Source organism: Triticum urartu, chromosome 7A (assembly GCF_056163025.1).
Source record: "Triticum urartu cultivar PI428250 chromosome 7A, HENAU_Tu73, whole genome shotgun sequence".
Lineage (NCBI taxonomy): Eukaryota > Viridiplantae > Streptophyta > Magnoliopsida > Poales > Poaceae > Triticum > Triticum urartu.
The window spans coordinates 444,300,325-444,372,413 of NC_141879.1; the positions used below are offsets into that span (position 1 = coordinate 444,300,325).

At 45.1% G+C, this 72,089-nt stretch overlaps 1 protein-coding gene across 1 annotated transcript; it reads left to right on the forward strand.

The window, feature by feature from the left end:
* The first annotated feature begins 27,911 nt into the window (after positions 1–27,911).
* Positions 27,912–31,819, forward strand: LOC125523928 (uncharacterized). Its single transcript, XM_087532983.1, has 6 exons — positions 27,912–28,991; positions 29,079–29,141; positions 30,506–30,988; positions 31,067–31,231; positions 31,306–31,540; positions 31,639–31,819. The coding sequence occupies exons 1-5, from the start codon at positions 28,551–28,553 to the stop codon at positions 31,513–31,515; spliced, it is 1,362 nt and encodes a 453-aa protein (XP_087389109.1). The 5' UTR covers positions 27,912–28,550; the 3' UTR covers positions 31,516–31,540; positions 31,639–31,819.
* The last annotated feature ends 40,270 nt before the right edge of the window (positions 31,820–72,089 follow it).

Consider the following 72,089-nt stretch of genomic DNA (forward strand, 5'->3'; position numbering starts at 1 on the left):
CAATAATATTGGTTTCAACATTTATGGCATTACCTGAGATATAATGTTTAATTCTTTGACCATTTACCACCTTCGGATTTGTGCCCTCGAAGTTGTTGATCTTTATGGCACCGGAACGATAGACCTCTTGGATGACGTAGGGGCCTTCCCATTTAGAGAGAAGTTCTCCTGCAAAAAATCTTAAACGAGAGTTGTATAGCAATACATAATCACCTACATTAAACTCACGCTTTTGTATGCTTTTGTCATGTCATCTTTTAACTTTTTCTTTAAACAACTTGGCATTTTCATAAGCTTGGGTTCTCCATTCATCAAGTGAGCTAATATCAAATAACCTCTTCTCACCGGCAAGTTTAAAATTATAGTTGAGCTCTTTAATAGCCCAATATGCCTTATGTTCTAGTTCGAGAGGTAAGTGACATGCTTTTCCATAAACCATTTTATACGGAGACATACCCATAGGATTTTTATATGCAGTTCTATAAGCCCATAATGCATCATCAAGTTTCTTAGACCAATTCTTTCTAGACCTATTAACAGTCTTTTGCAAAATTAATTTGAGCTCTCTATTGCTCAATTCTACTTGACCACTAGACTGTGGGTGATAAGGAGATGCAATTCTATGATTAACATCATATTTAGCAAGCATTTTACGGAAGGCACCATGAATAAAGTGTGAACCACCATCAGTCATTAAATATCTAGGGACTCCAAACCTCGGAAAAATAACTTTCTTAAGCATTTTAATAGAAGTGTTATGATCAGCACTACTAGTTGGAATAGCTTCTACCCACTTAGTAACGTAATCAACAGCAACTAGAATATGTGTGTACCCACTAGAGGCAGGAAAAGGTCCCATATAATCAAAGCCCCAAACATCAAATGGTTCAATAACAAGTGAATAATTCATAGGCATTTCTTGACGTCTACCAATATTAACAATTCTTTGACATTCATCACAAGACAAGACAAACTTACGGGCATCCTTGAAGAGAGTAGGCCAATAAAAACCAGATTTCAATACCTTATGTGCAGTTCTATCTCCAACGTGGTGTCCTCCATAAGACTCGGAATGACACTTGCGTAGGATCTGTTGCTGTTCATGCTCAGGTACACAACGTCTAATAACATCATCTACTCCTTCCTTATAAAGATGTGGGTCATCCCAAAAGTAATGTCTTAAATCATAGAAAAACTTTTTCTTTTGCTGGTATGTGAAGCTAGGTGGTATAAACTTAGCAAAAATATAGTTAGCATAATCAGCATACCATGGAGTACTACGAGAAGTACTTATAACATTTAATTGTTCATCAGGAAAGTCATCATTAATAGGTAGTGGGTCATCAAGAATATTTTCTAACCAAGATAAGTTGTCTACAACGGGGTTCTCAGCTCCCTTTCTATCAACAATATTCAAATCAAATTCTTGTAGCAAGAGAACCCATCTAATAAGTCTAGGTTTAGCATCTTTCTTTTCCATAAGATATTTAATAGCAGCATGATCAGTGTGAATAGTTACTTTAGAATCAACAATATAAGATCTGAACTTATCACAAGCAAATACAACTGCTAAAAGTTCCTTTTCAGTAGTAGCATAATTTCTTTGAGCATTGTCCAGAGTCTTACTAGCATAATGGATAACATTTAATTTCTTATCAACTCTTTGCCCTAGAACATCACCTACAACATAATCACTAGCATCACACATAATTTCAAGGGGTAAATTCCAATCAGGTGGCTGAACAATAGGTGCAGAGACTAATGCTTTCTTAAGTATTTCAAATGCTTCTACACAATCATCATCAAAGACAAATGGTATATATTTTTGCAATAAATTAGTCAGAGGCCGAGAAATTTTTGAGAAGTCCTTAATGAACCTCCTGTAAAATCCGGCGTGACCAAGGAAACTTCTTATACCTTTGATGTCCTTGGGACATGGCATCTTTTCAATAGCATCAACCTTGGCTTTATCAACTTCAATACCTCTTTCAGAAACTTTGTGCCCCAGGACAATACCTTCATTAACCATAAAGTGGCACTTTTCCCAATTCAAGACAAGATTAGTTTCTTCACATCTCTGCAAAACTCGATCAAGATTTCTCAAGCAATCATCAAAAGAGGAACCATAGACGGAAAAGTCGTCCATGAAAACCTCACAAATCTTTTCACAAAAGTCAGAGAATATAGCCATCATGCATCTTTGAAAGGTAGCAGGTGCATTACATAAACCAAAAGGCATACGTCTTTAAGCAAAAGTACCAAAAGGGCATGTAAAAGTAGTCTTTGATTGATCTTTAGCCGACACAGGTATTTGAGAGAAACCAGAATAACCGTCTAGAAAGCAATAGTGTGTATGTTTGCATAATCTTTCTAGCATTTGATCAATAAAAGGTAAGGGGTAATGATCTTTCTTAGTAGCTTTATTTAATTTGCGGAAATCAATTACCATCCTATAACCTGTGATAACTCTTTGTGGAATCAATTCATCTTTATCATTAGGAATAACAGTAATACCTCCCTTCTTAGGGACACAATGGACAGGACTTACCCACTCACTATCAGCAACGGGATAGATTATACCTGCCTCTAGAAGCTTTAGTATTTCTTTTCTTACCACTTCTTTCATTTTAGGATTCAGACGTCGTTGAGGATAACGAACTGGTTTGGCATCTGCTTCCAAATTTATTTTATGTTGACATAGAGTGGGACTAATGCCCTTAAGATCATCAAGAGTATATCCAATAGCAGCACGATGCTTCTTCAGAGTTTTCAATAATCTTTCTGAATGAAATATGCCCGAGAGGCAATAATAAAGTTATTCTTTATTTCCTTATTTCATGATAAATGTTTATTATTCATGCTAGGATTGTATTAACCGAAAACATAATACATGTGTGAATACATAGACAAACAGAGTGTCACTAGTATGCCTCTACTTGACTAGCTCGTTAATCAAAGATGGTTATGTTTCCTAACCATAGACAAAGAGTTGTTATTTGATTAACGGGATCACATCATTAGGAGAATGATGTGATTGACTTGACCCATTCCGTTAGCTTAGCACTCGATCGTTTAGTATGTTGCTATTGCTTTCTTCATGACTTATACATGTTCCTATGACTATGAGATTATGCAACTCCCGTTTACCGGAGGAACACTTTGTGTGCTACCAAACGTCACAACGTAACTTGGTGATTATAAAGGAGCTCTATAGGTGTCTCCAAAGGTACATGTTGGGTTGGCGTATTTCGAGGTTAGGATTTGTCACTCCGATTGTCGGAGAGGTATCTCTGGGCCCTCTCGGTAATGCACATCACATAAGCCTTGCAAGCATTGCAACTAATGAGTTAGTTGCGAGATGATGTATTACGGAACGAGTAAAGAGACTTGCCGGTAACGAGATTGAACTAGGTATTGAGATACCGACGATAGAATCTCGGGCAAGTAACATACCGATGACAAAGGGAACAACGTATGTTATTATGCAGTATGACCGATAAATATCTTCGTAGAATATGTAGGAGCCAATATGAGCATCCAGGTTCCGCTATTGGTTATTGACCGGAGATGTGTCTCGGTCATGTCTACATTGTTCTCGAACCCGTAGGGTCCGCACGCTTAAGGTTTCGATGACAGTTATATTATGAGTTTATGAGTTTTGATGTACCGAAGGAGTTCGGAGTCCCGGATGAGATCGGGGACATGACGAGGAGTCTCGAAATGGTCGAGACGTAAAGATCGATATATTGGACGACTATATTCGGACATCGGAAAGGTTCCGAGTGGTTCGGGTATTTTTCGGAGTACCGAGGAGTTACAGGAATACGGGAGAAGAAGTATATGGGCCTTATTGGGCTTTAGGGGAGAGGGAGAGGCAGGCCGCGCGCCCCCCCAAGGCCTAGTCCGAATTGGACTAGGGGGAGGGGCTGCGCCCCCTCCTTCCTTCTCTTCCCTCTTCCCCTTCCTTGTCTCCTACTCCTACTACATGGAAGGACTCCTAGTTGGACTAGGAAAGGGGGAATCCTACTCCCTGTGGGAGTAGGACTCCCCTAGGGCGCGCCATAGAGAGGGCCGGCCCTCCCCTCCTCCACTCCTTTATATACAGGGGCCGGGGGCACCCCATAGACACACAAGTTGATCCACGTGATCATATTCTTAGCCGTGTGCGGTGCCCCCTTCCAGCATAATCCTCGATAATATTGTAACGGTGCTTAGGCGAAGCCCTGCGACGGTAGTACATCAAGATCGTCACCACGCCGTCGTGCTGACGGAACTCTTCCCCGACACTTTGCTGGATCGGAGTCGGGGGATCGTCATCGAGCTGAACGTGTGCTAAAACTCGGAGGTGTCATAGTTTCGGTGCTTGATCGGTCGGGCCTTGAAGACGTACGACTACATCAACCGCGTTGTGCTAACGCTTCCGCTGTCGGTCTACAAGGGTACGTAGATCACACTCTCCCCTCTCGTTGTTATGCATCACCATGATCTTGCGTGTGCGTAGGAATTTTTTTGAAATTACTACGTTCCCCAACAGTGGCATCCGAGCCTAGGTTTTATGTGTTGATGTTATATGCACGAGTAGAACACAAGTGAGTTGTGGGCGATATAAGTCATACTGCTTACCAGCATGTCATACTTTGGTTCGACGGTATTGTTGGACGAAGCGGCCCGGACCGACATTACGCGTACGCTTACGCGAGACCGGTTCTCCCGACGTGCTTTGCACAAAGGTGGCCAGTGGGTGAAAGTTTCTCCAACTTTAATTGAACCAAGTGTGGCTACGCCCGGTCCTTGCGAAGGTTAAAATAGCACCAACTTGACAAACTATCGTTGTGGTTTTGATGCGTAGGTAAGATTGGTTCTTGCTTAAGCACGTAGCAGCCACGTAAAACTTGCAACAACAAAGTAGAGGACGACTAACTTGTTTTTGCAGGGCATGTTGTGATGTGATATGGTCAAGACATGATGCTAAATTTTATTGTATGAGATGATCATGTTTTGTAACCAAGTTATCGGCAACTGGCAGGAGCCATATGGTTGTCGCTTTATTGTATGCAATGCAATTGCGCTGTAATGCTTTACTTTATCACTAAGCGGTAGCGATAGTCGTGGAAGCATAAGATTGGTGAGACGACAACGATTCTACGATGGTGATCAAGGTGTCGCGCCGATGACGATGGTGATCATGACGGTGTTTCGAAGATGGAGATCACAAGCACAGGATGATGATGGCCATATCATATCACTTATATTGATTGCATGTGATGTTTATCTTTTATGCATCTTATCTTGCTTTGTTTGACGGTAGCATTTTAAGATGATCTCTCACTAATTATCAAGAAGTGTTCTCCCTGAGTATGCACCGTTGCGAAAGTTCTTCGTGCTGAGACACCACGTGATGATCGGGTGTGATAGGCTCTATGTTCAAATACAACGGGTGCAAAACAGTTGCACACGCGGAATACTCAGGTTATACTTGACGAGCCAAGCATATACAGATATGGCCTCGGGACACGGCCGAAAGGTCGAGCGTGAATCATATAGTAGATATGGTCAACATAGTGATGTTCACCAATGAAACTACTCCATCTCACATGATGATCGGACATGGTTTAGTTGATTTGGATCACATGATCACTTAGAGGATTAGAGGGATGTCTATCTAAGTGGGAGTTCTTAAGTAATATGATTAATTGAACTTAAATTTATCATGAACTTAGTCCTGGTAGTATTTTGCAAATCATGTTGTAGATCAATAGCTCGCGTTGTTGCTTCCCTGTGTTTATTTTGATATGTTCCTAGAGAAAATTGTGTTGAAAGATGTTAGTAGCAATGATGTGGATTGGATCCGTGATCTGAGGTTTATCCTCATTGCTGCACAGAAAAATTATGTCCTTGATGCACCGCTAGGTGACAGACCTATTGCAGGAGTAGATGCAGACGTTATGAACGTTTGGCTAGCTCAATATGATGACTACTTAATAGTTTAGTGCACCATGCTTAACGGCTTAGAATCGGGACTTCAAAAGACGTTTTGAACGTCATGGACCATATGAGATGTTCTAGGAGTTGAAGTTAATATTTCAAGCAAATACTCGAGTTGAGAGATATGAAGTCTCCAACAAGTTCTATAGCCAAAATATGGAGGAGAATCGCTCAACTAGTGAGCATGTGCTCAGATTGTCTGGGTACTACAATCGCTTGAATCAAGTGGGAGTTAATCTTCCAGATAAGATAGTGATTGACAGAATTCTCTAGTCACCATCACCAAGTTAGTAGAACTTCGTGATGAACTATAGTATGCAAGGGATGACGAAAACGACTCCCGAGCTTTTCATGATGATGAAATCGATGAAGGTGGAAATCAAGAAAGAGCATCAAGTGTTGATGGTAGACAAGACCACTAGGTTCAATAAAAGCCAAAGGGAAGAAGGGGAACTTTAAGAAGAATGGCAAGCAAGTTGCTGCTCAAGTGAAGAAGCCCAAGTCTGGTCCTAAGCCTGAGACTAAGTGCTTCTACTTCAAAGGGACTGGTCACTGGAAGCGGAACTGCCCCAAGTATTTGGCGGATAAGAAGGATGGCAAAGTGAACAAAGGTATATTTGATATACAGATTATTAATGTGTATTTTACTAGTGTTCGTAGCAACCCCTCGGTATTTGATACTGGTTCAGTTGCTAAGAGTAGTAACTCGAAACGGGAGTTGCAGAATGAACAGAAACTAGTTAAGGGTGAAGTGACGATGCGTGTTGGAAGTAGTTCCAAGATTGATATGATCATCATCGCACACTCCCTATACTTTCGGGATTAGTGTTGAACCTAAATAAGTGTTATTTGGTGTTTGCGTTGAGCATCAATATGATTTGATCATGTTTATTGCAATACGGTTATTCATTTAAGTTAGAGAATAATTGTTGTTCTGTTTACATGAATAAAACCTTATATGGTTACACACCCAATGAAAATGGTTCATTGGATCTTGATCGTAGTGATACACATATTCATAATATTGAAGACAAAAGATGCAAAGTTAATAATGATAGTGCAACTTATTTGTGGCACTGCCGTTTAGGTCATATTGGTGTAAAGCGCATGAAGAAACTCCATGCTGATGGGATTTTGGAATCACTTGATTATGAATCACTTGATGCTTGCGAACCATGCCTTATGGGCAAGATGACTAAGACTCCGTTCTCCGGAACAATGGAGCGAGCAACTGACTTATTGGAAATAATACATACTGATGTATGTGATCCGATGAGTGTTGAGGCTCGCGGCGGGTATCGTTATTTTCTGACCTTCACAGATGATTTGAGCAGATATGGGTATATCTACTTGATGAAACACAAGTCTGAAACATTTGAAAAGTTCAAAGAATTTCAGAGTGAAGTGGAGAATCATCGTAACAAAAATAAAAAGTTCTTACGATATGATCGCAGAAGTAAAATATTTGAGTTACGAGTTTGGCCTTCAGTTAAAAACAATGTGAAATAGTTTCACTACTCACGCCACCTGGAACACCACAGCATAATGGTGTGTCCGAACGTCATAACCATACTTTATTAGATATGGTGCGAACTATGATGTCTCCTACCAATCTACCACTATCGTTTTGGGATTATGCATTAGAGACAACTGCATTCACGTTAAATAGGGCACCACCTAAATCCGTTGAGACGACACCGTATGAACCATGGTTTGACAAGAAACCTAAGTTGTCGTTTCTTAAAGTTTGAGGTTGCAATGCTTATGTGAAAAAGTTTCAACCTGATAAGCTCAAACCCAAATCAGAGAAGTGTGTCTTCATAGGATACCCAAAAGAAAAATGTTGGGTACACCTTCTATCACAGATCCGAAGGCAAGATGTTCGTTGCTGAGAATGGATCCTTTCTAGAGAAGGAGTTTCTCTCGAAAGAAGTGAGTGGGAGGAAAGTAGAACTTGATAAGGTAATTGTACCTTCTCCCTTATTGGAAAGTAGTTCATCACAGAAATCTGTTCCTGTGACTACTACACCAATTAGTGAGGAAGCTAATGATAATGATCATGTAACTTCAGATCAAGTTACTACCGAATCTCGTAGGTTAACCAGAGTGAGATCCGCACCAGAGTGGTACGGTAATCCTGTTCTGGAAGTCATGTTACTAGACCATGACGAACTTGCGAACTATGAGGAAGCGATGATGAGCCCAGATTCCGCGAAATGGTTTGAGGCCATGAAATCTGAGATATGATCCATGTATGAGAACAAAGTATGGACTTTGATGGATTTTCCCGATGATCGGCAAGCCATAGAAAATAAATGGATCTTCAAGAGGAAGATGGACGCTGATAGTAGTGTTACTATCTACAAAGCTAGACTTGTTGAAAAATGTTTTTGACAAAGTTCAAGGTGTTGACTACGATGAAACTTTCTCACTCGTAGCGATGCTTAAGTCTGTCCAAATCATGTTAGCAATTGCCGCAATTTTATGAAATCTGGCAAATGGATAAACAAAACTACATTCCTTAATGGATTTAAAGAAGAGTTGTATATGATACAACCAGAAGGTTTTGTCAATCCTAAAGGTGCTAAAAAAATATGCAAGCTCCAACGATCCATCTATGGACTGGTGCAAGCATCTCGGAGTTGGAATATACGCTTTGATAAGTTGATCAAAGCATATAGTTTTATACAGACTTGCGGTGAAGCCTGTATTTACAAGAAAGTGAGTGGGAGCACTACAGCATTTCTGATAAGTATATGTGTATGACATATTGTTGATCGGAAATAATGTAGAATTATTCTGCAAAGCATAAAGGAGTGTTTGAAAGGATTTTTTCAAAGAAAACCTCGGTGAAGCTGCTTACATATTGAGCATCAAGATCTATAGAGATAGATCAAGACGCTCTATAAGTTTTTTCAATGAGTACATACCTTGACAAGATTTTGAAGTAGTTCAAAATGGAACAGTCAAAGAAAGAATTCTTGCCTATGTTACAAGGTGTGAAGTTGAGTAAGACTCAAAGCCCGACCACGGCAGAAAATATAATGAGAATGAAAGTCATTCCCTATGCCTTGGCCATAGGTTCTATAAAGTATGCCATGCTGTGTACCAGACCTATTGTATACCCTACACTAATTTTGGCAAGGGGGTACAATAGTGATCTAGGAGTAGATCACTGGACAGCGGTCAAAATTATCCTTAGTGGAATAAGGATATGTTTCTCGATTATGGAGGTGACAAAAGGTTCGTCGTAAAAGGGTTACGTCGATACAAGTTTTGGCACTGATCCGGATGACTCTTAGTCTTCATCTGGATACATATTGAAAGTGGGAGCAATTAGCTAAAGTAGCTCCGTGCAGAGCATTGTAGATATAGAAAATTGCAAAATACTTACGGATCTGAATATGGCAGACCTGTTGACTAAACTTCTCTCACAGGCAAAACATGATCACACCTTAGTACTCTTTGGGTGTTAATCACATAGCAATGTGAACTAGATTACTGACTCTAGTAAACCCTTTGGGTGTTGGTCACATATCGATGTGAACTATGGGTGTTAACCACATAAAGATGTGAACTATTGATGTTAGATCACATGGCGATGTGAACTAGATTATTGACTCTAGTGCAAGTGGGAGACTGAATGAAATATGCCCTAAAGGCAATAATAAAGTTATTATTTATTTCCTTATTTCATGATTTATATTTATTATTCATGCTAGAATTGTATTAACCGGAAACATAATACATGTGTGAATATATAGACAAACAGAGTGTCACTAGTATGCCTCTACTTGACTAGCTCGTTAATCAAAGATGGTTATGTTTCCTAACCATAGACAAAGAGTTGTTATTTGATTAACGGGATCACATCATTAGGAGAATGATGTGATTGACTTGACCCATTCCGTTAGCTTAGCACTCGATCGTTTAGTATGTTGCTATTGCTTTCTTCATGACTTATACATGTTCCTATGACTATGAGATTATGCAACTCCCGTTTACCGGAGGAACACTTTGTGTGCTACCAAACGTCACAACGTAACTTGGTGATTATAAAGGAGCTCTACAGGTGTCTCCAAAGGTACATGTTGGGTTGGCGTATTTCGAGATTAGGATTTGTCACTCCGATTGTCGGAGAGGTATCTCTGGGCCCTCTCGGTAATGCACATCACATAAGCCTTGCAAGCATTGCAACTAATGAGTTAGTTGCGATATGATGTATTACGGAATGAGTAAAGAGACTTGCCGGTAACGAGATTGAACTAGGTATTGAGATACCGACGATCGAATCTCGGGCAAGTAACATACCGATGACAAAGGGAACAACGTATGTTGTTATGCGGTATGACCGATAAATATCTTCGTAGAATATGTAGGAGCCAATATGAGCATCCAGGTTCCGCTATTGGTTATTGACCGGAGATGTGTCTCGGTCATGTCTACATTGTTCTCGAACCCGTAGGGTCCGCACGCTTAAGGTTTCGATGACAGTTATATTATGAGTTTATGAGTTTTGATGTACCGAAGGAGTTCGGAGTCCCGGATGAGATCGGGGACATGACGAGGAGTCTCGAAATGGTCGAGACGTAAAGATCGATATATTGGACGACTATATTCGGACATCGGAAAGGTTCCGAGTGGTTCGGGTATTTTTCGGAGTACCGAGGAGTTACGGGAATACGGGAGAAGAAGTATATGGGCCTTATTGGGCTTTAGGGGAGAGGGAGAGGCAGGCCGCGCGCCCCCCCAAGGCCTAGTCCGAATTGGACTAGGGGGAGGGGCTGCGCCCCCTCCTTCCTTCTCTTCCCTCTTCCCCTTCCTTGTCTCCTACTCCTACTACATGGAAGGACTCCTAGTTGGACTAGGAAAGGGGGAATCCTACTCCCTGTGGGAGTAGGACTCCCCTAGGGCGCGCCATAGAGAGGGCCGGCCCTCCCCTCCTCCACTCCTTTATATACAGGGGCAGGGGCACCCCATAGACACACAAGTTGATCCACGTGATCATATTCTTAGCCGTGTGCGGTGCCCCCTTCCAGCATAATCCTCGATAATATTGTAACGGTGCTTAGGCGAAGCCCTGCGACGGTAGTACATCAAGATCGTCATCACGCCGTCATGCTGACGGAACTCTTCCCCGACACTTTGCTGGATCGGAGTCCGGGGATCGTCATCGAGCTGAACGTGTGCTAAAACTCGGAGGTGCCGTAGTTTCGGTGCTTGATCGATCGGGCCGTGAAGACGTACGACTACATCAACCGCGTTGTGCTAACGCTTCCGCTGTCGGTCTACAAGGGTACGTAGATCACACTCTCCCCTCTCGTTGCTATGCATCACCATGATCTTGCGTGTGCGTAGGAAATTTTTTGAAATTACTACGTTCCCGAACACTTTCTTCTTCATGCTCTGAAAGGTTAGCACTAATAATAACAGGATATATCTTCTTTTCATCAAGATAAGCATATTTAAGATTATGAGGCAAAGGTTTAAGCTCAAACACGGGATCACCCTTGGGTGGAGGAGGATCCCCTAGGATTTCAACAGCCAAATTGTGTTTCAGAATAGGTTCCTGTTTAAAGAATACTTCATCTATTTTCCTTCTTTCATTCATGAACATATCTTTTTCATGGTCTAGCAAATAGTGTTCTAAAGGATCACTAGGAGGTACGGCAATAGAAGCAAGACCAATAATTTCATCCTTACTAGGCAATTCTTCCTCACGATGTTGTTTACTAAATTTAGAGAAATTAAACTCATGAACCATATCATCCAAACCAACAGTAACAATATTCTTTGTGCAATCTATGGTAGCATTGACAGTATTTAAGAAGGGTCTACCAAATATAATGGGACAAAAGCTATCTTGTGGGGAACCAAGAACAAGAAAATCAGCAGGATATTTAGTTTTCCCACACAAGACTTCAATAGCCCTAACAATTCCCATTGCTGAAATAGTATCTCTATTGGCAAGTTTAATTGTGACATCAATATCTTCTAACTCAGCAGATGCAATTTCATTCTTAATTTCTTCATATAAAGTATGCGGTATAACACTAGCACTAGCACCCATATCACATAAGCCATGATAACAATGATCTCCTACTTTAATAGAAATAGCAGGCACGCCTACCACAGGTCTATGTTTATCTTTAGCACAAGGCTTAGCAATTCTAGCAGTTTCACCTTCGAACTGAATAACATGCCCATCAATATTATCAGACAAGAGATCTTTAATAATAGCAATATTAGGTTCTACTTTAACTTGCTCAGGAGGTGTATAAGTTCTAATATTGCTTTTACGAACAACAGTTGAAGCTTTAGCATGATCCTTTATTCTAACAGGGAAAGGTGGTTTCTCAATATAAGAAGTAGGAACAATAGGATCATTATAAGTGACAGTCTTTTATTCAACTTTAATAGGTGCAGCTACTTTTACTTCTATGGGAGGATGATATTTAAACCACTTCTCCTTAGGGAGACCAACATAAGTAGCCAAAGATTCACAGAAAGAAGCTACTATCTCAGAGTCAAGTCCATATTTAGTGCTAAACTTACGGAAAATATTGGTATCCATAAAAGATTTAACACAATCAAACTTCGGTGTCATACCTGACTCCTTACCTTCGTCGAGGTCCCAATCTTCAGAGTTGTGTTTAATTCTATCGAATAAATTCCATCTGAATTCAATAGTCTTCATCATAAAAGAGCCAGCACAAGAAGTATCGAGCATGTTGCGATTGTTTTCAGAAAGCCGAGCATAAAAACTTTGCATAATTATTTCTCTCTGGAGCTCATGATTGGGGCATGAATATAACATTGATTTAAGCCTCCCCCAAGCTTGAGCGATGCATTCTCCTTCGCGAGGCCAGAAATTATATATATAAGTGCGATCACGATGAACAAGATGCATAGGGTAATACTTTTGATGAAATTCCAACTTCAATCTTTTATAGTCCCATGATCTCATATCATCACATTGCCTATACCATACCAATGCGTCTCCCTTCAAAGAAAAAGGGAAGACCTTATTCTTAGCAACATCATCAGGTATACCTACAAGCTTAAATAATCCACAAACTTCATCCACATATATTAAGTGCTCATCAGGATGCTTTGTTCCATCTCCTGTAAAAGGATCAGCTAGCAGTTTTTCTATCATACCCGAAGGATACTCATAAGGAATTTCATTTTCAATAGGTTCAGTAGGTTGAGGAGCAACTCTTTTCTCTACTGGACGGGGTGAAGATACCCCGAACAAGCCCCTCAGAGAATTACTTCCCATAGAAACAAGTGACAGTAAATTTCAGCACACTATATAAATTTTTCCTTACCAAATTCCACCTACCAAAGGCGCTACACTCCTCGGCAACGGTGCCAGAAAAGAGTCTTGATGGCCCACAAGTATAGGGGATCTATCGTATTCCTTTTGATAAGTAAGAGTGTTGAACCCAACGAGGAGCAGAAGGAAATGATAAGCGGTTTTCAGCAAGGTATTCTCTGCAAGTACTGAAATAAGTGGTAACAGATAGTTTTGTGATAGGATAAATTGTAATGAGAAACAAGTAACAAAAGTAAATAAAGTGCAGCAAGGTGTCCCAATCCTTTTGTAGCAAAGGACAAGCCGGAACAAACTCTTATAATAGGAAAAGCGCTCCCGAGGACACATGGGAATATCGTCAAGCTAGTTTTCATCACGTTCATATGATTCGCCCCTTACGAAACATATGGATCCAAATCAGCCCCTTACGAAGCAACGCATAAACTAGGGGTTAAGCTTCTGTCACTCTAGCAACCCATCATCTACTTATTACTTCCCAATGCCTTCCTCTAGGCCCAAATAATGGTGAAGTGTTATGTAGTCGACATTCACATAACACCACTAGAGGAGAGACAACATACATCTTATCAAAATATCAAACGAATACCAAATTCACATGACTACTCATAGCAAGACTTCTCCCTTGTCCTCAGGAACGAACGTAATTACTCACAAAGCATATTCATGTTCATAATCAGAGGGGTAATAATATGCATATAGGATCTGAACATATGATCTTCCAGCAATTAAACCAACTAGCATCAACTACGAGGAGTAATCAACACTACTAGCAACCTACTAGCACCAATCCCGGACTTTGAGACAAGAATTGGATACAAGAGATGAACTAGGGTTTGGAGATGAGATGGTGCTGGTGAAGATGTTGATGGAGATTGCCCTCTCCCGATGAGAGGAGCGTTGGTGATGACGATGGTGATGATTTCCCCCTCCGGGAGGGAAGTATCCCCGGCATAACAGCTCTGTCGGAGCTCTAGATTGGATCCGCCAAGGTTCCGCCTCGTGGCGGCGGAGTCTCGTCCCGAAAAGTTCCTTCTTATTTTTTTCTCATCGAAAGACCTCATATAGGAGAAGATGGGCATCGGAGAGCCACCAGGGGGGCCACGAGATAGGGGGGCGCGCCCCCACCCTCGTGAGCAGGGTGTGGGGCCCCTGGCCTTCATCTTTGGCATGGATTTTTCTTTATTTCTTTTAAGACGTTCCGTGGAGTTTCAGGACTTTTGGAGTTGCGCAGAATAGGTCACTAATATTTTCTCCTTTTCTAGACCAGAATTCCAGCTGCCGGCATTCTCCCTCCTTGTGTAAACCTTGTAAAATAAGAGAGAATAGCAATAAGTATTGTGACATAAAGTGAAATAACAGTCCATAATGCGATAAATATCGATATAAAAGCATGATGCAAAATGGACGTATCATTTATCCCTCTACATCATGTCATCTTGCTTAAGGCGTTACTCTGTTCTTATGAACTTAATACTCTAGATGCATGCTGGATAGCGGTCGATGTGTGGAGTAATAGTAGTAGATGCAGGCAGGAGTCGGTCTACTTGTCACGGACGTGATGCCTATATACATGATCATACCTATATATTATCATAATTATTCGTTTTTCTATCAATTGCTCGACAATAATTTGTTTACCCACCGTAATACTTATGCTATCTTGAGAGAAGCCACTAGTGAAACCTATGGCCCCAGGGTCTATTCTCCATCATATAAGTTTCCATCTATTTTATTTTGCAATCTTTACTTTCAATCTATATCATAAAAATACCAAAAATATTTATCTTATTATTATCATCTCTATCAGATCTCACTCTTGCAAGTGGCCGTGAAGGGATTGACAACCCCTTTATTGCGTTGGTTGTGAGGTTCTTATTTGTGTATGTAGGTACGAGGTGACTCGCACGTGGTCTCCTACTGGATTGATACCTTAGTTCCCAAAAACTGGGGGAAATACTTACGCTGCTTTACTGCACCACCCTTTCCTCTTCAAGGAAAAACCAACGCAATGCTCAAGAGGTAGCAAGAAGGATTTCTGGCGCCGTTGCCGGGGAGATTTACGCCAAGTTAAGACATACCAAGTACCCATCACAACTCTTATCCCTCGCATTACATTATTTGCCATTTGCCTCTCGTTTTCCTCTCCCCCACTTCACCCTTGCCGTTTTATTTGCCCTCTTTTCTGATTCACCTCTTTTTCGCTTGCCTCTTGTTGCTTGTTGCCCTTATGGCTTTACCAAAAGGTGTTGATCCTCACCTTAGAAGGTTGGAAGAAATCGAAAACAACGTTAGAAGTTTTATGTCCTTGCACTTTGAGCATAATAATTTCTTTAGAAACAAGCTTAAAGAACAAAAAGGTTTTATCGGCTTCATGAATAAAGAGCTCAATGATTTGTCTAAGGAATTTTATGCTTTGAAATCACAGTTTGCTCGTCTTGAAAAAATAATTGCCCAAATTTCTGATAAGCAGGCCACTTTAGTTAATAAGATGGCCGCTAAACCAGAAGAGTTAGATAATAAAGATGAAGATCTAAAAGTTATTGATGTGTCCCCTATTAAACCTTTTTTTTGCAATATGAATCTTTATGATGATGGGACTGGAGATGAGTCAACTTTAGTTAGAAGGCGTCCCAAAAAATCGGAGTCTTTAGATCTTGATGCAAAAATTGGTAAAAGCGGGATGGAAGAGATCAAAACTTTAGATAGGAATGAACCCACTATTTTGGATTTCAAGGAATTTAATTATGATAATTGCTCTTTGATAGATTGTATTTCCTTGTTGCGATCCGTGCTAAATTCTCCTCATGCTTCTAGTCAAAATAAAGCTTTTACTAAACATATCGTTGATGCTTTGATGCAATCTTATGAAGAAAAACTTGAGTTGGAAGTTTCTATCGCTAGAAAACTTTATGATGAATGGGAACCTATAATTAAAATTAAAATTAAAGATCATGAATGATATGCTTTGTGTGATTTGGGTGCTAGTGTTTCCACGATTCCAAAAACTTTGTGTGATTTGCTAGGTTTCCGTGAATTTGATGATTGTTCTCTAAACTTGCACCTTGCGGATTTCACCATTAAGAAACCTATGGGAAGAATTAATTATGTTCTTATTGTTGCAAATAGTAACTATGTGCCTGTAGATTTCATTGTTCTTGATATAGATGGCAATCCTTCATGTCCTATTATTCTTGGTAGACCTTTCCTTAGAACGATTGGTGCAATTATTGATATGAAGGAAGGGAATATCAGATTCCAATTTCCATTAAGGAAGGGCATGGAACACTTTCCTAGAAAGAAAATTAAATTACCTTATGAATCTATCATGAGAGCCACTTATGGATTGCATACCAAAGATGACAATACCTAGATCTATCCTTACTTTTATGCCTAGCTAAGGGCGTTAAACGATAGCGCTTGTTGGGAGGCAACCCAATTTTATTTTTATTCCTTGCTTTTTGCTCTTGTTTAGTAATAAATAATTTATATATCCTCTGTTTTGGTTGTGTTTTTTGTGTTTAATTAGTGTTTTTGCCAAGTCGAACCATTGGGAAGACTTGGGGAAAGTCTTTTTGATCCTGTTGTAAAAAACAGAAACTTTAGCGCTCGCGAGAATTGCTGCCATTTTTATTGGAGAGTTCTATTTAGTTAATTGTTTTGGAAGATGATTAATAGATAAATTCCTCACGTCCAGCAATTTATTTTAGAATTTTTGGGGTTCCAGAAGTATTCGAAACCTACAGATGACTACAGACTGTTCTGATTTTGACAGATTCTGTTTTTCATGTGTTGTTTGCTTATTTTGATGAATCTATGGCTAGTAATAGAGTTTATGAACCATAGAGAAGTTGGAATACAGTAGGTTTAACACCAATATAAATAAAGAATGAGTTCATTACAGTACCTTGAAGTGATGGTTTGTTTTCTTTTACTAACGGAGCTCAAGAAGATTTTCTTTTAAGTTTTGTGTTGTGAAGTTTTCAAGTTTTGGGTAAGGATTTGATGGATTATGGAACAAGGAGTGGACAGAGTCTAAGCTTGGGGATGCCCAAGGCACCCCAAGGTAAAATACAAGGACACCAAAAGCCTAAGCTTGGGGATGCCCCGGAAGGAATCCCCTCTTTTGTCTTCGTTCATCGGTAACTTTACTTGGAGCTATATTTTTATTCACCACATGATATGTGTTTTGCTTGGAGCGTCTTCTATGATTTGAGTCTTTGCTTTTTAGTTTAACACAATCATCCTTGCTGTACACACCTTTTGAGAGAGACACACATGAATTGGAATTTATTAGAATACTTTATGTGCTTCACTTATATCTTTTGAGCTATATAGTTTTTGCTCTAGTGCTTCACTTGTATCTTTTAGAGCAGGCGATGGTTTTATTTTATAGAAATAATTGATCTCTCATGCTTCACTTATATTATTTTGAGAGTCCTTTAGAACAACATGGCAATTTGCTTTTAGGCATAATAAGAAGCTTTCATATAAGTGCATTGAATACTAAGAGAAGTTTGATACTTGATGATTGTTTTGAGATATGGAGATAATGATATTAAAGTTGTGCTAGTTGAGTAGTTGTGAATTTGAGAAATACTTGTGTTGGAGTTTGCAAGTCCCTTAGCATGCACGTATGGTAAACGTTGTGTAACAAATTTGAAACATCAGGTGTTATTTGATTGTCTTCCTTATGAGTGGCGGTCGGGGACGAGCGATGGTCTTTTCCTACCAATATATCCCCCTAGGAGCATGCACATAGTACTTGGTTTTTGATGACTTGTAGATTTTTGCAATAAGTATGTGAGTTATTTATGACTAATGTTGAGTCCATGGATTACACGCACTCTCACCCTTCCATCATTGCTAGCCTCTTCGGTACTGTGCATTGCCCTTTCTCACCTTGAGAGTTGGTGCAAACTTCGCCGGTGCATCCAAATCCCGTGATACGATATGCTCTATCACACATAAACCTCCTTATATCTTCCTCAAAACAGTCACCATACCTACCTATTATGGCATTTTCATAGCCATTCCGAGATATATAGCCATGCAACTTTCCACCGTTCCGTTTATTATGGCACGCATCATCATTTTCATATTGCCTTGCATGATCATGTAGTTGACATCGTATTTGTGGCAAAGCCACCGTTCATAATTCTTGCATACATGTCACTCATGAGTCATTGCACATCCCGGTACACCACCGGAGGCATTCATATAGAGTCATATCTTGTGCTAGTATCGAGTTGTAATCATTGAGTTGTAAATAAATAGAAGTGTGGTGATCATCATTAATAGAGCATTGTCCCATAAAAAAGAAAAAAAGGAGAAAGGCCAAAAAAAGAAGGCCCAAAAAAAGAAAAAAAAAAGAAAAGAAAAAGGGGCAATGCTACTATCCTTTTTCCACACTTGTGCTTCAAAGTAGCACCATGATCTTTATGATAGAGAGTCTCTTGTTTTGTCATTTTCATATACTAGTGGGAATTTTTCATTATAGAACTTGGCTTGTATATTTCAACAATGGGCCTCCTCAAGTGCCCTAGGTCTTCGTGAGCAAGCAAGTTGGATGCACACCCACTTAGTTTCTTTTGTTGAGCTTTCTTACATTTATAGCTCTAGTGCATCTGTTGCATGGCAGTCCCTACTCCTTGCATTGGCATCAATTGATGGGCATCTCCCTAGCCCATTGATTAGCTGCGTCAATGTGAGACTTTCTCCTTTTTTGTCTTCTCCACATAACCCCCTTCATTATATTCTATTTCACCCATAGTGTTATATCCATGGCTCATGCTTATGTATTGCGTGAAAGTTGAAAAAGCTTTGAGATTACTAAAGTATGAAACAATTGCTTGGCTTGTCATTGGGGTTGTGCATGATGAGAGCATTCTTGTGTGACGAAAATGGAGCATGACCAAACTATATGATTTTGTAGGGATGAACTTTCTTTGGCCATGTTATTTTGAGAAGACATGATTGCTTAGTTAGTATGCTTGAAGTATTATTATTTTTATGTCAATATTAAACTTTTATGTTGAATCTTTCGGATATGAACATTCATGCCACAATAAAGAAAATTACATTGAGAAATATGTTAGGAAGCATTCCACATCAAAAATTCTGTTTTTATCATTTACCTACTCGAGGACGAGCAGGAATTAAGCTTGGGGATGCTTGATACGTCTCCAACGTATCTATAATTTTTTATTGTTCCATGCTATTATATTACCTGTTTTGGATGTTAATGGGCTTTATTTTACACTTTTATATTATTTTTGGGACTAACCTATTAACCAGAGGCCCAGCCCAAATTGCTGTTTTTTGCCTATTTCAGTGTTTCGTAGAAAAGGAATATCAAACGAAGTCCAAACGGAATGAAACCTTCCGCAGCGTGATTTTTGGAACAAACGTGATCCAGGGGACTTGGAGTGGACGTCAAGAAACAATCGAGGAGGCCACGAGGCAGGGGGCGCGCCTACCCCCTGGGCGCGCCCTCCATCCTCGTGGGCCCCTCGTTGCTCTACCGACCTGCTTCTTCCTCCTATACATATTGACATACCCCGAAAACATCCAGGAGCACCATGAAAACCTAATTCCACCGCTGCAACCTTCTGTACATAAGAGATCCCATCCTGGGGCCTTTTCTGGAGCTCCGCCAGAGGGGGCATTGATCACGAAGGGCCTCTACATCAACTCCATGGCCCCTCCGATGATGTGTGAGTAGTTTACTTCAGACCTTCGGGTCCATAGTTATTAGCTAGATGGCTTCTTCTCTCTCTTTGGATCTCAATACAAAGTTCTCCTTGATTCTCTTAGAGATCTATTCGATGTAACTCTTCTTTTTGCGGTGTGTTTGTCGAGATCCGATGAATTGTGGGTTTATGATCCAGATTATCGATGAACAATATTTGAATCTTCTCTGAATTCTTTTATGTATGATTGGTTTATCTTTGCAAATCTCTTCGAAATATCAGTTTGGTTTGGCCTACTAGATTGATCTTTCTTGCAATGGGAGAAATGCTTAGCTTTGGGTTCAATCTTGCGGTGCTCGATCCCAGTGACAGAAAGGAAAACGACACGTATTGTATTGTTGCCATCGAGGATAAAAAGATGGGGTTTATATCATATTGCATGAGGTTATCCCTCTACGTCATGTCATCTTGCTTAAGGCGTTACTCTGTTCTTATGAACTTAATACTCTAGATGCACGCTGGATAGCGGTCGATGTGTGGAGTAATAGTAGTAGATGCAGGCAAGAGTCGGTCTACTTGTCACGGACGTGATGCCTATATACATGATCATACCTATATATTCTCATAATTATTCGTTTTTCTATCAATTGCTCGACAGTAATTTGTTTACCCACCGTAATACTTATGGTATCTTGAGAGAAGCCACTAGTGAAACCTATGGCCCCCGGGTCTATTCTCCATCATATAAGTTTCCATCTATTTTATTTTGCAATCTTTACTTTCAATCTATATTATAAAAATACCAAAAATATTTATCTTATTATTATCATCTCTATCAGATCTCACTCTTGCAAGTGGCCGTGAAGGGATTGACAACCCCTTTATTGCGTTGGTTGTGAGGTTCTTATTTGTGTATGTAGGTACGAGGTGACTCGCGCGTGGTCTCCTACTGGATTGATACCTTGGTTCCCAAAAACTGGGGGAAATACTTACGCTGCTTTACTGCACCACCCTTTCCTCTTCAAGGAAAAACCAACGCAATGCTCAAGAGGTAGCAAGGATATATGCCGATGTTCACTTCCTTGGAGGGAAGCTACGTCACCGTTAGAGAGGTGGATGCTACCACGAAGGCACACCAACGCCACGAAGGCTCACCCTATTCTCCCTTTGAGACAACACCACGAGGGCGTTTCTCAACCACTAGTGGTAGACCTTGGGGTGGTCTCCAAACCCTCACAAACTTTCCGGGGGTAATCACAATGGTTGATTCCTCTCTGAATGACTCCTACCGCCTAGGAGTCTCCAACCTCCAAGAGTAACAAGAACGATGGAGAAAAGCTCAAGACTTGCTCAAATCACGAATTCCTTTGATGCAAAGTAAGGGAAGGAGTGGATCTATCACTTGATTGGAGAACGTCTCTCAAATGTTCCCAGATCCCTTGAGGATCTAGGATTTGGTGTAGGGAGACAAGAGAGGGAGTGAGATGTGTTCTTAGAAAGCTTCAAAGTGAATGGTCAACCTTATCCCCTGGGGGGAGAAGGCTATATATAGTGGAAGTGGAAAAATAACCGTCTGAGCAACTCAAGTGCACAGGAGACGTCAGACGTCCGGACAGGACCGGACGTCCGGTGGCACAGATAGGTCCGGACATCCGACAGACATCGGTCGTCCGGACGCTGGAGAACCACAAGCCACGAATCAGCACTCAGCCAACGGACGTCCGAGACGTTTCGGTCGTCCAGTGACCAGACGCCCGTAGATGACCGGATATCCATAAAAAATGTTTTGTTGAGAAAGTGTCGGACCTCCGGAGGAAAACGGACATCCGGTGACCGGACGTCCGGAGAAGCTCGGACATCCGTGAATATCGTTCTGTGAAGAAACACCGGACGACCGTCGAGAGCCGGACGTCCGGACAACTGAGAGGGATCGGACGTCCATAGCATACCGGACGTCCGGTGAAAAATGGAGTTGGTGGGTTTTGAGCAAATTTTTCACTAGATCCAACGATCCCCTCTTAATAGTGCGGGATCCCTATACTCAAGAACAAACTGTAACCAAAGCCAACACTATTGTCTTGTATCTCCAATCTTGAGTTATATGCATTTGTCCCTAGTCATGATCCACATACGGCCTTCGAGACATAATTCTGAGATATACTTGATAAACATGATTAGTCTCATATATGCATGTTGTCATCAACATCAAAATAAGATTAAGGGCATGATTGCACTTTCAACATCCTCTTAAACATAAGACGATTGAGATTAGCCCATACCTCGTCATAAGAAAGGGCATGATTGTCGTATTGAAGAAACTATTCGCCCGCCGTATTCGTATATGCTGTACACATGCGAGCTAGGCCGGCCCATCTATCTTTTTTATATATTTTAAATTGTAAAAAAAACTATGAGCATGGCAGGATTCCAACCTCCCTTAAACACAAAGATGGAGATTAGTTCGTACATCTTCATAAAAAAGAGCATGATGGTCATATTGAAGAAACTATTCACCCGCCATATTTGTATATGTTGTACACCCGCGAAAACTATGAGGTACCTCTTCATAAAAAAGAGCATGATGGTCATATTGAAGAAACTATTCGCCCGCCGTATTCGTATATGCTGTACACATGCGAGCTAGGCCGGCCCATCTATCTTTTTTATATATTTTAAATTGTAAAAAAAACTATGAGCATGGCAGGATTCCAACCTCCCTTAAACACAAAGATGGAGATTAGTCCGTACCTCTTCATAAAAAAGAGCATGATGGTCATATTGAAAAAACTATTCACCCGCCATATTTGTATATGTTGTACACCCGCGAAAACTATGAGCATGGCAGGATTCGAGCCAGCGTCCTCTTTGCTCAAAGCTTGACGTGATAACCAAAGAGCCAACGTAAACTGATGTGATTACATACCTCTATCACTCTTTTCTCCTTTCTTTTTCTTTTTTCGTGTTTCCCTTTTTCCTTTTTCCTGTTCCCTTATTTTCTCATTTTTTTCAAACCGATTTGTTCTGGTTTTTTTCGTTTTCTTTCCTTTTATCTGATCCTTTTTTGTTTCCCTTTTTCTTTTGCAATGTGCAAATCTTTTTCAATTTTGCTTTTTCTAAAAAATCAATGAACCTTTTTTTACAACTTTTGAACATTTTTTCAAAATTGGCGAGTTTAATTCAAATTCATGATTTTTTTTCAATATCGATGATTTTTTTTCAAAATGGATGACCCTTTTTAAAAAAAATGAATGATTTTTTCCAAAATTGATTTTTTTCCAAATCCTTGATTTTTCCCCCAAAATCCATGAATTTTTTTCTATTCATGGTATTTTTCAATTCGTGAACATTTTGTAAATCCATGAACATTTTTTCAAATCCATAAACTTCTCTAAAAAATGGACTGCTTGTTGAAAGTCAACGATTAATGGTCAACTTATCGTGCAGGTCAACTATGAAGAAGTTTTTGCGTATACAACTCCTCACGAGCGACAACTGATCGCTCATGTAGTTGGGCCGGCCCCATGAAAGGTGGCGTACGGGCATCCGGCAACTAGCGCACCAAGCGGTGACTAGGAGCTCATGTTGTATAGGGTGTAGCGTCACACAAATCGGCGCACACACCCATCCGTTCTCAGCTTGGCCCATTTATTTATTTTCTTTTTTTAACCTTTAGAAAATAGGTGCATGAAGTAGGATTCGAACTATGGACCTCTTGGATTACTTCCACCCGCTATAACTTTGAATTGTGAACTCTGTCGCAAATTTGCGAATCTTTTCAATTTCTCAAACCATTTTTTGCATCTATTTTGGTTCCGGCGTGAGGGACCTTAGCGCTTTGGTTTTTCTTTTGGTTCTTCGGTTTTCTACCAAATTGAAAGATTTGAATGCAGTTAATTTTAGTAAAAAAAAAAGGCTTTTACTATACGAGGAGCAAAGCCCAAAAAATTCAGTATTTTCGGTTTTGGTATCGGTTCGTCGTTCAGTTTTTATGCCTATCTCTACCAAAAAATGTTATTGTTTTCAAATATGGTTTACAATTATTAAAAATGTTCTCATTTTCAAAAAAAATTCTTCACAAATTTTAGGAATGTTTGCGTTTCAAAACAAGTTGATAATTGTTTTGAAAAGTAAGTGGTTTGCCTGCCCAGCAGGCGGGCATTCTCTAGATTTGTAGATTGATCGAGGTGGAGCTTCTGGCCTTAACCATAATTTCTCCCTCAGATCATATTTCTTGAAGGACCATGGTGGATCTATTCCGCCTCGGCGCCAGGATGCTTCGGGAAGATTTCATACCCGCCTGCTTGCCTATCTCGGCCCCGAGGATGGAGGTCGGGCTTCTCAGCCCACTTGCGCTTAGATAGCACGCTATCCTCGGCCTCCTCGTCTAGTTCTGGAAGCAGGTTCCTCCGGGGGTAGAAATGATTATCCCCGGCCTTCCCAAGCTCGTCATCAAGTTCTTGCTCAGCCCTTAGGAGCTCAACCCATCTGTCATTAAGTTTATCATGTTCAGATTTAATCCACCGTGACTTTTGCTTGATGCTTTGGTCCGTGTTGGCTAATCGTCTGCAGAATATCTCAAGCCGAGACACCTCAAGGGGTTCCTTGAAGACATCGTATTCATCAGGCCCGAGGCTTCTATCTTCCTTGCACTCTGGCATGTAGTTGTTGTCCCCGGGGTCGTCTTCATCCCCATTGGTCATATTGTCGCCGTTGTTGTCGCGAGCGCCTATGTCATTGCCAGTGTTCTAGCTGTCGGCGCCGTCTTGAGCGGCGCCATTGAACATGGTCTACTTTTGCACGTTTTTAAATGACCTCAACTTTTGCAAGAAGGTAGGCATGTCCATGGTAGGCATCCATATCAGATTTGAATGACTACTCACACAACATGCAAGTCACGACATGTCCGGCCATTTATCGGTCTTTTTTAACCGAGAAAACTACAAAAAAATGCAAAATTTGTCTAAAAACAGTGTCTCCCTTTCCCTTTTTCCTTTCACTTTCCTCGCATCGGCAGTCGAGACATCTATATCTATGGAATTTCAAAAGAGAGAAAAGGATTTGAATCCGACCCGAGGACAAGCTCAAACCTTAGGGTTTGAAAACCGAAACAACTTGGCACGATTTCCTTGAATTGGTCATATAAGGTCATGAAAAAAAGACCCATTTTAAGGATGTTGAGAAACAACATGTTGTCACACAGAGCCTCCTGACCTACCCAAACACCGTCTGTTCAACATGGTCTATTTTTGGACATTTTTGAATGGACCCCAACTTCTGCAAGCAGGTGGGCATGCCCATGATAGGCATCCATGCCAGATTTGAATGATTTCCGACCCTATGCAAGTTGCGGCATGTCCAACCATTTATCTCCCTTTTTTGATTGAGAAAACTCTAGAAAAGCGTAATTTGTAGAAAACCAAACCAACCTGGCGTGGTGCCTTGAATTGGTCATAAAAGCAAATAAAAAAATTAGGATCATTTGAGACATGTTGAGAAACAACATGCTCCCAAATGGAGCCTTTTTGCCTATTCGGAACCCTATGTTGAACTTGGTGTTTTTTCTACACAAATACAAAAAAGTTTGGGGAAATTCAAAAAAAATGGTTTCAATTTTTTGTTCTTATTTTCTCAATTTTTTGTTTCAAATTCCTCTTATTGTTTTTACAAAAGTGTCCATGTTCAAAATTTCAGTCACACCCAAGGCCACAGAAACGGCGGGGATGGAGGTGTAGGAGGGAATCTGCCCCGTCGCCGGCTATCATGAGCAGCGGTCGTGCGCCGCTACAGCCCTGCCATGGTTGTCGCCTGTTGGATCCAACCTGACCGCCTTCTCCTCCTCTCCTCTCACGACGACAAAGGGATCGCCACCGTGCTGCCGAAGTGGTGTACCCGGTCGTCGCGAGCAGCTGTCGTGCACGGAGACGAAGGGGAGCGCCGTCGATCGTGGCGAGTAGCAGCCACACATTGGATGCTCTCTTCACCCGTCTCACAGCCTCCGGCGGGCACCGGTCTCGCGTGCCACCCGCCCATCGCTTCGACCTCTGGTCAACGTTCGCCTCCATCCCTGCTTGCAGAATGCCGACCGCCTCTCCATTGAATCCTACGGCGAGCATATAAGGCAGTGGAGAGTGGGGAGTGGGTGTTGGGGGAAGTGGGGTGGACTGGTGGAGGGGAATAGCCAGCTGCACAAGGCAAAATATTGTTCGGGCGACTTCGGCTTGGATGCGAATGATACCTTCGGGATGATGTCACGAGGATCATGCGCCAAGATCCCTGCGTTCGATCCAACGGCAACAAGGGCATTCCGCGTTATCTTTTTCGTTCCTTTTCTTGTCCGGCCGAGGGAAGAATTAGATTTTTTTAAAGAAAAATCAAAGAATTTGTTGGGTCTCCTTTTTTTGTAACTAGATGATGCCCTGCGCGTTGCTGCGGAAACCTTGGTAAAACGTATGCATAAATAGACGCTAAAAAAACTAAAAGTATATGAAGCATGTGAAAAAATGTTATATAAAAAGAACAATTTATTGGATTGAAGTCAAACGTGGTGCCTTTTTTAATCAAAAAAGTGTAACATGACCTATATATATTTGCTCGGGCGACTTTGGCTTGGATGCGAATGATACCTTCGGGATGATGTCACGAGGATCATGCGCCAAGATCCCTGCGTTCGATCCAACGGCAACAAGGGCATTCCGCGTTATCTTTTTCGTTCCTTTTCTTGTCCGGCCGAGGGAAGAATTAGATTTTTTTAAAGAAAAATCAAAGAATTTGTTGGGTCTCCTTTTTTTGTAACTAGATGATGCCCTGCGCGTTGTTGCGGAAACCTTGGTAAAACGTATGCATAAATAGACGCTAAAAAAACTAAAACTATTACAAAAAAGAAGCTCTCACGATGTATTTTGAAAACAACAAAGTATATGAAGCATGTGAAAAAATGTTATATAAAAAGAACAATTTATTGGATTGAAGTCAAACGTGGTGCCTATTTTTAATCAAAAAATGTGTAACATGACCTATATATATTTGCTCCAATCGAACAACATACAAATATATGCAGGTCATGCTGCAAAAATGTGTAACATGACTGTCTATGCCCGCATATAAATAAGTGGAGCAAATTAACATGCATGGTTGCATGAATAGATAAGTGCATAAATTATAACTTATGACCACATGCATGATTTGATGATGTAGCATAGTTGCATGAAGAGAAAAAATAGATAATGGATTGCAACTATATATATTTAAGAATAGAAGATGTAGTAGGAGGCCCAGCCCAACCGACCTTCACCGGAGACGACAGAGCCCAAAGGGAGTGCGTGTGCGTGCGCTTCTCTCAGCGCTGAATCCTATTTGGCGCCTTAAGGGCCCGTTTTAGTTGTTCCCGCAATCGGGTGCATAAGAAAAGCGGGTGAACCAGGATTCGAACAGGCAACCTCCTGCTTCACAGTAAACACATCACTAATCACCACGCTAGCAAGCCTAATGTGGTTATGTGCATCTTTCTTGTTCTTTTCTTCCTTGTCTTTTCTTTTTTCTTTTTCCTTTTTCTTTTTCTTTTTTCCATTTTTCGTTTTTCTTTTTTCTCTTTTCCTTCCTGGGTTTGATGCAAAATCGATGAACTTTTTTTCAAATTCGATGAAATTTATATTTCAAATTTTAGTGAACTTTGTCTCAAATTCGATGAACTTTTTTTTAAATCAATGAATTTTTTTAAAAATCTCGATGAACTTTTTTGAATCTGGAGGAACTTTTTTCAAGCTCGATGAACTTTTCTGAAACACGATGAGCTTTTTTCTCAAATTCATTGAACTTATTTTTAAAGTCGATGAACTTTTTTCTAAGACAAGAGTACATACAGTAGCAAACCGGTTTTTTCTAAGAAAAATAGTCTGTACTGTGGCAGTTTTTAGAATGAAGAAAGGAAGATCAAGCGGGAGCCAGCGATCGAGCTGGCAGCGATAGCCAGCGATCAAGCGAGCGGCAGCAGCCAGCGTTCGCTGCTGGGCCAGGCCCATGCTAGTGACACAGTGGGCGCTGGAATCGCCAGCGGGCGCTGAAGGCGCCAAGGAGGAGCTCTCGGGCGGCGGCGGCAGCAGCAGCAGCAGCAGCGAGCGGCAAATCGCCTGCGGCGAGGGCGCGCGACCGAGGCGTCTTGAGCCCGCGCCATCCGGGTTCGTTCAACCAGAGGTACTCTCTGCTCATACCCCGCTTCCCGCTACTCGATCCATCATCCTGCTCTGGTGATGGGGTTATCTACTTCATCCAGTCCATTGTATCGCGGGGCACAATTTTCTTGTTCTTTCCCCTCGTCTTCTGATAAGGTTTTCACCGATTCTATTAAAGCTTTATGCCATTGAGGAACACAGTTGTCTCTTGTCAGTGCCCTAAGTTCGTGACAAAATTTGTTGGATGCTTCCATCGCATTTCTTGTCTAGCCAACACGAATCGAGTAGTACTTTACTGTATGTAGGTTGCTGTATTTTTGGCTGCAGGTCCTCACACACCACCTGCTCGACCGAGTTCCAAAGATAGGGATGTTCAGGTCCAAGAGCGAGAGGCATGGCAGCACCGGTGACATGATCAGCGCCCTCCCTGACGACCTGCTCCACCATGTCATGTCCTTCCTGACGCCGTGGGAGATTGTTCAGACATGCTTGCTCTCAAGGCGGTGGCGAAATGTCTGGGTATCGGCAAGGTGCCTCAGCATCGACTCGGACCAGTTCAGCACCTTGAGGCAGCTCAAGAAGTTTCTTGACAATTTGCTTTTGGACCGCGGGTACACAGCGCTCCACACGTTCTGGCTCCGCATCAACTTTGGCATATTTTATCCCGATTCTATAGATGACCCCCGGCCTCTGCATCTGGGTGATGCATACGGCCATTTTATTAATTATTCTCACAAGACCTTACAAGGTAATACAACAGCAAGACTAAAGCCACCGTCTAAGCAACAACTGTCACTACGCCTATCCAAATGATGAAGGGGCGCTGATAGTCTGGGCCTAATACCAAACAGACATCGCAGCCAAACCTAAACATCTAAGACCTGAGGTCCCAACCAGGACGCCTGCCTGGTATGGGGCACCTACCAGTCCAGCGCACTTCTCAACCAGGACGCCTGCCGGGTATGAGGCCGCCGCAGCCACCTGCCACGAGTCCATCTTTAGAGCTGTACTGTTGCATCTACCATGCCAGATCTCTCTGCCATCGACATCACCACGACGCCAGACAGCGTCGTCCTCCTGCGCGAGTCCATCCTCCCACATCGAACTCCGAATCTGCACTGCGCCACGCCGTCAAGATCCGTCGCCATCAATGCATGGATGAAGCACCGCTCCACCAAAGAAACCGTCCACTGGTCCCGCGAAGCAAGGCGCAGCACCAAGTAGAAGGCCGAAGCGCACCGCCACCACGCCACCAGCAGCCCCGCCACCAAGAGTTGTTCCCAGCCGCCGCCTTCAAGAAGGAGCACGACACCAGGGTGCCGTCGACGCCCAGACCAGGGGAACAAAAGCTTTCGCCATAGCTCGAGGAGGAGGCGGAAGGGAGAGGATCCAGCTCAAAGCCTTCAGGAAGGGGATCGGCGCCAAAGGCGTCGACTTTGGGGAGGCTGCCGCGCCAGCCAGGGGTTTCCCCCGGAACCTCACCCGCACGCCAGATCCGCCAGGCCGGCCATAGGGGCAAGGACCGGCGCCAGCACGGATCGGGACAGATCGAAGCAGGGGCGGATCTTCTACATGGAGCCATGACAGATTGCGAGGAACCGCCACTGCGCCAGCGTCCGCAGCCCCCACACCGCCCGCGACCGTGGGAGGCTGCCCACCAGAGCCCGCCGGCTGCACCGCGCCCATCGGCCGGGGCCGCCGCCCCAGGGAGCTAAGGCCCTCTGAGAGGAGGCGCCAGATCCCGCCGCCACCATCATTGGGGCCGAGAACCCTCCTCGGAGGCCCTCAGGCGGCGGCGGAGGGAGGGGAGGCGAGGGGGAAGCGCGGCGCCTTGGTGGTGAAGAGATCGCTCGCGACAGTCTCTCCCAAACGACGCCTCCAAGGAGGTCACGACGTAGACGCCGCCGCCGCCCGCTTCGGAAGACCGAGGCAAAGATTTTCATCCGGAGAGCCAAATCCGTCATGATGTCGACGGAGCTCCACAACGACGCCTCCAAGAAGGTAGACGACGCCAGTAGCGCCGCCGTCGTCGGCCTGACCTTGGTCAAGGCAGTGCTTTCCCCGGAGCTCCTCGCCATATAACAGAACTTGCGGATCCAGAGCACCGGATGGCGTCGGGAACTCCCAGATCCGTCGCCGCCTAGCTCTGCAGACCGCAACCACCACCAGTCAGCACCGTCGCGTCCAGCTCCTCGTCCGCCACCTCGCCTGCATCGCCTTGAGCGGCCCCTGCAGGACCGCGCACCCCCGGCACGCCAAGACGCGACCCCGCCGCCGAAGCTCGCCGCCGAGCCCCTTCCACGCCCGCAGCGACCGCGCCATAGAAACCGCCCCGCCGCCGCCGTCGCCATCGGGCTTTGCCTGGCGACGACCTCCGGCGGCGGCGAGGGGAGGTGGGGAGGCAGGGGAGGTCCCCCGGCGGCTGGATCTGGGCGCCCCGGTGCGGCCGCAGGAGCCGCACGGGATGCCCTAACTTGGAAGAGTTAGAGCTGATATGCTGTTTTGTTAACATCATCAAGTTTTCCTCTACCAAACTTCAGAGATTGACTGTTACCACTACTGATGATCGTTCAATATCTTGCTTGGGCTTTGAAGATATGGTAATAGATATGCTAAAGTTAGTTTCCTTAGACATAAAGGAGGTTCCTGATAGAAATCTGTATTTCGTGGATGTGTCATCGTTGGAAACTGCCTCAGTTTGCATTGATGAATCCTCTTTCGCAAGTTCTCAAGTCGACTGCAATGTTCTCAGTGCTCTTTCAAACGTCACCAGCTTGAGGTCGCTGTCTCTAACTGTCCGTCACAACGTATGCTTCCTGCGCTGGATTTTACATTGACTGATATGTTCAATTTAGGCATATTTTACATTTTGGGTGTTTTGGCAGGTGGCAATAAAGGTATTGGAGAGGGATGTGCTAAGGTGTGCTACATTCAACAGCCTGACAAATCTATCGCTTGGTGAATGGTGCTTGGGCTCTGGCTGCAGTTCGTTACTTCACTTGCTTCAACGATCGCCTAAAATACAGAAACTTATCCTGCATCTTACACATGTGAGTTTTCCGTTTTCCGATGTGGATCATTATTTTTTTGCAGATGAAGCTAATGCACAAGTTTTTCTTGTCAGGTTGGTGCTTCTCAGTGTGATCACCCTGAACAACATGCTGTTGTAGTAGGAGATCCAACCTGCAGTGAAACACAAAGACCATTCGGTTGTGAGAATCTTAAGAAAATCGAAATCAACTGCCCACTAGGTGATAAAAGAATCCACGTCATTGTGAGGATCTTGTATGAGAACATTAACTCTCCGACAGAAATTAATATCACGAGCCATTAGCTATTTATAGGGGTCAGCATGTACGGTAAGTTTTCTACAGCCCAACTAGCAACTATGCCAGTAATATATTGATTTTTTTGTATGCTTTTACAGTTGGACCAATAACACCATTTCCACTTGTAGCTGACACTGGATTTTCATGGCGGTGGTCATCAGACTATGGACTAAAAGTGTTTCTGATTCCTGCAGGACTTCTGCTCCGTTTGTGGCTTGTTTTGTTTAACTGACAATTGCCCACATGTTTGTGCTTGCTGTTATTCTTTAATTAACAACTCCCAAAAATTTATCTTTGACATTTACGGAACATCCCATAACTGTTATGGTAATTGGTTGGTACTCCCTCCGTTCCAAAATAGATGACTCAATTTTGTACCAAAGTTAGTATAAAATTAAGTCATCTATTTTGGAACGGAGGGAGTATGTGTTTATTGTAACTCGGTTATCATGTAGACATTTACATATCGATTCCTGACGAGGTATTTGAATCTTGTGAATGTCAGAAAAGTCAGTTTATTTTCTAGTAGGTAGCATGTGAGAGGCCTGTGTTTTAGGACCAACTTGTTCCGGGCTCTTAGTATTAGTTGCTTAAGCGCATTGACTAGAATTTCATTCGTTTGATTTGTTGAATGTTGTTTTGTTCACCTTCATTTGGTTCGATGATTTATCTAGTTTGTGAACAACCTTTTTTTATAAGTCTGTTGTGAATAACTTACTGATACCCCTATTGGACAATAGATTGAAAAAGCTTCTAACCGCCCGAGGATGGAATTTTGTAGTGCATGCTTCCATAATTTACTATCATGGTTGTTTATTTTCTCAAATTGTGTTTATTGGAATATGAGCTATAATGTAGCCATTATGTAGATCCAACATTAACAAAGTTGCATGAAGGGTGGAAATTGGAATCATTTCAACCATGTTTGGTTCGTTGTGACTTGTGAGAATATCACATGCTCCCATTCTCCTACATTTGATCTTTTTTTTCCAATTATCATGTTTCAAAAAATTTCAATTTCTTAGATGTTCATAAGACATGTGTCGACAACCCTAAAAAATGCAAATCCAAATCCAAATACAGATAGGGAAACAAAAAAAAGGCAAATTCAGCGTGAATACACTTGTCCTGTGAACATCCACATAAAAAATCCAGTAAATGTTGAAACATTTAAATTTTATTTTTAAAATGTGGGAGAATGGGAGCTTGTAACAAGTGGGAGCATTGCATATCTTCCCTCTGTTCATTTCCACACTCTATCACACTTTTCTGCTACAAGTGTGACACGCCATAGATTCTTGTGGTGGCCCAGTTAGTCACTAGACTTGTGATAAAAGTTGACTAAACTACGACTACTGTGTTGACCCCGTGAAGACCATGGTCTCATGGACCCGCCAAGTGAGCCTCGACAACCTTGCTTGGCGGGGTGATGTCAGCCACTCCCCGGCAAGGCACACACACTTGCCTCTTTTGAGGTGGCATGCAGATGTTCGTCAAGATCCAAGGTGGAGATAAGCTCTCTCAATAGGGAAAGTTGTCACCTCTCTGCTTGCAAGTAGTTAAGGATGGAAGCACCCTTGTTGAATACAACATCCGGAAGGAGTCCATACCTCACTTTCCCTCCTGGAGAAGTGATGGTATGCAGATCTTTGTCGAGAAAATATCAAGATGCAGATCTTTGTAAAGACACTCACTGACAAAACTGTCACACTTGAGGAGGCGTCCTTTGACACCATCGACAATGTCAAAGACCAAGATTACCCTCGAAGGGAGTTGCCTCCCAACAATGGCTTGTCAAAAGATTAAGCCCGTGTTTTCAAAAGATTCCCCCCATTGCCTTGGGGGGGGGGGGGTCTCGCACTCTTGCAGAACCTTTGTCCTGGGTTATCTTGTTTGTGAAGTAAGTGGCACATCAAACTTGTGTATTGGATATTTAAATATCACATCGCCCTTTCATTGTTGAAATATCACACTGTAAAACAAAGGGTTTAGGGTTTGTGGCATACCTCCAACATGGGGGGGCCTTTGTATTATATAGGGGGTACATCATCGTGTACAAATACAATTACGATTATAATACATGTAGGCCCAGTATATACAGAGTCTAACACCCTCCCTCAATCTCAACCGTGCTCAGAAGAATTTACTAGGTTGAGATTGCGCCTACAGCCTTCAAACTGAGGAAGCGGCAGTGGCTTGGTGAAGATGTCAGCAAGTTGATCCTTTGAAGGGATGAACTTCATAAGAAGCAGCTTCTGGGCAACACGTTCTCTGACAAAGTGGTAATCAACTTCGATGTGTTTTGTTCGGGCATGGAATACATGATTTGAAGACAGATACGTAGCACTGATGTTATCACACCAAAGAACAGGAGGTTGCTCCTGAGAGATCCTCAACTCTCGAAGCAAAGATTGTATCCAAATCAGCTCAGCTGTAGCATTTGCAACGGCCTTGTACTCAGCCTCAGTGCTACTGCGGGACACTGTTGCTTGTTTCCGAGCACTCCAGGCGATCAAGTAGCACCAAGGAACACTGCATAGCCCCCCGTTGATCGCCTGTCATCGGGATTCCCAGCCCAGTCTACATCAGAGAACGCGGAAAGAGCTCCAGAGGTTGCCGGTTGCAAATGCAGGCCATAAGTAGGTGTCAACCGAATATAGCGTAATATACGCTTAACAGCAGTCCAATGAGAGTCTCGAGGTGCATGCAGAAATTGACAGACACGGTTGACAACATAAGAGATATCCGGACGAGTAATAGTCAAGTACTGCAGACCACCAACAATACTGTGATACTCAGTGGCCTCATCGGCACAAAGAAGAGAACCATCGAGAGCAGACAGTTTGTCAGTAGAGGACGTAGGTGTAGTAGCAGTCTTGCACTTGAGCATACCAGCACGTCGAAGAACATCAAGAGAATACTTCTGCTGAGTGAGCGTCAAACCAGAATCAGAGTACGAGACCTCCAGACCGAGGAAATAGTGCAGTTTTCCAAGATCCTTAACCACAAAATCAGCACGCAAGGAAGATACCAGGCGATCCGCAGCGAACACTGAAGAGCTGACAAGAATGATATCATCAACGTAGACTAGCAGGCACATAGTAACTGTAGGACGCTGAAGAAGAAACAACTAGGTGTCAGCCGTAGAGGGAACAAAACCATGAGCCCGAAGAGTGGTGCCAGGACGTGCATGCCAAGCATGCGGAGCCTGCTTCAGACCATAGATCGCCTTAACAAGGTGACACAGATGCTGCGGACGAGCGAGATCAACAAAACCAGGAGGCTGGCGCATATAGACCTCCTCCTCTAATACCCCATGAAGAAAGGCATTCTGAACATCAAGTTGACAAAGAGACCATCCACGAGTAACAACAGTGAGAGCAAAAGGCGAATGGTAGTGGGTTTAACCACCGGACTTAAGGTATCCACATAATCAAGACCTTGACGCTGTTTGAATCCTTTAGCAACCAGGCAAGCCTTGTATCTCTCAATAGAACCATCAGCATGACGCTTGACCTTAAACACCCACTTGGAATCAATAACATTGACACCTGTCCTTGGAGGAACTAAACGCCATGTACCATTTTGAAGAAGAGCTTGGTATTCTTGTTCCATCGCAAGATGCCAGTGAGGAATGCTCATAGCTGCCTGAAAATGCCTTGGTTCAGCAGTAGGATTCGCCTGTGCCTGCGCCATGCAAGTCGCGAGCCAAGCAACAGTCCCATCCGTGCGCTTCTTTGGTTGAACTACGCCACTCTTGCTGCGTGTATGAGGACGCAAAACAGGAGCGGGGGCCGGTGGTGGTGAAGGCACCGGTGACAGCGGCAAGGAAACCACAGCCTCGAAAGAGGCCAACGGCGAGGAAGCCGATGGAGACGTGGACGATGGCGACGCAGCAGGAGTCAGCAGTCCACCGGAGGACAAAACCGGCCCAGGCGAGCTCAGCGTGAGAGACCCGACAGGGGAGGCCGGTCCAGGTGAGTGCGGCGGAGCGGGCCGAACAGGCGAGGCCGGCCCAGGCGAGGCCAGCGCAGGCGAGGCCGGCCCGGGCAAGGCAGGCCCAGGCGAGGCCGGCATGGATGCAGCCGATGGAGGAGTCCCAGGCCCAGGCGGGGCCAGGGCGCGACCAGCTGGCGGGCAGGCTGCATGGGGCATGCAGGCGGCCGGGTGAGCGTCGTGCGGGGTCGTGGAGGAGGGAGCCGCCGGTTCCTCCTTGTCCAAAAGCTGCAAGCGGGCACCCCTTCCAATACCTGCGCCATGGTTAGACAACAAAAGGGGCGAATGTGCAGCATCTAAAAACTGATCAGGCAAGGTATTGGACGGGTGTACAGGCGGTGTGGAGGCGGCAGCAATAGATGTGGGTAGAGCAAAAAAGGGAAAAACATGTTCATCAAAAACAACATCGCGGGAAATATACACACGATTAGACGGAACATGAAGACATTTATACCCTTTGTGAACAGAACTATACCCAAGGAAGACACATTGTTTGGATCTAAACTGAAGCTTGTGATTATTATAAGGACGAAGGTGTGGCCAGCATGCACACCCAATCACCTTAAGAAATGTGTAATCAGGAGTTTGACCAAGCAAGAGTTCAAGTGGAGTTTTCATATGAAGTAGTCGCGAAGGGAGCCTATTTATAAGAAAACAGGCTATAGTGAAAGCATCACTCGAAAAACGAAACGGAACAGATGCATGTGCTAGCAGAGTTAACCCAGTTTCAACAATATGACGATGCTTACGTTCAGCCGAACCATTCTGCTGATGTATGTGTGGGCAGGACACACGATGAGCAATCCCAAGTTTTTCAAAGAAAGTGCTAAGATTGCAGTACTCACCGCCCCAATCCGACTGCACATGAATGATTTTATGATTGAGAAGACGCTCAACATGTGCTTGAAACTTAAGAAACACATCAAAAACATCAGACTTGCGTTTAAGAAGATATAACCAAGTAAACCGACTATAAGCATCAATGGAACTGGCATAATATTCATGACCACTAACAGATAGTTGGGCAGGGCCCCATACATCTGAAAACACAAGCTCAAGAGGAGTTTTGACTATGGTTGGAAACAGAAAAAGGTAACTGATGACTCTTGCCTTGCTGACAGGCATCACAGATAGCAGCTGTCGGTGTCAAAACCGGCAGATCTCGGGTAGGGGGTCCCGAACTGTGTGTCTAAGGTGGATGGTAACAGGAGGCAGGGGACACGATGTTTACCCAGGTTCGGGCCCTCTTGATGGAGGTAATACCCTACGTCCTGCTTGATTGTTCCTGATGATATGAGTATTACAAGAGTTGATCTACCACGAGATCGTAGAGGCTAAACCCTAGAAGCTAGCCTATGGTACGATTGTCTGTTGTCCTACGGACTAACCCTCCGGTTCATATAGACACCGGAGGGGGCTAGGGTTACACAGAGTCGGTTACAAGGGAGGAGATCTACATATCTGTATTGCCTAGCTTGCCTCCCATGGCAAGGAGAGTCCCATCCGGACACGGGACGAAGTCTTCAATCTTGTATCTTCATAGTCCAACAGTCCGGCCAAAGGATATAGTCCGGCCGTCCGGAGACCCCCTAATCCAGGACTCCCTCAGTAGCCCCTGAACCAGGCTTCAATGACGATGAGTCTGGCGCGCAGTATTGTCTTCGGCATTGCAAGGCAGGTTCCTCCTCCGAATACTCCATGGAAGATTTCGAACACAAGGATAGTGTCCGGCTCTGCAAAACAATTTCCACATACCACCGTAGAGAGAATAATATTTCCACAAATCTAATCTGCTGACATGTTTTGACAGCACGACGTCAAGTCATGGCCCGGTCATCATCCGAACCATTTTTCCCCAACCAACACTACACATATTGCGAGGCGGTTTTCTTGACACGTCTTATCGAAGCAAAGATCGTGTCCCCCTTATTACGGGATTCTCATCAATACGGACGTGGGTAACCCACTCGTGCCTGTTGGTATGACTCCTCGATTTTAGGTGAGTCCAAAACGGCCGCGAGGAGGACGCTTGACATTCACCCTCTTTATAAAGAGGCCAAGACCTATCCTTTTTTCTTCTCACACTCAATCGAATCCTTCCCCCGCCTCGAGTTCCAACACCCAAGGCTCAGGCCAGGCGCTTCGGACCTTCAACCATGTCCGGATCCGACCTCCAAGGTCAGTGGATGTCTTCCTCTGTCACAGAGGAGGACATCAAGAAGCTGAGAGAGGCCAGGTATCTGACCGCCAAAATCTCACACAGGCTGCCTGCCCGAGGGCAGGTCATCCGCACTCCCGAATCCAATGAGAGTGTCGTGTTCGTCTCTCACTTCCTCCGAGGGCTAGGCCTCGCTTTGGACCCCTTTGTTAGGGGGCTCATGTTCTATTATGGGTTGGACTTCCATGATCTGGCCCCGGATTCCCTCCTTCACATCTCATCGTTCATCGTCGTATGCGAGCCCTTCCTCCGCATTACCCCTCACTTCGGCCTGTAGCTCAAGACCTTCAATGTGAAGCCAAAGATGATCGAGGGGCGACACGCAGAGTGCGGAGGTGCCGTAATAAGCAGAAGCGCTGATGCTCCATGGCCAGAGGGTTCCTTCCCAGAGGTATCCAGTTTGTGGCAACGGGAGTGGTTTTATATCACAGCTCCCCGAAGTGCCAAGTGGGTAGCCGCCCCTGCCTTTCGCTCGGGCCCCCCACCACAACTGACGTCATGGATCAGCAGGGGGCTGAGCTGGGGTCCAGCAAAGGATGTGCCGATATTGCAGAGCCGCATCCGAGATCTCTTTGAGGGAGATTTCAGCCTGGTTATGGCAATGCAAGTTATGCAAGTTCGTCAAGTCCAGCCTTGCAAACATCGACCCCTCCGTATGTGGGAATTCAACCCGGAAGGATCACAAACTATTCAGCACTTCCTCGGCATGACGCTCGAAGAGATGTATAAATTGTTCTTCGGACCCCAAATAGAGTGTCCGGACACCACCGAGGATGCGGGTCTGAGCTGCAACCGCCCTGATAACCAAGTAAGTAATCCCATGGCCGAACACGTTGTCCTTTTATTTATCATGACATCATTCTGAAAAGTCACTCTTTGACCAGGACTGTATAACAAAGGCGAAGATTATCAGGTGTTCGGCCCCCCTTCCCGAAGGCTTGGCCAATCCGGTACTGGACAGAATGCTCGAGCCGGCGCCTCATCAGGTGCCCTCAAAGGAAGATGAAGGGGGGAATAAAGAGGCCGAAAGCGGTCCTCACTCGCTACTCGTCCCAACCGGGGGAATGAGCGCCTCCGCGAGGGAGGATAACCAAGGAGAAGAATCTGACACTCCCTCTCCCCGAGGAAGGAAGAGGATCACCTCTGAGGATCCGGAAACCAAGGTTTCCAAACGGGAGAAGAAATCTTCATCAGAGGGTCCTGCCTCGGAGGGTATTCTTGCCGCACAATGTCCGCACAGGGATCAGCCCTCTACCGAGCTGTGAGTAACCAAAAGGTATTTTAATAGTGGAAGTGTCCTACCTTACTTCTGGAGACAATAACCGAAGCTTATATCTTGTAGTTTGGATCATAGCCCTTCTCGACATAGTTCGTCTTCGAGGGATCTTCTTCCGGGGATGATGGAGAGCGAAACGCCTCCCCCTGCTACCCCGCCTCATGAGGCGGGCGACCCTGAAGTGTCGTCGCTGAGGGTCTCTCCTAGTCCACCAAGGCCAGAGGGTAATCCTTTGGCTACCCGTAGTCCTCAGTGTTCGGCTCCTAAAGAGAGCAACAGAAAGAGTCCGGAACCGTACAGTGTGCGGTCGGACGCACTGAAGGATCTTCTGGAGCAAGCGGCCATCTCAGAAGCGCATCGTAAGCTAATGGGTACGGTAATTGAAAGGATTTCATCCGCTGAAAGCGGATTGCATGAAGCTTTTATGAGTCTGCTGAAAGGCTTTGAGGTACGTGAAATAGTGTATGTTTTTGACAGTACCGCACACGTTAGGTGTGCCCTATGCAGATAGTATCCCCTGAGACTCTGGTTGTCGTCGAAAACGGCGGCAAACAGAGGATCATAGTCCCAGGTAATAACCAGACCGCCTTTATGTGCAGGTGGCTGAAGCTCCGGTGGCTAGCCGGACTGATGGGTTTGCCGAGCTAAAGCGGCAACTTGATGCGGCAGATGTCGACATCGTGCTTGTCAACAAGCGGCTTGATGAGGCACAGGGTAAGAGATTTTTCCAGTGATCAACACATAGTAAGAGGAGCATGATGCCAGTATCTTTAATATGTTGTGACTGCAGATGGAGCTGCCACCGTGGAGTCCCTTCAGGCGGAGATTGCCCGAGCCAAGGAACAAGCAAGGAATAGCGATGCTGCCGCCCTAAAGGCGGTCGAAGAGCTGAGGGCCGAACAGGCCGCACATTGCCAGAGCAAGGAAAGAATAGCCAAGATGGTCGTTGAGTCGAAGGATGTTGCTGACCGTTACCAGCTTCTTGAAAAAGAAAGCCGAGCGAAGGCGACGAACCTGGAGAAGGCCATGGTAGTAGCCAAGGAAGCCCGCTCCAAAATCAGAGCGATGAAGGAGGAGCTGCGTCAAGCTGCGGATATCATGGCTGGGAAGCCCTTCTTGTTGCGGACTAAGTTCAGAGATCCGAAGTATGCTCCTCTTGATCAACTATGGAGTTCTGCGGATGCCTACGTGGATTTGGCAGCAAGTGCTGCCGATGCGGCCGAGTACTTCAAGGATCAAAAAGATCGTGAAGTGGAAATGCTGTTCTGGTCACAATTCCATGCTCCAGTGCATCCACTGCTGTTGAATGAGCGAATGGCCGAGTGGGCCGAGCTCCATAGGTTGTCCAGACTTGCCATGAGGTTTGTTGTGGATCATCTGTGGCCGGGAGGGTCAAGGCTGAATAGTTACTTTAGTTTAGTGCAACAATTCCTTGGTGTTGTGCCGCACATCGACGCTATGAAGAGGTCGGCGTGCATAGAGGGTGCGCGGATGGCATTTGCCCGTGTCAAAACATACTGGGCAGAGATGGAGGCCACCACTATTGCAACACAGGGTTCGGCCATGGGCCGAGTGGCTGCCGAGCACTACTTTGAAGAGGTCCTTGAGGGTGCTCGTTCGATAGAGGCTTAGTGCTCGAAAAATATTATGTTCTAGTGACATGTATTCTCATTGTAAAAACAATGTTTTATTGAATTATAAAGGCTGTGTTTATACTTTTGCCTGAAAGTATTATGATGCCTCCTGTGCGGCCGTTTATGTATATATGTATATAACCTGAAAGTTTGCAGTCGTCGGCTTCCGCCCCCACGCATATAATGCGGGGATGTTCGCAAAAACGCGTATTCACACTTGATCCAACGTCTTAGTCCATGAAGGAGGTGGTAGAGTAGCGAACGAGGCAATCAGACTATATTGCTTTAACACTTTCACTTAGCCATAGGAGTTTGACGGTGGGGCTACTATATAGCCCCTGGTACTTCTGCGCTCGTTTGAATACGGGGCGCGTACGTACATGACCGGGAATCGGCCCTTCTTTAATGCGGAGGAATCCCGAAGATTCCGCTGAATCATCGAGTGGTTGACCAGTCTCGCGCTACATCATGACAGTCAGTTTTCGGCTTTCTCTACTGAGGTGCTCATCTGGATGAACCAGGGCACAATCGCAGTAGTTCTCCCAGTGCTACCTTAGCCGATATAGCGGAACGTAAGGTACCAAAACATGGGAGCCGGGCAAACCCAACATTTGACCAAAGACATGATTCGTAGCTGATGCATATAAGGCCAAACTCGCGACGCCGAACACTCCCTAAGGTATTCGGTCTTTATAACATATACCGGGCTGAATAATGCCCTGTAATAATAAACCCCGAGTGTCCAGGTACGTGCAATGTCCCGACGTGGCCACATGCCAATAACGTCAGTATCCTTCTCGGTTGTATTGAGTATCCGGAGGATGTGAACAACAAGAGACAGTAAAAAAGGTTTACGTGGGGTCTTAATCTAAAAAGAAACCTTTGAGCGGGTCCCTGCTGCACGTCTGTGCCTGTGTCTCCGTTGTGCCGTGTCCTAGACGGGTGTAGCACGATTGTCATCTGTAAAAGAGAGGAACTTAGGTGAAAGTTGTCGTGCCAAAAAATTGGTTATTATCAATAAACTATTAAAATTCAAAATAAGTCAAGTTCAGCCGGACTAGCCCTGGTTACACGCGGGAAGCCCCTGGTACCATTTGGGAGGGTTTGATTATCAAACCAATCTCATGTATATGTAATGGTGCACCGGACTCGTCTAACCGTGTCCGTGGTCTTGACGACCTGTCATTTTTTCTGGTTGGTGAGGCCGTCTAGTGCTCGGCTGTTAAAGCTGTCGCACACTCTTCCGCGCATAGAAAACACTCAGTATTTCCGCTAACTGTGATGGTGCCACATGGACCGGGCATCTTAAGCTTGAGAGAAGCGTAATGCGGTATTGCATTAAAACGAGCGAAAGCCGCTCTTCCGAGTAGTGCCTGATAGCCACTTCGGAATGGAGCGATGTAGAAAGTTAACCTTTCGCTTCAGAAGTTGTCGGGAGAGCCGAATACAACCTCTAGTAGTAGAGGAGACCGTACAGCGGGCCTCTAGGCCTGGTATTACTCCCTTGAAGGTAATATTACTGTGGATTATTTTTGTCGGGTCTATCCCCATTTTGCGGGCTGTGTCCTGATATATCAGATTTAGACCACTGTCGCCGTCCATGAGGACTTGTGTGAGATGGTATCCGTTTATTATTGGATCTAACACCAAGGCAGCCAATCCTTTGGACTGGATGCTTGTCGCGTGATCCCCGCGATCAAAGGTGATCGGGCAGGCCAACCAGGGGTTGAACCTAGGGGTGACGGGCTCTGTGGCGCGTGTGTCTCGGAGTGCATGTTTGCTTCTCCTCTTTGTCACATGGATCATGTTTACTGTTTTAACCTCTGGTGGGAATTTATCTGTCCTCCAATGCCTTGCTGGCGAGGCTCGTCCTCGTCTTCGCTTGGTGTCCTCCCCCCTTATGTTCAGTGTTTAGCTTACCGGCCTGCTTGAAGACCCAACATTCACTGTGGGTGTGATTTGCAAGTTTATCGGGGGTGCCATGGATCTGACATAGTTTGTCAAGAATCTTGTTTAGGCCAGATGGTCCATCTCTGCTGCCTTTGAAAGGCTTTTTCCGCTGATCTGGTCGAGAGCCCCTGAATCCGGCGTTTACCGCCGTATTATCTGGGCTATCTTCTTTATTTCGACGCTTGCTTTTATTGCGTCGTGGTTTTCCATTGCCATCCCTGACTTCAGATGTGCTTGGGTCGCTGGTGCTACTGTGGGCTAACCAGCTGTCTTCACCCGCGCAAAAGCGGGTCATGAGGCTTGTTAGGGCTGCCATTGTTCTCGGTTTTTCTTGGCCGAGGTGTCTGGCGAGCCATTCGTCTCGGACGCTATGTTTGAAAGCTGCTAAGGCTTCGGCGTCCGGACAGTCGACGATTTGGTTCTTCTTCGTGAGAAACCTGTTCCAAAGCTTTCGGGCGAACTCTTCGGACTGTTGAATTATATGACTTAAATCATCTGCATCCAAAGGTCGGACATAGGTCCCTTGAAAATTAGCCCGGAAAGCGTCCTCGAGCTCCTCCCAACTTCCAATTGAGTTTTCGGGGAGGCTTTTCAACCAGTGCCGAGCTGGTCCTTTAAGCTTGAGGGGCAAGTATTTAATGGCATGGAGATCATCTCCGCGAGCCATATGGATATGGAGGATAAAGTCCTCAATCCAGACCCCAGGGTCTGTGGTCCCGTCGTACGCCTCTATGTTCACTGGTTTGAATCCTTCTGGGAATTTCTGGTCCAGCACCTCATCGGTGAAACATAGGGGGTGTGCGGCACCCCTGTATTGGGATGTGCCATGGCGTTCGGACGGTTGTAGTATTCGGTTTTGATTTTGTGCCGGAGCGCGCTTCCTAGATCCATAGATGGATCTGGTATGGATCTGGTCGTATCGGATTTTTGGCGCAAGTCCTCACATAGATCGTGTGTTGACTTATGTGCGACTTTGTTAGCCGCTCTATCACGGTCACAAGGTGGTGGATCCGGTCGGTTGGCCGTTTCATTTTTTGGCTGTGTGGGCTCTAAGGCCTCAACGTCGAATTCAGGTAATAGCTTGTGCTTTGGATAGCTCTTTGTGTGGTAACTTCCACCATATTTTTCTTCGTTGTCGAGCACTTTGTTCCACCTGCTATTGAGTGTATTCTGTGCGGCCTTAAGCCTTTGCTTCTGCTTTTTCAGACTCCTCGTTGTGGCAATAAGCCTTCTGCGGAGGTTCTCTTGCTCCGAGTGCGTTTCCGGGATGATGTGTGCATCTTCGTCCGGACTGTCCCCCCCAGAGGGGGTTTGATGAGGTTTATCCTCGGCGTCGCCGTGTTCAGACGTCAGATCCGTACTATGTTCGCCGCTTGCAGCTTCATCGTGCTCTGCCGCCAGGGCAATGTGGTCATCGTTTCCTCTGGAGTCGACTGTAGTATTATTTTCTCTTGCGTTGTTATCGCTGTTTTTGCTATGGCGGGACTTAGAGCGGCGCCGCTGACGTCGGTGCTTGGGTTGCTTCTTGGAGGGGCCATCCTCCGCTGTCTCTTCGCCATTGCCTTCTTTGGGTGTATCCACCATGTATATGTCATGTGATGAAGTGGCTGTCCGGCGCCCTGTGGGCGCTGGTTCCTGTTCGTCTCCTGCATCTTCGTCCATGCCGTCGATGTCTTCGGAGTCGAAGTTGAGCATGTCGGTTAAGTCGTCGACAGTGGCTACTAGGTGGGTGGTGGGTGGGCAGCGAATTCCTTCGTGGTCCGCATCCCATTCTAGCCGGACGTAGTTCGGCCAAGGTTCTCCTGACAAGGAGAGAAACCTTAATTAATTTAGCACATCGCCGAAAGGCGAGTGCTGAAAGATATCCGCGGAGGTAAACTCCATGATCGGCGCCCAGTCGGATTTGATAGGCACAGATGCTGGCGGCTCGGAGTCCATGGCCGGAGACGAATCCAGTGGTTCGGCGACACGGCTCTCATAAGGGGAAAAGTCAGTATCTGGCTCCATCGCCACTAAGAGTGCAGCCTCCATGGCGGGGTCTATCCCTCCGTCCTTGGATGGAGCGATTTGCTCCGGATTGAAAGCCGGGGTAGTTGCAGATGCGATCTCCTGAACACTGTCCGACGACAGAGTTACGTCGTGCTCGTCGTGACTGTGCGGTGCACCTGACACGGGCTCGAATCCGTCCTAGATCAAGTCTCCGCGGATGTCAGCAGTGTAGTTTAAGTTTCCGAATCTGACCTGATGGCCAGGGACGTAGCTCTCGATCTGCTCCAGATGGCCAAGCGAATTGGCCCGCAGTACGAAGCCGCCGAATACAAAGATCTGTCTGGGGAGGAAAACCTCACCCAGGACCGCATCGCTACCGATGATTGAAAGAGCCATCAAGCCTTATGATGACGACACAGTGGAACTCTCAATAAAAGCACCAATGTCGGTGTCAAAACCGGCGGATCTCGGGTAGGAGGTCCCGAACTATGCGTCTAAGGTGGATGGTAACAGGAGGCAGGGGACACGATGTTTACCCAGGTTCGGGCCCTCTTGATGGAGGTAATAACCTACGTCATGCTTGATTGTTCTTGATGATATGAGTACTACATGAGTTGATCTACCACAAGATCGTAGAGGCTAAACCCTAGAAGCTAGCCTATGGTATGATTGTCTGTTGTCCTACGGACTAACCCTCTGGTTTATATAGACACCGAAGGGGGCTAGGGTTACACAGAGTCGGTTACAAGGGAGGAGATCTACATATCTGCATTGCCTAGCTTGCCTTCCACGCCAAGGAGAGTCCCATTCGGACACGGGACGAAGTCTTCAATCTTGTATCTTCATAGTCCAACAGTCCGGCCGTCCGAAGACCCCCTAATCCAGGACTCCCTCAGCAGCATCATTATTTCTAGACTCTGACGGTAGTTCATGACGGTGGAGAACATGGCGAACAATGGGTAATGCAGTGTGACCAAGGCGCGAATGCCACAATGCAGGAGACATGCGAATCCTGCTGAAGACCTGAAGATCAGCAGCGGCAGCAGGCACGGCGGTGGGCGCATCCAGAGCATACAAGCCTCGGCAAAAATGACCTCTAAGAAGTATGTCCCTCGTAGCTCGATCCTTAACAAGAAGATGAAACGAGTGAAACTCACAAAAGACATTATTATCTTGAGTAAGTCTCAGAGAGTAAGTTACGAGTAACAGAGGGAACATGAAGAATATTTCTAAGATGCAAGTTCCTAGAGGTGTTCATGAGAAGTGATGCCTGACCAATTTGAGAGATGCGCATACCTGCCCCATCTACTGTGTGAACCTTGTCGTGGCCATGGTAGGGGTGCTGAACGTTGAGCTTGCCTAGTTCATTCGTCACATGGGCTGTCGCGCCAGTATCCATGTACGAGGAAGGATCAACATGATATGAAGGTGTATGTCCCTGCTGCGCCATATGAACTTGGCAATCATTACCCTTGCCATTGTTGCCGAGGCCGAGGAAGTCGGTCTTGAAGCGACGATGACAGCGAGAGGCAACGTGACCTGGCAGGCCACAGAGTTGACATGGCTAGGCCGCTCCACATGCAGCACAACATGCACATGGACGGCCATCAATAGTGACCATAGAGGAGCCAGGGCGCGACAGCGGCTGCTAACCCGAGGACGTACTACCGCCGGGTTTACCCCCCCCTCAGCCGAGGAGGCAGAAGGGCCACAGCCACCTCCTTTGCCACGGTACGCGGTGTTAACAGAGGGGTCCACGGGAGTATCCGGGCGGCGTGCGTTGAGCCGTTGCTCCGTCGAGAGGAGACGGCTGTAGAGATCCTGAGCACGGATAGGAACCTTGCGTTCATTGATCACCTCTGCTAGCGAGTCGTAGTCACTATCCAGGCCCGCGAGGATGTAGGATGTGAACTCAGTGTCACGAAGAGGCTCTCCAATGGAAGCAAGAGTGTCGGCCAGCTTTTCGATTTTGTTGTAGAAGATGGTCACCGAACCGTTGTCCTTGCGAGTGTCAGCAAGTTTCACGCGTATGGACATGCTCTGCGCAGTAGACTGGGATGAAAAACTCAATTCCAGTATGTCCCACACCTCATGAGATGTCGCGGAAAAGAGAACCAGCCTGGCAACACCCTCACCCAGGGAGGATTGGATCGCTGAGAGGATGGCTTGGTCCTGAGCAATCCACGCGCGAAACATCGGATGATGCGGCGGCGGACATGACAGGGTACCGTCGACGAAGCCCTCCAAGTAATGACTGCGAAGCAGGGGAAGCACTTGTGCGCGCCAGTAGAGATAGTTATCCGGCTTGAGCTTGACCGGGAGGAGGTGCGAGAACAGGAATGGTGGCGAGGAGATCGCAGCCAAAGCAGCTTCAAGGTCCATGTAGGGTGGCGGCGCGGACAGAGGTTGATGTGGAGCGCCATACGCAGCAACACTGTAGGACGGCGGTGCATCGTACGCTGCTGGCGGGCCATACGTCGAAGGGGTCGCGGGGGCGCCGAACTGAGGGTAGGCGCTGTGTGGAGGGTGCGGCGCCGGCGAAGAACCGTACGGGGCACCGTATAGAGGAAGACCACCATAGCCGACGTAGGCCGCGTGAGGGGCGTCGGCGACAGAAGAGCCCGCTGCGGTGTAGATGGCGGCAGCGGGGTCAGACATATCAGGGTGCATCATAGGACATGGGGCGGCCGAGGGCGGCGGCGCTGGTACCAGAGGGTACGTGGCGGCCGGAAGCAGGGTAGATGCAGAGGGCGACGAGGAGTGGCCGGCGTACTGGTAGACGACGGGGCCGGCTTACTGGTGGCCTGCAGATTGCCTCGACAGGGGGTTGAGCGAACCCTCCGTCGTGTAGGGCACATCCCCTCCATAGAGGAGAGCCGCGAGTGACGACGGTAGGAACGCATGGTCCGTGGCGACGGGGCGGGAAACCGCACCAGCGGCGGCAACAGTCGATACGGCGGCGAGGGATGCTGCGAGGGCAGCGGCGGTGTCGGCGGCCGGATGCGACATGATGGCGGCGGCTGGCAGCAGGGTTGGAGCTGAAGACTTAGGTTAGATCGGTAGGCGTGATACTATTAAAACAAAGGGTTTAGGGTTTGTGGCACACCTCCAACGTGGGGTGGCCTTTGTATTATATAGGGGGTACATCATCGTGTACAAATACAATTACAATTATAATACATGTAGGCCCAGTATATACAGAGTCCAACACACACGGGCTCAATCTTTTGAAAACTCCGGTCTAGTGGGGAGGAGGAGTCCTTCCCGCTCTCAATTCGGCCTAGTTGTGTTGGAAATATGCCCTAGAGGCAATAATAAAATGGTTATTATTATATTTCATTGTTCATGATAATTGTCTATTGTTCATGCTATAATTGTGTTATCTGGAAATCGTAATACATGTGTGAATACATAGACCACAACACGTCCCTAGTGAGCCTCTAGTTGATTAGCTCGTTGATCAAAGGATAGTCATGGTTTCCTAACTATGGACATTAGATGTCATTGATAACAGGATCACATCATTAGGAGAATGATGTGATGGACAAGATCCAATCCTAAGCTTAGCTCAAAGATCGTGTAGTTCGTTTGCTGTAGCTTTTCTGAATGTCAAGTATCATTTTCCTTAGACCATGAGATTGTGCAACTCCCGGATACCGTAGGAGTGCCTTGGGTGTGCCAAACGTCACAACGTAACTGGGTGACTATAAAGGTACATTACAGGTATCTCCGAAAGTGTCTGTTGGGTTGGCATGAATCGAGACTGGGATTTGTCACTTCGTATGACGGAGAGGTATCTCTGGGCCCACTCGGTAATGCATCATCATAATGAGCTCAATGTGATCAAGTGGTTGATCACAGGATCATGCATTACGATACGAGTAAAGTGACTTGCCGGTAACAAGACTGAACAAGGTATTGGGATACCGATGATCGAGTCTCGGGCAAGTAATGTACCGATTGACAAAGGGAATTGTATACGGATTGATTGAATCCTCGACATCGTGGTTCATCCGATGAGATCATCGTGGAGCATGTGTGAGCCAACATGGGTATCCAGATCCCGCTGTTGGTTATTGACTGGAGAGTCGTCTCGGTCATGTCTGCATGTCTCCCGAACCCGTAGGGTCTACACACTTAAGGTTCGGTGACGCTAGGGTTGTTAGGAAGACTTTTATGTGATTACGAATGTTGTTCGGAGTCCCGGATGAGATCCCGGACGTCACGAGGAGTTCTAGAATGGTCCGGAGGTGAAGATTTATATGTAGGAAGTTGTCATACGGTCACCGGAAAGGTTCGGGGGCATATCGGTATTGTACCGGGGCCACCGGAGGGGTTCCGGGGGTCCACCGGGAGGGGCCACCTCTCTCGGAGGGCCTAATGGGCTGTAGAGGAAAGGGGAACCAGCCCTACATGGGCTGGCCGCATCCCCCCCTTGGGCCCATGCGCCTAGGGTTGGGGGGAAACCCTAAAGGGGGCGCCCCCCTTGCTTGGGGGGTAAGCCCCCTCCCCTTGGCCGCCGCCCCCCTCTAGATCTCATATAGAGGGGCCGGCCCCCTTCCTCCTTCCCCTATAAATAGAGGGGCAAGGGGAGGGCTGCACACAACATCCAAGGCGCAGCCCCTCCCCTCCCCTACACCTCTCCTCCTCCATAAGAGCTTGGCGAAGCCCTGTCGGAGTACTGCAGCTTCACCACCACCACGCTGTTATGCTGCTATTGGAGCCCTCTCCTCAACCTCTCCCTCCTCCTTGCTGGATCAAGGCGCAGGAGACGTCCTCACTCCGTACGTGTGTTGAACATGGAGGTGCCGTCCGTTCGGCGCTAGGATCTTCGGTGATTTGGATCACGACAAGTACGACTCCATCAACCCCGTTCTCTTGAACGCTTCCGCTCGTGATCTACAAGGGTATGTAGATGCAATCCTCTCTCCCTCGTTTCTAGATGACTCCATAGATTGATCCTGGTGATGCGTAGAAAATTTTAAAATTCTGCTACGTTCCCCAACAGTGGCATCATGAGCTAGGTCTATGCGTAGTTACTATGCACGAGTAGAACACAAAGCAGTTGTGGGCGTCGAAATTGTCAATTTGCTTGCCGTTACTAGTCTTGTCTTGATTCGGCGGCTTCGTGGGATGAAGCGGCCCGGACCGACCTTACACGTACGCTTACGTGAGACTGGTTCCACCGATTGACATGCACTAGTTGCATAAGGTGGCTGGCGGGTGTCTGTCTCTCCCACTTTAGTTGGATCGGACTCGATGAACAGGGTCCTTATGAAGGGTAAATAGAAATTGGCAATTCACGTTGTGGTTTTGGCGTAGGTAAGAAACGTTCTTGCTAGAAACCTATAGCAGCCACGAAAAAACTTGCAACAACAATTAGAGGATGTCTAACTTGTTTTTGCAGCAAGTGTTTTGTGATGTGATATGGCCAAAGGATGTGATGAATGATATATGTGATGTATGAGATGATCATGTTCTTGTAATAGGAATCATGACTTGCATGTCGATGAGTATGACAACCGGCAGGAGCCATAGGAGTTGTCTTTATTTATTTATGACCTGCGTGTCAACATAAACATCATGTAATTACTTTACTTTATTGCTAAAGCGTTAGCCATAGTAGTAGAAGTAATAGATGACGAGACAACTTCAAGAAGACACGATGATGGAGATCATGATGATGGAGATCATGGTGTCATGCCGGTGACAACGATGATCATGGAGCCCTGAAGATGGAGATCAAAAGGAGCAAATGATATTGGCCATATCATGTCACTATTTGATTGCATGTGATGTTTATCATGTTTTACATCTTATTTTCTTAGAACGACGGTAGCTTAAATAAGATGATCCCTCGTAATAATTTCAAGAAAGTGTTCCCCCTAACTGTGCACCGTTGCGAAGGTTCGTTGTTTCGAAGCACCACGTGATGATCGGGTGTGATAGATTCTAACGTTCGAATACAACGGGTGTAAGCCAGATTTACACACGCAATACACTTAGGTTGACTTGACGAGCCTAGCATGTACAGACATGGCCTCGGAACACGGAAGACCGAAAGGTCGAGCATGAGTCGTATAGAAGATACGATCAACATGAAGATGTTCACCGATGTTGGCTAGTCCGTCTCACGTGATGATCGGACACGGCCTAGTTAACTCGGATCATGTTATACTTAGATGACTGGAGGGATGTCTATCTGAGTGGGAGTTCATTGAATAATTTGATTAGATGAACTTAATTATCATGAACTTAGTCTAAAATCTTTACAACATGTCTTGTAGATCAAATGTCCCACGTTGTCCTCAACTTCAACGCGTTCCTAGAGAAAACCAAGCTGAAAGACGATGGCAGCAACTATACAGACTGGGTCCGGAACCTGAGGATCATCCTCATAGCTGCCAAGAAAGATTATGTCCTAGAAGCACCGCTAGGTGACGCACCCGTCCCACAGAACCAAGACGTTATGAACGCTTGGCAGTCACGTGCTAATGATTACTCCCTCGTTCAGTGCGGCATGCTTTACAGCTTAGAACCGGGGCTCCAAAAGCGTTTTGAGAGACACGGAGCATATGAGATGTTCGAAGAGCTGAAAATGGTTTTTCAAGCTCATGCCCGGGTCGAGAGATATGAAGTCTCCGACAAGTTCTTCAGCTGTAAGATGGAGGAAAATAGTTCTGTCAGTGACTCAAAATGTCTGGGTTGCATAACCGCTTGACTCAGCTGGGAGTTAATCTCCCGGATGACGCGGTCATTGACAGAATCCTTCAGTCGCTTACACCGAGATACAAGAGCTTTGTGATGAACTTCAATATGCAGGGGATGGAAAAGACCATTCCTGAGGTATATTCCATGCTGAAATCAGCAGAGGTAGAAGTCAAAAAGGAACATCAAGTGTTGATGGTGAATAAAACCACTAAGTTCAAGAAAGGCAAGGGTAAGAAGAACTTCAAGAAGGACGGCAAGGGAGTTGCCGCGCCCGGTAAGCAAGCTGCCGGGAAGAAGCCAAAGAATGGACCCAAGCCCAAGACTGAGTGTTTTTATTGCAAGGGAAGTGGTCACTGGAAGCGGAACTGCCCCAAATACTTAGCGGACAAGAAGGCCAGCAACACAAAAGGTATATGTAATATACATGTAATTGATGTGTACCTTACCAGTACTCGTAGTAGCTCCTGGGTATTTGATACCGGTGCGGTTGCTCACATTTGTAACTCAAAGCAGAAGCTGCGGAATAAGCGGAGACTAGCGAAGGACGAGGTGACGATGCGCGTCGGGAATGGTTCCAAGGTCGATGTGATCGCCGTCGGCACGCTACCTCTACATTTACCTACGGGATTAGTTTTAAACCTCAATAATTGTTATTTAGTACCAGCTTTGAGCATGAACATTGTATCAGGATCTCGTTTAATTAGAGATGGCTACTCATTTAAATCCGAGAATAATGGTTGTTCTATTTATATGAGAGATATGTTTTACGGTCATGCTCCGATGGTGAATGGTTTATTCTTAATGAATCTCGAGCATAATGCTACACATATTCATAGTGTGAATACCAAAAGATGTAAAGTTGATAATGATAGTCCCACATACTTGTGGCACTTCCGCCTTGGTCACATAGGTGTCAAACGCATGAAGAAGCTCCATGCAGATGGACTTTTAGAGTCTCTTGATTACGAATCATTTGACACGTGCGAACCATGCCTCATGGGTAAAATGACCAAGACTCCGTTCTTAGGAACAATGGAGCGAGCAACCAACTTATTGGAAATCATACATACTCATGTGTGCGGTCCAATGATTGTTGAGGCTCGTGGTGGCTATCGTTATGTTCTCACCCTCACTGATGACTTGAGTAGATATGGGTATGTCTACTTAATGAAACACAAGTTTGAGACCTTTGAAAAGTTCAAGGAATTTCAGAGTGAGGTTGAGAATCAACGTGACAGGAAAATCAAGTTCTTGCGATCAGATCATGGGGGAGAATACTTGAGTCACGAATTTGGCACACACTTAAGAAAATGTGGAATAGTTTCACAACTCACGCCGCCTGGAACACATCAGCGTAATGGTGTGTCCGAACGTCGTAATCGCACTCTATTAGATATGGTGCGATCTATGATGTCTCTTGTCGATTTACCGCTGTCATTTTGGGGCTATGCTTTAGAGACTGCCGCATTCACTTTAAATAGGGCTCCGTCAAAATCCGTTGAGATGACACCGTATGAATTATGGTTTGGGAAGAAACCTAAGTTGTCATTTCTAAAAGTTTGGGGATGCGATGCTTATGTCAAGAAACTTCAACCTGAAAAGCTCGAACCCAAGTCGGAAAAATGCGTCTTCATAGGATACCCTAAAGAAACTGTTGGGTATACCTTCTACCTCAGATCCGAAGGCAAGATCTTTGTTGCCAAGAATGGGTCCTTTCTAGAGAAAGAGTTTCTCTTGAAAGAAATAAGTGGGAGGAAAGTAGAACTTGATGAAGTATTACCTCTTGAACCGGTAGGTGGCGCAGCTCAAGAAAATGTTCCTGAGGTGCCTGCACCGACTAGAGAGGAAGTTGATGATGATGATCATGAAACTTCAGATCAAGTTGCTACTGAACTTCGTAGGTCCACAAGGACACGTTCCGCACCAGAGTGGTACAACAACCCTGTCTTGGAAATCATGTTGTTAGACAACGGTGAACCTTCGAACTATGAAGAAGCGATGGCGGGCCCGGATTCCGACAAATGGCTGGAAGCCATGAAATCTGAGATAGGATCCATGCATGAAAACGAAGTATGGACTTTAACTGACTTGCCCGTTGATCGGCGAGCCATAGAAAATAAATGGATCTTTAAGAAGAAGACAGACGCGGATGGTAATGTGACCATCTATAAAGCTCGGCTTGTCGCTAAGGGTTATCGACAAGTTCAAGGGGTTGACTACGATGAGACTTTCTCACCCGTAGCGAAGCTGAAGTCCGTCCGAATCATGTTAGCAATTGCCGCATTCTATTATTATGAGATATGGCAAATGGACGTCAAAATGGCATTCCTTAATGGTTTCCTTAAGGAAGAATTGTATATGATGCAGCCAGAAGGTTGTGTCGATCCTAAGAATGCTGACAAGGTGTGCAAGCTCCAATGCTCGATTTATGGGCTGGTACAAGCATCTCGGAGTTGGAACATTCGTTTTGATGAGATGATCAAAGCGTTTGGGTGTAAGCAGACTTATGGAGAAGCCTGCATTTACAAGAAAGTGAGTGGGAGCTCTGTAGCATTTCTCATATTGTATGTGGATGACATACTATTGATGGGAAATGATATAGAATTCTTGGAAAGCATAAAGGCCTACTTGAACAAGTGTTTTTCAATGAAGGACCTTGGAGAAGCTGCTTGTATATTAGGCATCAAGATCTATAGAGATAGATCGAGACGCCTCATTGGTCTTTCACAGAGTACGTACCTTGACAAGATATTGAAGAAGTTCAAAATGGATCAGTCAAAGAAGGGGTTCTTGCCTGTATTGCAAGGTACGAGATTGAGCATGGCTCAAGCCCGACCACGGCAGAAGATAGAGAAAAGATGAGTGTCGTCCCCTATGCCTCGGACATAGGGTCTATCATGTATGCTATGCGGTGTACCAGACCTGATGTAAACCTTGCCGTAAGTTTGGTAGGAAGATACCAAAGTAACCCCCAGCATGGAACACTGGACAGCAGTCAAGAATATCCTGAAGTACCTGAAAAGGACTAAGGAAATGTTTCTCGTTTATGGAGGTGACGAAGAGCTTGTCGTAAAGGGTTACGTCGATGCTAGCTTCGACACAGATCTGGATGACTCTAAGTCACAAACCGGATACGTGTATATTTTTGAACGGTGGGGCAGTAAGCTGGTGCGGTTGCAAGCAAAGCGTTGTGGCGGGATCTACATGTGAAGCGGAGTACATGGCAGCCTCGGAGACAGCACAAGAAGCAGTCTGGGTGAAGGAGTTCATTACCGACCTAGGAGTCATACCCAATGCGTCGGGCCCGATGACTCTCTTCTGTGACAACACTGGAGCTATTGCCCTTGCCAAGGAGCCTAGGTTTCACAGGAAGACCAGGCATATCAAGTGTCGCTTCAACTCCATTCGTGAAAGTGTTCAAAATGGAGACATAGAGATTTGTAAAGCACATACGGACCTGAATGTAGCAGATCCGTTGACTAAACCTCTCCCTAGAGCAAAACATGATCAACACCAGAACTGCATGGGTGTTCGATTCATCACAATGTAACTAGAATATTGACTCTAGTGCAAGTGGGAGACTGTTGGAAATATGCCCTAGAGGCAATAATAAAATGATTATTATTATATTTCATTGTTCATGATAATTGTCTATTGTTCATGCTATAATTGTGTTATCCGGAAATCGTAATACATGTGTGAATACATAGACCACAACACGTCCCTAGTGAGCCTCTACTTGACTAGCTCGTTGATCAAAGGATAGTCATGGTTTCCTAACTATGGACATTAGATGTCATTGATAACGGGATCACATCATTAGGAGAATGATGTGATGGACAAGACCCAATCCTAAGCTTAGCTCAAAGATCGTGTAGTTCGTTTGCTGTAGCTTTTCTGAATGTCAAGTATCATTTCCTTAGACCCTGAGATTGTGCAACTCCCGGATACCGTAGGAGTGCCTTGGGTGTGCCAAACGTCACAACGTAACTGGGTGACTATAAAGGTACATTACAGGTATCTCCGAAAGTGTCTGTTGGGTTGGCATGAATCGAGACTGGGATTTGTCACTATGTATGACGGAGAGGTATCTCTGGGCCCACTCGGTAATGCATCATCATAATGAGCTCAATGTGATCAAGTGGTTGATCACAGGATCATGCATTACGGTACGAGTAAAGTGACTTGCCGATAACGAGACTGAACAAGGTATTGGGATACCGACGATCGAGTCTCGGGCAAGTAACGTACCGATTGACAAAGGGAATTGTATACGGATTGATTGAATCCTTGACATCGTGGTTCATCCGATGAAATCATCATGGAGCATGTGGGAGCCAACATGGGTATCCAGATCCCGCTGTTGGTTATTGACCGGAGAGTCGTCTCGGTCATGTCTGCATGTCTCCCGAACCCGTAGGGTCTACACACTTAAGGTTCGGTGACGCTAGGGTTGTTAGGAAGACTTGTATGTGATTACCGAATGTTGTTCGGAGTCCCGGATGAGATCCCGGACGTCACGAGGAGTTCCGGAATGGTCAGGAGGTGAAGATTTATATGTAGGAAGTTGTCATACGGTCACCGGAAAGGTTCGGGGGCATATCGGTATTGTACCGGGGCCACCGGAGGGGTTTCGGGGGTCCACCGGGAGGGGCCACCTCTCTCGGAGGGCCTAATGGGCTGTAGAGGAAAGGGGAACCAGCCCTACATGGGATGGCCGCATCCCCCCCTTGGGCCCATGCGCCTAGGGTTGGGGGGAAGGGGGCGCCCCCCTTGCTTGGGGGGCAAGCCCCCTCCCCTTGGCCGCCGCCCCCCCTCTAGATCTCATCTAGAGGGGGCCGGCCCCCTTCCTCCTTCCCCTATAAATAGAGGGGAAAGGGGAGGGCTGCACACAACATCCAAGGTGCAGCCCCTCCCCTCCCCTACACCTCTCCTCCTCCATAAGAGCTTGGCGAATCCCTGCCGAAGTACTGCAGCTTCACCACCACCACGCCACCGTGCTGCTGTTGGAGCCCTCTTCCTCAACCTCTCCCTCCTCCTTGCTGGATCAAGGCGCGGGAGATGTCCTTGCTCCGTACGTGTGTTGAACACGGAGGTGCCGTCCGTTCGGCGCTAGGATCTTCTGTGATTTGGATCACGATGAGTACGACTCCATCAACCCCGTTCTCTTGAACGCTTCCGCTCATGATCTACAAGGGTATGTAGATGCACTCCTCTCTCCCTCGTTGCTAGATGACTCCATAGATTGATCTTGGTGATGCGTAGAAAATTTTAAAATTCTGCTACATTCCCCAACAAGTTGGTGCGCCGGCCTAGAGGGAGTAGACTATTATGACTTCCTCTTGGGTAGTGTTTGGGTAGGTCATAGTGACATGTAAAACCCAGATTGAGCCCCTGTCTTCGCAAGCGCCTCGAAGTGGGGGTGTCGCACCCTAAGTGCAGAACCTTCGAGCCGGACTGTCCTTTTTGTGAAGCAAGTGCCACATCAAACTTGTGTATTGGATATTTAAGCATCAAACTACCATTTCATAGATATATTAGGGCCACATGCAGGTGGGGGTGGTGTTCTGACCCTCCCTCGTGTGGTTTCCGATGATGTGCTGATCCATGGGGCCCGCTTGGTTTACGCCTTTGGCCAACCTCGAGAGGGGGTAGATTATGGTGACTTCCTCTTGGTTTGTGTTAGGGTAGATCATAGTGACATGTCAAATTAAGATTAAGCACCTGATTTCAAAAGATACCTTTTCATGGCCTCGAAGTGGGGGTGTCGCACGCTAAGTGCAGAACCTTCATGTTGGATGTCCTGTTTGTGAAGCAAGTGCCACATCAAAGTTGTGTACTGGATATTTAAACATCACACCGCTCTTTCATACATATATTAGGGCCATCCATGTGGGGGAGATGTTCAGAGCCCCCCTTGCGCGCTGATCCGTAGGGCCTGCTTGGTCTACACCTTTGACCGGCTTTGAGATGGGGGTAGACCATGGTGGATTCCTCTTAGTTTTTGGGGTAGGTCATAATAATATGTCAAACCATGATTGAGCACCTGTCTTCAAAAGATTCCACATGTTACCTCTAAGTGCGGGTGAGGGAGTCCTGGATTAGGGGGTCTTCGGATAGCCGGACTATATCCTTTGGCCGGACTGTTGGACTATGAAGATACAAGATTGAAGACTTCGTCCCGTGTCCAGATGGGACTCTACTTGGCGTGGAAGACAAGCTAGGCAATACGGATATGTATATCTCCTCCTTTGTAACCGACCTTGTGTAACCCTAGCCCCCTCCGGTGCCTATATAAACCAGAGGGTTTTAGTCCATAGGACAACATACAATCGTACCGTAGGCTAGCTTTTAGGGTTTAGCCTCTCTGATCTCGTGGTAGATCAACTCTTGTAATACTCATATCATCAAGAACAATCAAGCATGACGTAGGGTATTACCTCCATCAAGAGGGCCCGAACCTGGGTAAACATCGTGTCCCTTGCCTCCTGTTACCATCCGCCTTAGACGCACAGTTCGGGACCCCCTACCCGAGATCCACCGGTTTTGACACCGACATTGGTGCTTTCATTGGGAGTTCCACTGTGTCGTCACCATAAGGCTTGATGGCTCCTTTGATCATTGCTAGTGATGCGGTCTAGGGTGAGGATTTCCTCCCCGGACAGATCTTCATATTCGGCGACTTTGCACTGCGGGCCAATTCGCTTGGCCTTCTGGAGCAGATTGAGAGCTACGCCCCTGGCCATTAGGTCAGAATCGGAAACTTGAACTACACGGCCGACATCCGCGGAGACTTGATCTTCGACGGATTCGGGCCCATGTCGGACGCGCCGTATAGTCATGACGAGCATGACGTAACTCTGTCATTGGACAATGTTTGGGAGATCGCATCCGCAACTACTCCGTCCATCAATCCGGAGCAAGTCACACCATCCGAGAGCGGAGGGATGGACGCCGCCATGGAGGCCGCACTCTTAGTGGCGTTAGAGCCGGATATTGACTTCACTCCTCACGAGAGCCGTGTCGCCGAACCACTGGATTCATCTCCGGCCACAGACTCTGAGCCGCTCATATCCGTGCCCGTCGAATCCGACTGGATGTCGATCATGGAGTTCACCTCCGCGGATATCTTTCAGCACTCACCTTTTGGAGATGTGCTAAATTCATTAAGGTCTCTCTCCCTGTCAGGAGAACCTTGGCCGAACTATGTCCGGCTAGAATGGGATGCGGACGACGAAGAAATTCGCTGCCCACCCACCACCCACTTAGTAGCCATTGTCGACGACTTAACCGACATACTCGACTTCGGCTCTGAAGACTTCGACGGTATGGACGACGAAGCCGGAGACGAACAGGATCCACCGCCCTCAGGGCACTGGACCGCCACCTCATCATATGATATATACATGGTGGACATCCCCAAAGAAGCCAATGGCGACGAGATAGCGGAGGATGACCCCTCCAAGAAGCAACCCAAGCACCGACGTCAGCAGCGCCGCTCTAAGTCCCGCCACAGCAAGAGCAGTGATACCGGCACATGAGATAATAACACTCCGGATAGCGCCGAAGATAACAACAATCCCCTCCAGCACGGTGCAGAGCTAGAGGACGAACAAGCTAGCCCTCCAGAGAAGGCAACAGATGGAGAACCGGAGGAGGACAATTACATGCCTCTCTCCGAAGACGAGGCGAGCCTCGGCGATGACGAGTTTATCGTGCCTGAGGACCCCGTCGAGCAAGAGCGCTTCAAGCACCGGCTTATGGCCACGGCAAAAAGCCTAAAGAAGAAACAACAACAGCTTCAAGCTGATCAAGACTTGCTAGCAGACAGGTGGACCGAATCCTTGCGGCCAAGGAGCATGAACTCGAGTGCCCATCCAAGAGTTACCCAAAACGCAGGTTACTACCTCACCTTGAGGAGGAAGCAATGAAACCTCATTCACCAGGGTACAATGCGGCTGACCGGCCACCACGCGGCCGAGCCAGTGAGGCGTTTCAGCCTAAAGATCAGACTGCACCCCGTCGCCACTCAGTCAAAAATACTAAGGCCCGGGGCAAGACAGAGGACCTGCAAGACATCTTGGACAGTAAGGCAAAAATCGCAAGGTCAATATACGGGACACGGGCACGTGCGCCCACATGGGACGATGATCATCGCGTCGGATACACCAAGAGTAAATCCAGCCCGGCCGAATACAGCAGACAAGACTCATACGAACTACGTCGGGATATAGCCCGACACAGAGGTGCCGCACACCCCCTATGCTTCACTGATGAAGTTATGAATCATGAATTCCCAGAGGGTTTCAAACCCCTAAATATCGAATCATATGATGTCACAACAGATCCCGCTGTATGGATTGAAGATTTCCTCCTCCACATCCACATGGCTTGCGGTGATGATCTACATGCCATTGATATGTCTCCAACGTATCTATAATTTTTCATTGCTCCATGCTATATTATCTACTATTTTAGGCAATATTGGGCTTTATTTTCCACTTTTATATTATTTTGGGACTAACCTATTAACCGGAGGCCCAGCCCAGATTTGCTGTTTTATGCCTATTTCAGTGTTTCGAGAAAAAGGAATATCAAACGGAGTCGAAACGGAATGAAATCAACTGGAGAAGTTATTTTTGGAAGAAAAGCAACCTAGGGAACTTGGAGTGCACGTCTGGGGAGACACGGGCTGCCCACGAGGGTGGGGGGCGCGCCCCCTGCCTCGTGGGGCCCCCGTGGCTCCTCCAACGTACTTCCTGCACCCATATATATCGTCGTACCCTAAAACTTCTAGAACGCAGAATAGATCGGGAGTTCCGTCGCCAGAAGCCTCCGTAGCCACCGAAAGCCAATCTAGACCCATTCCGGCACCCTGCCGGAGGGGGCAATCCTTCTCCGGTGGCCATCTTCATCATCCCGGTGCTCTCCATGACGAGGAGGGAGTAGTTTGAAGGAAATATGCCCTAGAGGCAATAATAAAGTTATTATTTATTTCCTTATAATCATGATAAATGTTTATTATTCATGCTATAATTGTATTAACCGGAAACATAATACATGTGTGAATACATAGACAAACGAAGTGTCACTAGTATGCCTCTACTTGACTAGCTCGTTAATCAAAGATGGTTATGTTTCCTAACCATGAACAATGAGTTGTTATTTGATTAACGAGATCACATCATTAAGAGAATGATCTGATTGACATGACCCATTCCATTAGCTTAGCACCCGATCGTTTAGTATGTTGCTATTGCTTTCTTCATGACTTATACATGTTCCTATAACTATGAGATTATGCAACTCCCGTTTACCGGAGGAACAATTTGGGTACTACCAAACGTCACAACGTAACTGGGCGATTATAAAGGAGTACTACAAGTGTCTCCAAAGGTACATGTTGGGTTGGCGTATTTCGAGATTAGGTTTTGTCACTCCGATTGTTGGAGAGGTATCTCTGGGCCCTCTCGGTAATGCACATCACTTAAGCCTTGCAAGCATTGCAACTAAATGAGTTAGTTGCGGGATGATGTATTACAGAACGAGTAAAGAGACTTGCCGGTAACAAGATTGAACTAGGTATTGGAATACCGACGATCGAATCTCGGGCAAGTAACATACCGATGACAAAGGAACAACGTATGTTGTTATGCGGTCTGACCGATAAAGATCTTCGTAGAATATATAGGAGCCAATATGGGCATCCATGTCCCGCTATTGGTTATTGACCGGAGACGTGTCTCGGTCATGTCTACATTGTTCTCGAACCCGTAGGGTCCGCACGCTTAAGGTTACGATGATAGTTATATTATGAGTTTATGCATTTTGATGTACCGAAGGTTGTTCGGTGTCCCGGATGTGATCACGGACATGACGAGGAGTCTTGAAATGGTCGAGACATAAAGATTGATATATTGGAAGCCTATATTTGGACATCGGAAGTGTTCCGGGTGAAATCGGGATTTTACCGGAGTACCGGGAGGTTACCGGAACCCCCCGGGAGCCATATGGGCCTTAATGGGCTTTAGTGGAAAGGAGAAAGGGGCAGCCCAAGGTGGCCGCGCGCCTCCCCCCTCCCCTAGTCCTATTAGGACTAGGAGAGGTGGCCGGCCCCCTCTCTCTCTCCCCCCCTCGGGGAATCCTAGTCCAATTAGGATTGGGGGGGGGGAGTCCTACTCCCGGGAGGAGTAGGACTCCTCCTGCGCCCTCCTCCTAGCCGGCGGCCCCCTCCCCCTTGGCTCCCTTATATACTGAGGCAGAGGCACACCAGAAACACACAAGTTGATCCACGTGATCTATTCCTTAGCCGTGTGCGGTGCCCCCAGCCACCATAGTCCTCGATAATACTGTAGCGGAGTTTAGGCGAAGCCCTGCTGCTGTAGTACATCAAGATCGTCACCACGCCGTCGTGCTGACGGAACTCTTCCCCGACACTTTGCTGGATCGGAGTCCGGGGATCGTCATCGAGCTGAACGTGTGCTCGAACTCGGAGGTGCCGTAGTTTCGGTGCTTGATCGGCTGGATCGTGAAGACGTACGACTACTTCCTCTACGTTGTGTCAACGCTTCCGCAGTCGGTCTGCATGGGTACGTAGACAACACTCTTCCCTCTTGTTGCTATGCATCACATGATCTTGCGTGTGCATAGGAATTTTTTTGAAATTACTACGAAACCCAACAGTGGCATCCGAGCCTAGGTTATTTATGTTGATGTTATATGCACGAGTAGAACACAAGTGAGTTGTGGGCGATATAAGTCATACTGCCTACCAGCATGTCATACTTTGGTTCGGCGGCATTGTTGGACGAGACGACCCGGACCAACCTTACGCGTACGCTTACGCGAGACCGGTTCTCCCGACGTGCTTTGCACATAGGTGGCTTGCGGGCGACTGTCTCTCCAACTTTAGTTGAACCGAGTATGGCTACGCCCGGTCCTTGCGAAGGTTAAAACGGAGTCTATTTGACAAACTATCGTTGTGGTTTTGATGCGTAGGTGAGATTGGTTCTTGCTTAAGCCCGTAGCAGCCACGTAAAACTTGCAACAACAAAGTAGAGGACGTCTAACTTGTTTTTGCAGGGCATGTTGTGATGTGATATGGTGAAGGCATGATGCTGAATTTTATTGTATGAGATGATCATGTTTTGTAACCGAGTTATCGGCAACTGGCAGGAGCCTTATGGTTGTCGTTTTTATTGTATGCAATGCAATCGCGATGTAATGCTTTACTTTTATCACTAAGCGGTAGCAATAGTCATAGAAGCACAAGCTTGGCGAGACGACAACGATGCTACGATAGAGATCAAGGTGTCACGCCGGTGACGATGGTGATCACGACGGTGCTTCGGAGATGGAGATCACAAGCACAAGATGATGATGGCCATATCATATCACTTATATTGATTGCATGTGATGTTTATCCTTTTATGCATCTTATCTTGCTTTGATTTACGGTAGCATTATAAGATGATCTCTCACTAAAATTATCAAGAAGTGTTCTCCCTGAGTATGCACCGTTGTGAAAGTTCTTCGTGCTGAGACACCACGTGATGATCGGGTGTGATAGGTTCTACGTTCAAATACAACGGGTGCAAAACAGTTGCACACGCGGAATACTCAGGTTATACTTGACGAGCCAAGCATATACAGATATGGCCTCGGAACACGGAGACCGAAAGGTCGAGCGTGAATCATATAGTAGATATGATCAACATAACGATGTTCACCATTGAAAACTACTCCATCTCACGTGATGATCAGTTATGGTTTAGTTGATTTGGATCACGTAATCACTTAGAGGATTAGAGGGATGTCTATCTAAGTGGGAGTTCTTTAATAAATTTGATTAACTGAACTTAAATTTATCATGAAACTTAGTACCTGATTAGTATCTTGCTTGTTTATGTTTGATTGTAGATAGATGGCTCATGCTGTTGTTCCGTTAAATTTTAATGCGTTCCTTGAGAAAGCAAAGTTGAAAGATGATGGTAGCAATTACACGGACTGGGTCCGTAACTTGAGGATTATCCTCATTGCTGCACAGAAGAATTACGTCCTGGAAGCACCGCTGGGTGCCAGGCCTACTGCAGGAGCAACGCCGGATGTTATGAACGTCTGGCAGAGCAAAGCTGATGACTACTCAATAGTTCAGTGTGCCATGCTTTATGGCTTAGAATCGGGACTTCAACGACGTTTTGAACGTCATGGAGCATATGAGATGTTCCAGGAGTTGAAGTTAATATTTCAAGCAAATGCTCGGATTGAGAGATATGAAGTCTCCAATAAGTTCTATAGCTGCAAGATGGAGGAGAACAGTTCTGTCAGTGAGCATATACTCAAAATGTCTGGGTATAATAATCACTTGATTCAATTGGGAGTTAATCTTCTAGATGATTGCGTCATTGACAGAATTCTTCAATCACTGCCACCAAGCTACAAGAGCTTCGTGATGAACTATAATATGCAAGGGATGAACAAGACTATTCCCGAGCTCTTCGTGATGCTGAAAGCTGCGGAGGTAGAAATCAAGAAGGAGCATCAAGTGTTGATGGTCAACAAGACCACTAGTTTCAAGAAAAAGGGCAAAGGGAAGAAGAAGGGGAACTTCAAAAAGAACGGCAAGCAAGTTGCTACTCAAGAGAAGAAACCCAAACCTGGACCTAAGCCTGAAACTGAGTGCTTCTATTGCAAGCAGACTGGTCACTGGAAGCGGAACTGCCCCAAGTATTTGCGGAGAAGAAGGATGGCAAGGTGAACAAAGGTATATGTGATATACATGTTATTGATGTGTACCTTACTAATGCTCGCAGTAGCACCTGGGTATTTGATACTGGTTCTGTTGCTAATATTTGCAACTCGAAACAGGGACTACAGATCAAGCGAAGATTGGTTAAGGACGAGGTGACGATGCGCGTGGGAAACGGTTCCAAAGTCGATGTGATCGCAGTCGGCACACTACCTCTACATCTACCTTCGGGATTAGTATTAGACCTAAATAATTGTTATTTGGTGCCAGCGTTAAGCATGAACATTATATCTGGATCTTGTTTGATGCGAGACGGTTATTCATTTAAATCAGAGAATAATGGTTGTTCTATTTATATGAGTAATATCTTTTATGGTCATGCACCCTTGAAGAGTGGTCTATTCTTGTTGAATCTCGATAGTAGTAACACACATATTCATAATGTTGAAGCCAAAAGATGCAGAGTTGATAATGAAAGTGCAACTTATTTGTGGCACTGCCGTTTAGGTCATATTGGTGTAAAGCGCATGAAGAAACTCCATTCTGATGGACTTTTGGAACCACTTGATTATGAATCACTTGGTACTTGCGAACCGTGCCTCATGGGCAAGATGACCAAAACGCCGTTCTCCGGTACTATGGAGAGAGCAACAGATTTGTTGGAAATCATACATACAGATGTATGTGGTCCGATGAATATTGAGCCTCGTGGCGGATATCGTTATTTTCTCACCTTCACAGATGATTTAAGCAGATATGGGTATATCTACTTAATGAAACATAAGTCTGAAACATTTGAAAAGTTCAAGGAATTTCAGAGTGAAGTTGAAAATCATCGTAACAAGAAAATAAAGTTTCTACGATCTGATCGTGGAGGAGAATATTTGAGTTACGAGTTTGGTGTACATTTGAAAAATTGTGGAATAGTTTCACAACTCACGCCACCCGGAACACCTCAGCGTAATGGTGTGTCCGAACGTCGTAATCGTACTATATTGGATATGGTGCGATCTATGATGTCTCTTACTGATTTACCGCTATCATTTTGGGGATACGCTCTAGAGACGGCCGCATTCACGTTAAATAGGGCACCATCAAAATCCATTGAGACGACGCCTTATGAACTGTGGTTTGGAAAGAAACCAAAGTTGTCATTTCTGAAAGTTTGGGGCTGCGATGCTTATGTGAAAAAGCTTCAACCTGATAAGCTCGAACCCAAATCGGAGAAATGTGTCTTCATAGGATATCCAAAGGAAACTATTGGATACACCTTCTATCACAGATCCGAAGGCAAGACTTTTGTTGCTAAATTCGGAAACTTTCTAGAGAAGGAGTTTCTCTCGAAAGAAGTGAGTGGGAGGAAAGTAGAACTTGACGAGGTAACTGTACCTACTCCCTTATTGGAAAGTAGTACATCACAGAAAACTGTTTCTATGACACCTACACCAGTTAGTGAGGAAGCTAATGATGATGATCATGAAACTTCAGAACAAGATACTACTGAACCTCGTAGATCAACCAGAGTAAGATCCGCACCAGAGTGGTACGGTAATCCCGTTCTAGAAGTCATGCTACTAGATCATGATGAACCTACGAACTATGAAGAAGCGATGGTGAGCCCAGATTCCGTAAAGTGGCTTGAAGCCATGAAATCTGAGATGGGATCCATGTATGAGAACAAAGTATGGACTTTGGTTGACTTGCCCGATGATCGGAAAGCAATTGAGAATAAATGGATCTTCAAGAAGAAGACTGACGCTGACGGTAATATTACTGTCTACAAAGCTCGACTTGTCGCAAAAGGTTTTCGGCAAGTTCAAGGGATTGACTACGATGAGACCTTCTCACCTGTAGCGATGCTTAAGTCTGTCCGAATCATGTTAGCAATTGCCGCATTTTATGATTATGAAATTTGGCAGATGGATGTCAAAACTGCATTCCTGAATGGATTTCTGGAAGAAGAGTTGTATATGATGCAACCATAAGGTTTTGTCGATCCAAAGGGGGCTAACAAAGTGTGCAAGCTCCAGCGATCCATTTATGGATTGGTGCAAGCCTCTCGGAGTTGGAATAAACGTTTTGATAGTGTGATCAAAGCATTTGGTTTTATACAGACTTTTGGAGAAGCCTATATTTACAAGAAAGTGAGTGGGAGCTCTGTAGCATTTCTGATATTATATGTGGATGACATATTATTAATTGGAAATGATATAGAATTTCTGGATAGCATAAAGGGATACTTGAATAAGAGTTTTTCAATGAAAGACCTCGGTGAAGCTGCTTACATATTAGGCATTAAAATCTATAGAGATAGATCAAGACGCTTAATTGGACTTTCACAAACAACATACCTTGACAAAATTTTGAAGAAGTTCAAAATGGATCAAGCAAAGAAAGGATTCTTGCCTGTGTTACAAGGTGTGAAATTGAGTAAGACTCAATGCCCGACCACTGCAGAAGATAGAGAGAATATGAAAGATGTTCCCTATGCATCAGCGATAGGATCTATCATGTATGCAATGCTGTGTACCAGACCTGATGTGTGCCTTGCTATAAGTCTAGCAGGGAGGTACCAAAGTAATCCAGGAGTGGATCACTGGACATCGGTCAAGAACATCCTGAAATACCTAAAAAGGACTAAGGATATGCTTCTCGTATATGGAGGTGACAAAGAGCTCGTCGTAAAAGGTTACGTTGATGCAAGCTTTGACACTGATCCGGACGATTCGCAAACCGGATACGTGTTTACATTAAACGATGGAGCTGTCAGTTGGTGTAGTTCTAAACAAAGCGTTGTAGCGGGATCTACATGTGAAGCGGAATACATAGCTGCTTCGGAAGTAGCAAATGAAGGAGTCTGGATGAAGGAGTTCATATCCGATCTAGGTGTCATACCTAGTGCATCGGGTCCAATGAAGATCTTTTGTGACAATACTGGTGCAATTGCCTTGGCAAAGGAATCCAGATTTCACAAGAGAACCAAGCACATCAAGAGACGCTTCAATTCCATCCGGGATCTAGTCCAGGTGGGAGACATAGAGATTTGCAAGATACATACAGATCTGAATATTGCAGACCCATTGACTAAGCCTCTTCCACGAGCAAAACATGATCAACACCAAGGCTCCATGGGTGTTAGAATCATTACGGTGTAATCTAGATTATTGACTCTAGTGCAAGTGGGAGACTGAAGGAAATATGCCCTAGAGGCAATAATAAAGTTATTATTTATTTCCTTATAATCATGATAAATGTTCATTATTCATGCTAGAATTGTATTAACCGGAAACATAATACATGTGTGAATACATAGACAAACGAATTGTCACTAGTATGCCTCTACTTAACTAGCTCGTTAATCAAAGATGGTTATGTTTCCTAACCATGAACAATGAGTTGTTATTTGATTAACGAGATCACATCATTAAGAGAATGATCTGATTGACATGACCCATTCCATTAGCTTAGCACCCGATCGTTTAGTATGTTGCTATTGCTTTCTTCATGACTTATACATGTTCCTATAACTATGAGATTATGCAACTCCCGTTTACCGGAGGAACACTTTGGGTACTACCAAACGTCACAACGTAACTGGGTGATTATAAAGGAGTACTACAGGTGTCTCCAAAGGTACATGTTGGGTTGGCGTATTTCGAGATTAGGTTTTGTCACTCCGATTGTTGGAGAGGTATCTCTCGGCCCTCTCGGTAATGCACATCACTTAAGCATTGCAAGCATTGCAACTAAATGGGTTAGTTGCGGGATGATGTATTACAGAACGAGTAAAGAGACTTGCCGGTAACGAGATTGAACTAGGTATTGGAATACCGACGATCGAATCTCGGGCAAGTAACATACCGATGACAAAGGGAACAACGTATGTTGTTATGCGGTCTGGCCGATAAAGATCTTCGTAGAATATGTAGGAGCCAATATGGGCATCCAGGTCCCGCTATTGGTTATTGACCGGAGACGTGTCTCGGTCATGTTTACATTGTTCTCGAACCCGTAGGGTCCCCACGCTTAAGGTTACGATGATAGTTATATTATGAGTTTATGCATTTTGATGTACCGAAGGTTGTTCGGAGTCCCGGATGTGATCACGGACATGACGAGGAGTCTCGAAATGGGCTTTAGTGGAAAGGAGAAAGGGGCAGCCCAAGGTGTCCGCGCGCCTCCCCCCTCCCCTAGTCCTATTAGGACTAGGAGAGGTGGCCGGCCCCCTCTCTCTCTTCCCCCCTCGGGGAATCCTAGTCCAACTAGGATTGGGGGGGGGGAGTCCTACTCCCGGGAGGAGTAGGACTCCTCCTGCGCCCTCCTCCTGGCCGGCGGCCCCCTCCCCCTTGGCTCCTTTATATACTGAGGCAGAGGCACCCCAGAAACACACAAGTTGATCCATGTGATCTATTCCTTAGCCGTGTGCGGTGTCCCCAGCCACCATAGTCCTCGATAATACTGTAGCAGAGTTTAGGCGAAGCCCTGCTGCTGTAGTACATCAAGATCGTCACCACACCGTCGTGCTAACGGAACTCTTCCCCGACACTTTGCTGGATCGGAGTCCGGGGATCGTCATCGAGCTGAACGTGTGCTCGAACTCGGAGGTGCCGTAGTTTCGGTGCTTGATCGGCTGGATCGTGAAGACGTACGACTACTTCCTCTACGTTGTGTCAACACTTCTGCAGTCGGTCTGCGTGGGTACATAGACAACACTCTCCCCTCTCGTTGCTATGCATCACATGATCTTGCGTGTGCGTAGGAATTTTTTTGAAATTACTACGAAACCCAACATAGTTCTCCCTCGGGGCTGAGGGTATGTACCAGTAGCTATGTGTTTGATCTCTCTCTCTCTCTCTCTCGTGTTCTTGAGATGATACGATCTTGATGTATCGCGAGCTTTGCTATTATATTTGGATCCTATGATGTTTCTTCCCCCCTCTTCTCTCTTGTAATGAATTGAGTTTTCCCCTTGAAGTAATCTTATCGGATTGAGTCTTTAAACACTTGAGAACACTTGATGTATGTCTTGCCATGAATATCTGTGGTGACAATGGGATATCACGTGCCACTTGATGTATGTTTTGGTGACCAACTTGCGGGTTTCGTGACATTGGGAAACCTATGCATAGGGGTTGGCACACGTTTTCATCGTGATTCTCCGATAGAACTTTGGGGCACTCTTTGAGGTCCTTTGTGTTGGTTGAATAGATGAATCTTAGATTGTGTGATGCATATCGTATAATCATACCCACGGATACTTGAGGTGACATTGGAGTATCTAGGTGACATTAGGGTTTTGATTGATTTGTGTCTTAAGGTGTTATTCTAGTACGAACTCTAGGGCTGTTTGTGACACTTATAGGAATAGCCCAACGGATTGATTAGAAAGAATAACTTTGAGGTGGTTTCGTACCCTACCATAATCTCTTCGTTCGTTCTCCGCTATTAGTGACTTTGGAGTGACTCTTTGTTGCATGTTGAGGGATAGTTTTATGATCCAATTATGTTAGTATTGTTGAGGGAACTTACACTAGCGAAAGTATGAACCCTAGGCCTTGTTTCCTAGCATTGCAATATCGTTTACGCTCACTTTTATCACTTTTTACCTTGTTGTATTTATAATTTCAGATTACAAATACCTTTATCTACTATCCATATACCACTTGTATCACCATCTCTTCGCCGAACTAGTGCACCTATACAATTTACCATTGTATTGGGTGTGTTGGGGACACAAGAGACTCTTTGTTATTTGGTTGCAGGGTTGCTTGAGAGAGACCATCTTCATCCTACGCCTCCTACGGATTGATAAACCTTAGGTCATCCACTTGAGGGAAATTTGCTACTGTCCTACAAACGTCTGCACATGGAGGCCCAACAACGTCTACAAGAAGAAGGTTGTGTAGTAGACATCAAGCTCTTTTCTGGCGCCATTGCCGGGGAGGTTAGCGCTTGAAGGTATATCTTTAGATCTTGCAATCGAGTCTTCTAGTTTCTTGTTTTATCACTAGTTTAGTTTATAAAAGAAAACTATAAAAAATGGAATTGAGTTTGTCTCATACGCTTCACCTTTTTAATATCTTTCGTGAGTATGATGGAAAGGATAATTGTGCTCAAGTGCTAGAAGAAGAAATCTATAAAATGTTTGGCACTAAATATTTGAATGATGAGCATTATTGCAATGTTGTTAGTACAAATTATTTGAATATCCATAATACTAATGATGATTGCACTAGTTATGATGAAAATGCCTCCTATAAACATGTCAATTTTTGTGGAGTAGACTGGGTTTGCAAGTACACACCAAATAGGGAAGATAGATATTGCAAGAGGCATAAGTACTTAGAAACCAAATCGTTGCAAGAAAGCCTAGATGAGTGTGCTTAAAGATTCAATATTTTTCGTGCCCCTTGTGAACTTTGCAATGAACATGGTCATTTAAAGCTCCAATGCTATTTGTTTCATGATCAAGTCGTGTCCAAACATTGTGATAATTTGATTACCCTTGAGCATCATAAAGAGCTTAGCCTTATTTTGGGTTATGAATAAATGAAACGTATAACTGAGGGTATTCCAAAGTTTAATCTTGATAGAGTTCTTGATTTTGATCTAGAGAAAATTTATATGTATTGTGTGGTGAATTGCATTGATAATCCTTATATTGCCAACTACATAAAGAAAAGAAAACAATTAGAAGATGAAGAGAATACTAATGAAAGGGAAGAGACTTCCCAATATCCTCCGATTATTTCTTATGATGAATCAGGTAACGAGGAGGAGCCTCCTATTCAACCAATCTCATTAATAAGGAGCTCCAAAAATAGGATTGAACTCACACATGATGTGGTGAAGAAGAAGAAAAGAAAAAGGAAGAGAGGTAAAAAGGTATCTCTTCCAAATAAAGTTGCTCCTATTACTACTGTGCCTCATGAAAATATAATTGTGGAAGATAATGATACTTCTTATGATCTTGCAAATCTTTTTGGCACTTGCTTGGAAGAATATAATAATTGCTATACTATTGGTGTTATCCATGCTATTAATGATGAGAGTGATTATGCTTATGATACGAAAAGGCACAAGCTTGGGGAAGCTATGTTTTATGAGGATAACATATTTGAGAATATATTTGCTGCAATTAATGTTTGTCCCAAGCTTGGGGATGCTACGCTTAATGATGATATTTTTAGCCTTCCATGTTTAGATATGCAAAGTGATTATGATGAGAACAAAGTTGCTACTTATGATGATTATTGTGATGAAACTTATGCTATAAAAAGTAGTGATTATATTTATAAAACTTGTCATGATTATGGTTACCCCTTCTCTAAACATTACTCTCTTAATGTGGAAACAATTTATAGTATCCAAGTCTCTTATGATACTCCCACTATTATTCATGAGAAGAATTTTGCTTGTGTGGAGAGTACTAAATTTTCTATGCTTGTAGATCATGAAAAGAATGTTTTAGGTGCTGGTTATATTGTTGAATTCATTCATGATGCTACTGAAAATTATTATGAGGGAGGAATATATGCTCATAGGAATTGCAATAATATCAAGTTTCCTCTCTATGTGATTAAAGTTTTGAAGTTATGCTTGTTTTACCTTCCTATGCTAGTTGATTATTGTTCCCACAAGTTGTTTGCTCACAAAATCCCTATGCATAGGAAGTATGTTAGACTTAAATGTGCTAGTAATATTCTTTAGGATGCTCTCTTTATGTTTCAATTCTCATCTTTTATGTGAGCATCATTGAAACAATCGTGCCTAGCTAGGGGCATTAAACGATAGCGCTTGTTGGGAGGCAACCCAACTTTATTTTTATTCCTTGCTTTTGTTGCTGTTTAGTAATAAATAATTCATCTAGCCTCTTTTTAGATGTGGTTTTATGCTTTTAATTAGTGTTTGTGCCAAGTAGAACCTTTGGGAAGACTTTGGGAAAGTCTTGTTGATCATGCTGTAAAAAACAGAAACTTTAGCGCTCACAAGAATTGCTTCCATTTTTATTTGGAGAGTGCTATTTAGTTAATTCTTTTTGCAGGTGATTAATAGAT

Bases quoted from the DNA above. Each gene is read 5' to 3' on its own strand.
- LOC125523928 (XM_087532983.1), top strand. From the start codon at position 28,551: ATGTTCAGGTCCAAGAGCGAGAGGCATGGCAGCACCGGTGACATGATC. The intron at 28,992-29,078 runs TGATGAAGGGGC...GGTCCCAACCAG, and splicing joins TGTCACTACGCCTATCCAAA to GACGCCTGCCTGGTATGGGG. The intron at 30,989-31,066 runs GTATGCTTCCTG...GTGTTTTGGCAG, and splicing joins CTCTAACTGTCCGTCACAAC to GTGGCAATAAAGGTATTGGA.